A 58,601-nucleotide genomic window follows, 5' to 3' on the forward strand; every position below is an offset into this window, starting at 1 on the left:
CACCCCGCTGTAAAAAAGCGAGGATCCTGGCAACTGAAAACAAACGAGGCGGAAATCCTACCGACTCACACCAGGCAAAATAAGCCTTCCAAGTTCGATAGTAAATCCGTCGGGACACAGGCTTGCGAGCCCGCAACATCGTAGAGATAACCGCATTCGAGAGACCACGATCCCTCAACACCTGGCTCTCAACAGCCACGCCGTCAAAGCCATCGACGGTAAAGACGGATGGAACACCGGACCCTGAGATAGAAGATCTGGACGGAGCGGCAGGCGCCAGGGGACGTCCACTAACCGAACCACATCTGCGTACCACGCCCTCCGCGGCCAATCCGGGGCCACGAGGATGACCGGGGATGACCGGGACGCTTTCCACCGCGACCCTGCGAAGAAGATGCGGCAACAGATACAGTGGAGGGAACGCGTAAATCAGACCGTAGCAATCCCACGGCGCCACCAGGGCGTCCACCGCATCTGCCCAAGGATCCCGGGTCCTGGCCACGAACCGAGCCACAGGAACTTCCCGCCCTTCTCCGAGGGCGGAGGGGACATCCAGCCTGTCGCCCGGACAACACTTGCTAGAAGATTCCACTGAAAAAGATCAGGAAGAAGCAGGTAAGAATACCCGAAAAAAATTCTTAGCTCCTTACTCCTGACGCTAGGCAAAAAACTAGAGACTTGTCAGCAGGTGGGGGGTTTTGGCCACCGGCAGGGGCCGCCCCTAGGCTGTGATTGGTCTTTAGTTTTGTGCCTAGCATCCTTCTCCTGCAGGTGGCGATATTACCCTACAGTACAGGATCTCCGATCTGTTCCCTGTGTCCTTCAATGAACGGGAGAGAAACAATAATACAGCAACCTATTCAAAACCCAGTGAACAAGTGTGAAAAGTGGAAAACTTACTAACTAACTAACTAGCTAACTAACTAACTAACTAACTAACTAAGTACAAACAGAGGCGAAGGGGAATCAGATGAAGGAGGTAAAGCAAGGTCAGACAGGGTTCCAAAGTAAAAGCGAGCAAAACAAGTCAAGAACAGAGGCCAAACAGGCAGCGGGTCCAAGCAGATCAGAGTGTGCAGGCTCACAGGTAAAATACTGAGGCACCACTGTGTGACTCTTGTGGTGTGGCTAAACAGCCTTCCAGCAGCCAGCATCAGGTGGTGACTAAACACTGAGACCTGTTGGCTGCTGAGAGACATCTGCTTCTGCACATTGAAACAGCACCATTTATGTCCAGGAACCATAGCGTCACCAGTAGGTGTTCTACCTGACAAGCAGCTGCTGAGAGCCTGGTTGACATACATCCCCAGGACTCCCAAAAGCCCTTTCCCTGCACATGTTAAGTGGGCAAGTGCTTAGAAGTCAAGATTGCAGCATTGTGGAAAGAAATCAAATCAATGTATGCATTTGGAGTAGGACAGAGACAGGTGGGTGATAGGTGGCGTTCCCTAGTCCAGCAGTTAGGGTTGGCAACGATGGTAGGTATTTCTGTACAGGAAATACACTGTGTTGTTAGCCCAAACAGGAAATTGCTTTTCTGGCATATCTACCTACTTTGCTGTACTTGCAGGGTTTTTACTGTGATAGATGATGGGAAATATGCATGTATTACAGGTAGGTACTAAATATGTTTTTGCACTGACAGTTTTTTTTGTTTGTAATCACATTTTAAGGGGTCTATTTAAAACAATTTCCACAGCCATCCCCCTGTGAATCTCTGTGAATATTCTTTCTGTGCCTATGTAGTAAAAAGAAACTAACATTCTTAGTATATTTTATTTTCAGATCTAATGTAATTTCAGGTAAATACTACATTATGGAGCTGGTGATCATAGAAAATATGTATTTATTTCCTATGCTCCTCAGCTCCATCTAGTGGCCATAATATGGCATTTTGTGAATGTTAAAGGAGAACTATGAGATGAGTGATTTCCACTCACCTCATAGTTCTAGTCGACCTGTGACAATGAGACTGTCACAGGTCGGCTCAGTAGATCGGGAGGTGAGCGAACACATACCGGGTTCGCTCACCTCTCGATCCTGTCACGGCTCTCTGCCGTGACAGGGGGAGGGGCTGGATTCCCCTCTCCCCGCTCCGATCTGCCAGCGCTGACTGGCGGAACGGACGGGGAGGGGGCGGGTACAGCTGGCTCTGCCTCTAGATAGGCAGAGCCAGCTGTCACTCACGCAGCTGGGCGGATCCCGATGTCCATGTCTGTAGCTCGCGGTATACTGAGCTTAGGGTAACGGGAGGACGCTAGTTTGTGTCCTCCCGTTACCCTAAGGAGAACTATGGGGAGAAACACTGACCCCATAGTTCTCCTTTAAATACAACCTGAAAAGTAAATTTATCAAGAACATTTGTTTTTGTCTGTAATTGCACAGATTAAATGTTCACAGAGATTTGCAGGGCACATGGATTTGCAAATTGTTTATAAATACACTAAAGATTAATTAGGGATCTATTTACAAAATGTAATATTTTTAGTGTGCGATGTAGTGCCACCATACCTCCAATCTGTAGCTGAATGTATAAAAACAGGAAGTAGTACTTGTAGTACATTTCTCAAGGATGCATTTTCAGGAACAGAATCGATCCCAGGAGGACATTTTCCACTTTTTTCACATTCCCACTTACTCTTACTGGTTTGCAGAAGTTATTTTTTATTTCAATTTCACCTAGAGTTCAACTTTAACTGGGAACCACTGGTTATTTCTTCATTTTTAACAAGCTGTCCTTTATGCTGCTTTATTATTCATGCACCATATGCAGAAGAAAAATGACTATACATTATTCAATTGTTTCACCTAATCCATCGAGAAGCAATATCATTCTCGATGGAAAACAAATTGTTGTAGCAGAAATATTACAATTTTATTATTTCTTAGTGCTGTTTTGTGCTTCATTCCCTTGGTCATTTAGGCACAAAGTTTAATGTCATTTAAATGCATGTCAGTTTATTTCCGCAGAGATTCATACACTGTCTGTCAAACTTCTTGACACAATCTTCAGCTTTTGTCACAGTATATGAATCCCCCCGATGGATATAAAGGAAAATGTTGGCAGAGATGGTTTGCAAGGAAATTAAACTGTATAAATAATACTGGTTATATTAAAGCTGCATTATGAAAGGCACATACAATTCTGATGATGGCACAATTGTTAATATGCCTGTATAACTCAGTCAAATTAAAGATGCATATGGTTTCCAAATTAGATTCAGTCAACAGAACACTGTTTATTGTAGTCAAAGCCCTCGCCTGCGGAACATTCTTTCTAATTGTAATTTTACTAATAAATTTTCTGCAGAAGTGGAGAAAACTGATACAATGCCTGCAGTGGACAGCTAAAGTACATAAGACTAGTTGTGTATGTTACTGGCTACTGCAAAGGATCAATAAATTAGGAGTTTAAGTAGTGTGCCACAAATGTATATTAAAGTCCATCTCGGGGTAATGCTTAGAGCCCATCCCCCCACCCCATCACACATTTAGCCCTTTTAAAAAAAATAATAATAATTTAATTCACTATTTTTATATACACCTAAGCTCATTGGCCATGTTCGTCTGCTGACACATCCTGGCATCATCACCAATCTCTCCAGAACTGTAGTAGACCAGTTCTTTGTCAGCCACTGCGGTCTTCATAAGGACTTCACCACTAGATTGTATCTTTTAGGAAGTTTACATGTCACATAGGCAGTGACATTGACACTCGAGGAAGGACCCTTTTCCTTTGCAAGAAGGAAGAGTCGGGACCTGGCAAAACAATTTTTTTTCACATTTTAGGAATATAATTTTTGAGTTTGAAGCACAGTGCTATTTTCTTTCTTTTTTCCTATTTTGGGTGTACTCACCTATTAAGCACAGCTGCTCTTAGAGTGTAATTTGATTCCTAGCGCAGTTCTTTTCTATCTACTATTAAATTGCATATGAAAGCTTTCAGCAGATTTTGTGAAAACGGTCTAATATGTGGATTTGTGAAGCCAGACTAATGGAAATTGATTACAGTGTCAGCTATCTAGTAAAGTGATCACAGTAATTTTTAACAACCAATTTGTAGCATATTGTAACTGTTTAGTAAAGCTAGACCAGCTTTTCTTGGCATAATAAATCAACATGTTTTCCATATTTGCTTTTGGTCAGAGATGCACACTAGAACCTTAGTGCAAATCACCTTTGCTTTTTTCATTTTCTTCATGGCATTTGGTTTTCATCTTTCTTTGCTTACGTTGTTAGGGTGCCGTTCTCCTCAATCATCCAGTTTGATATCTGCTTTCATTGGCTTTATGGGAGGGAATAATATTTAGATATTTTTCTCATCTAGGTTCTACCATATAACAGAGTTCGTCTTAACTTTCCATACTCTTCTTGGGCCCTATTCCCTTTTCATTTTTGTGAAAATGTATAGGCCTTGTGTAAAATCCTTATTTCTTTCTGCAAATCTATTTAAAAATCAAATATCTTTAGATCTTAAAGAGTAATGCCCATAAACAAAGAATATAGCTTGAAAGTTAAAGCTAGCTTTACTTTTAGTGAGGTGACCCCTCACAATGGCCAAAAGCAGGAGTGCAGACCCAGGGACCAAAGAGCACAAGAAAAAAATATCCTGCTTATACTTCAGAGGACCCTCTAGGTAGTTTATGAAGGTAGGTGGTGTTTTGCAGGCAGAGATATAGTTTATTAAAGGTCAACTTTGCTTTTAGTGAAGTTGTCCTTAAATTAAGTCCTGTCAACCTTGAGTTTTTTTTACTCTCCTGTCTCGCTGGGCTACACAAAGCATTTGCCTTCAAAGCACCCTGTCTAGGTCCTCTGCTTGGTGTGCACACATGTCATGACTCAATTCATTTTCATTCAAGGTCTGTACTCATAGTGCACCCCAGCTATCCACCACAGTATGCACCATACATAAGAATAAATGGGGCTGTGGCGAGCTTGTGTGCCATGAAGAGGACACAGGAAGCATGTTTTTGATACAAAGGCTTTGCATTGCTGGGCAGGGACACACCCTGGAAAACGTAGGAGAGCAGAGAAGGTAAGTGTTTAACTATGAGGGCTACAAGATGGGGTTGGGAGTTTATTTAAAGGACAACTTTACAAAAAGTGAAATTGTCTTCCAATTAACAATATTTCTGTGCATGCAAAACATCACTTACCTGCCTAAATTATCTAGTGGGTCCTCTGAAGCAAACATGGTGGAATAAACATGATATTTATTATCTTGTGTGCTTCAGTTCCTGGGTTTGCATTCCTGAGGAGGTCCCTATTTTTTCAACTCTGCAAGGGTTGGCAGAAACACCCAAACCTCCCACCTAACCAGGAAAACAATCATGGCAGGGAGATTGCACTCTTAAAGTGTCAGCAACATATAAGAAGCCAGAGTCTGATACTAAAGACTTCAATTTTTGGTGAAGTAACCCTTTAATACATTCCAGTGATTTTTTTCTTCATTCCGGTGCTCTTTGAATATACAGGCAGAACTGTATGTTAATGTGAAAAAAAAAACCCAATAAAATCTTTGTAAAAGAATATATAGTCAGAACAAAGAATGAATATGTGCATCCTATAACAAAGAACAAGAAAAAAATCTATGATAATATTAATTTTATTAAACTGATATTGGATTGCTTGCTGTGAGGTACTGAACCTTATGCATCATACTTGTCTTTTCTTTACTTACTAAATAAGCTGGATAGTATGACTGCTATGGATTCCTGTACAGGTCACTAATTAGATACCAGCCGGTGGAAGTAGCTGTATAGTGTTCAGAGTTTGTGTGTTAATAACTGATCCCATGAACCCCATTGCAAACAATGTTCAATGATTATGAGACAATGAAAGACCAATGCAGAGAAATTGGTGAAAATATCTATTGGGGTTATACTTGTGAATTTGCTATACACATTAAACCATCTGATGCTAGATTATCAGTTTAGTGAATACCTTAAAAACCTTTTTACCTTGGTGAAAAAACTGACTTCTGCCCTCACACGGCAGTGCTCTATCCTAGCATAGCTGATTAACAGCCACAGTGTTCTCAAACAGACTTGTATGCAGCACTAGAAAGGGGCGTGTCCTACCAACTCTGCTACAGAGCTCTGAGATCATTGGGTCTAACTCTTGTGCCTATTGGACAGCACAGTAATAGTTAGACATCCTGCTGTAACAAGAAAGTGGTGGTAAAACTATAAAAATTATAAAGTTGTCTATCTGAATAACTATTTAATTAACAGAAATGCTCATGCTATATATTGATGTAAGTATTGTATATGACTGCATACCATTGGCTCTTCCTACACTCCCCTATTAGTAGTTTTCATTGACATTTTGTTCCTGTGCAGCAGTGTAGTCTACATATACAGTAATCTTACATTACAGGAAGCTAATTTAGTCGAACGTGGGCAGATTTTCATCTACAGTTTATTGTGTAATACCCAGCCACTTGGATTGACAAGAGATGTTAAACGAAATAATTTTTAATATGGGATATCAGTATCATGAAAAGAACTTTAAAGAAACACTTGAAAAAAGACGAAATTAAGAAGATAATCTTTTCTGGAAAATTCTGCAAGTGTGTATTTCATTGTTTAGTTGTACAAACAAATTTACAACAAGTACATAATAAATATATGTTTAAAACACTGATTTGTAAAGACAACAAATTAATTTATTTTGTATGTACAGAAAATGGAGCCTGCATTAAAGGTGAGGGTGTTTTAAGAAGAGTATTCATATTCTTCAGCACTACGACGACCAAAATCCATCCAGCCCATGTAATCTCTGTCATTTATCCGGTGGGTGGGATCAATGACGGGTCTGTTTGGCAGAACAGCATACCGTCCTGTAGAAGATCCTGCTACAAAGCAAAATATCGATCAGTCAATTAATAAAATAAATTACAAGTAAACATTACCTTTTTCTCCTGACTATCAATATATGTGACTGGCATAGCCTCTTCCAATAGTAGAGTGGGAAAGGGTTAAAACCCCTACCAGGTTAGTTTTTTGCTGTCTGTGTACCTTTGGGAAAATTTTCATTAATTTCCTTTGTGAGTGGCACAACAGGAATTTAGAAAAATCTCTCAAATTAAATATAATTTCCTTCTGAGATAGTTTTCCCCTGAACAAGTGTTCCCATTGGAAAATGTTCCCTCACCACTTGTTCTGGGTAAAACTTTAAAATGTTGGCTATCCCATCACTTTCTTTCTCAATGACAATGGTCCCCAGTACAAATAGAGGGGTGAATCTCCCAAATGCAAACAAGAAAGCAATAAATACTTGACGGAGTGTCTAACCTTTCCCCACTTTATCCAAAACAAAAAAAACAGATTTGTCTTGTCTGCTATTATCATAACTAAAGTATATCCTGAATACCTGCTCCCCCTATTGCACAAAATGGCTGCTCTCGCTGGCTTGTATGTTCTGTAGTGACAAATAAACCAGAAATAGGAGCTACAGCATTCTGCAGGATGAGCAGGCATTCACACACCTGGAAGTGTTGCCTGCTTGCAGGCTACCAGAAAATTAAGAATAGATGCCCTATTCTTAGATGGTTACATTTCCATTATGGGCCTGTTCATTTGGCAAAAGCTTTTCCTTTACTTATGATAAAAAAGTCATACATAAATTTTTTTTTTGTAACAAACTAGATTTTTTGCCAATATTGTCTCTAATAATTATTTTATTTTATATGTTATCTTAAAAAAAATATAAAAAAAGAAAGCACGGCTGTTCTTTGGAGATAAAAAAAAAACTCTTTACTATGCATTTGTTCTATTGGCAACACAAATGAAAAAGAAGAAACAAATGTTTAAAAAAAAGAAGAAAAAGTAAACAGAAAAATAATAGCTAAGCGAGGGGAAGGAATGAGTTATCAAGAGTGATACGGGTTAACTAAGGGTTAATACGAGGTTATACAGAAATACATTTTATTTAAAAAAATATTTTTTCTTTTTACTTTAATGTTTCTGATGACTGTTGTCATTTGCAAAGGTCACACCCTTGATATACATATGAATAATACAGTAAATATACTGCTACCTGGTATTTACCCAATTACACTTGCAGACTCAGCACATTTATTTCTACACAGGAGCAGCTGCATTTTGACAGCTGCTCCTGACAGTTTTTTTAGTATGTGTCTGCCATGCCTAAAATCCTAAAGTAGTTAATGTACCTGCAATAATCATTACAAAAAAATTACAAAAAATATACAAAAATAATCATTACAAAAAAATCAAGATTATACCTAAGTAAGGACAGTTGCATGATATTTGAAAACAATAGACACAATAGACAAAAAGCAAAGACAAGTGCAAGAAGAGCCTGTGTGAAAACTACATTGATAAATTCCATACCAAGTACTCAAGTAGCAAATGAATCAGACACAACAATGAAATAGCAAAATGAGTGTAAGGAAAAGAGGGAAAATAACCCCTCTTTCAGGAAAATTACCATGAAAGATCTTTTTTATACCCCTCCACCAAGGAAAAATGGAGATATAAATGTAAAAAACATGTAAAAAATTATTCTACACGCGGTACCTAGGTGAAGTTGATTTTTTGTTTTTTTCAGGTGAGAAGGGCATATGACCTGATATAAACATGATAGGAGCACATATGCTCCTGGCTCTGTCTGGCTGATCTCCTGGTTCCAGGCTCCGACTATTGTTTCCATTCATTCTGCACTCAGTGTTCCTTGACCTTGTTCAGCTGACTACCTGCTTTGGCATCTGACCTCTGGCTTGGCACTGACGATATTCTGGACTTTCTCCATTGTTTTTTGCTATTTATGTTTATTGATTTTTTTTTTTTTAAATCCTGCACTATAGTATCTGTCTGGTTTCTTGGTACTCTGACAATGGCATTATTAGAGGCTAAATTCTTCACAATTTCTGCAAAGATGGAATTGAGAATATCATGGCAAAACCAAGTTATCTTGGCAAAACCCTCCTCTTAAGCATTTGGTTAAAAACCCATCATGTACAAATGGCATCTACCTTCTCCTTTGAGAGAGGGTTTTTGTTAACATTTTTCTGTGGAGCAGTGCGTGAATACTCATTACCTGAACTTTGTTTTTCAGTGTGGTCTTAATGGCAGAAGGGACAGTGTACCATGTGTCTGTACTCAAGGCACATGTCTGGATGTCAGAATAGCCTGTACCTTGGAAAAGAGTGGGTATCAAAGAGGCTTAAGAGTGTAACACTGTAATTTGGGAAGAAACTATCCAGCACGTGTGAGTTTTTTAAGGTAGAACCCATGTGCTTTTTTTAAAAAGCAAGTGTTAGAGCAGAAGTTTGCAAGTTGTGGCTGCTCCCCATGGTTATTGTCCAAGGCATTTATTGAGAAACTGTCTCCTAGCAATGACAAAGTGAACCAAGAGTGAAAATTATGGGTGGACCGAAAGACTACTTGAACATCGTGAAGGATCCTTCCTCTGAAGGGCTCGGTTTGCTAAAGTAGTGGGGGCGGTGTGAGGGGCCAGTCATTACTGCAAAACCATATGCTGCTGCATTCTCAGGGGACCCTACTGTCAAATAGCGGTGCCTGGAGTGGCTTTACCTGGTTTTGAATATCAGAGGCAGTTTACAGTTGAAACAAACAAGCTAGCAAACTGTGCTTACATCTGTAAAGCTCAAAATTGTTGTCACCAGAGTCTCTAAGTATATTACTTGGTCTGTGTAGCTTATTCACAGTTTTAAGTAAATTTGTTTCCTTGGTGACTTGTCTATCCATATTCCTTGTCTGTGTAAGATTTGTTTTGCAGTGTTACACAAATTCACATGCCTATCATAATCCATACTGTTCATAAGATCTTGAAATATAATATTGAGCAAAGGCAAAATGGCAGACAAGCCTGCTGCATAGTGGCAGCCAAAGATAAAAGAGTTGCTTTTCTGGCAGCTGTATACATCCCTATGCCTCTACTACTAATTTAGGCAATGCCAAACACGAGATTCCCTGTATTTTAAATGAATTTGACATGCATAAATAAAATATGTTTTTTGCTGCATGCGCCTGCTGTTAATCCAGCATCTGATGTCGTATCTGGATGAAAAAAAAGTACAGCATCTGCTGTGTAAACCATCAGTAAAGAGCTCTGTTTTAAATTTTTTACTTTTACTGTTTGCATTAACTATGATGTGTTACATTTCCCTAATACCTATAGACACTTGTAAGTTGTACACCTTGTACAATATGTAGTTTTTTATTTAAAATGTAAGTCCAATTTTGTTGAGAAAAAAAACAATCCTCTCTGGGTGATCAATATGCACTACAAGGGTTTTAACAAACTCTGTTGCAGATTCCTACCTGTTTTTGTTTGGAAGGATAAAGCTGTTTGCTTCACCATATCCTTTCCAGACTGATTCCTGAATGAGAATTTCTGTAAAAAATAAGTCGAGGTAACTGAACTTGCTGTATTTTTCTTGAAGACATTTCACTGGTCATCCAATCAGCTTTCTCTAATCAGAAGGACTTGTACAAAAATTATCTGGAAATAAATATGGTGAATGTTGCTCCAACCCACATAATTGCAACCAAGTGTTGATTATTTGCATAATTGGAGCTAGGAGGTGTTAATAACCTGCCTAGAGAGAGATGTTAAAACAGCATTGTATGTGTCTTCAATAATACAGCAAGCTCAGTTGCCTTGACTTATTTTTTACAGGTATACCATGACCTGGATGAATGAGAACCTTCATAGACATAAATGGGAATGGTTCATTATAACCACCTAGTGCACATTTTTGCGGTCTGTGTCTGGATCTCTTTAGAAGTAATTAACCCTAATGAATTATCTCACTGAAAAGGAAATTTCTATTGTGGGAATGCATCACATTTTGCTTGTATCCAAATGCAAACTTCTTAAAAAACCTGAAAGACAATCACACTAGCAGGCAAATACATTTTTCGTACCTCAATGGTGTATAACCTTAAATAAAAAAATGGCCTTTGTAGCAATATTATATGCTTTATTATTCTTTTAACGAAAGTGACGTTTCAGAAGGGATCTATACCAGTTAGATAGACTGAGAAAATCCATCAGCCTTCTATACAGTTGATGACATTGGTCCCATATGTTATTTGCTGCTACAGCCAATGTAAGAAATAACACTACAATTATGTTATGGTCATTTACTGCAGCAGTAAATTGATGTAGTTGTAAAACTTATTTGTACATTCATTAGTTAAACATACTTTACTTTTATTTACAATTACTGATAGGCATTAATGATGTAGCCCATACCTAAAAGATGCATCCCGAGAGGGTAAACTGCAAAAATTGTGGGATCTCAGGGAAATTTTTTTTTTCTGTGATGATGTTGATGGTCACATGTCCTAGTCACATGTGCCAGAGTTCAAGGAAGTAAAGGGAGATGAATTAATCTGCCCTTAGTGAAAACGACCACCATGAGAAGAATGGAGAGGAAAAGAAAAATAAGGTATGTAAAGAATATAAAGCCGGCAATTATCTAGAAGTATCTGTTTGTAGATTGTCAGTATTTCTAAAGGTGTCTTTGTTGTAATTTTAAAGATAAGGATACAGTTTCTCTTTAATGCTATTGTTCACACCTGAGCGATCTGTTACACATTTCTAAAAGTGCTCTAGAAGTATTTTATGGGGCCTGTTTACATCTGAGAGATATGTAGCCGCTTGTCAGGCTACAAAAAGTACAGGCGCATCTTTGGGGCAGGATCCTGCATTTTTGGCACTAGAGACTTCCATGGTAACACCTGAAAATGTAAAAAATGCTCCAAAAACAAATTGCTCAAAGTATGAACCTAGGCTGTTTTGATGCTTAAAGTGTATCTATAGTGAACATTTTGTTTTTGAATAGGTTATAGGGAAGGATTAGAACACCAATCAGGTTTTACTGCTGTCCAGGATTTAGAGAGATTTCCACTTACTTCTTCTCCCACAGGTTTTTCACCAGACAGGAAGTGAAGAAAATAAATAGAAATAAAAAAAATACATTTTAGGTTAAGTAGGGGAGTATGCTAGAACTTCTATCAGCTTTTTAGTTTTGTCTGTTTTCCTTTTGCAGATTTTCCCCCCACTCGGAAGAGAAAAGAACCCCAGAGTGCAGTAAAGCTTGACAGAGGTTCTAACCCTTCCCTACTTTATCCAAAAATAAAACAAAACAGTTTGGGCTATACATACACTTTAAGTGTACACAGTGCATGCTGGGCTGTCTACTAAGAAAGCACAGCACTAGCTCTGCACTTTCTTACTGCTCTTGCAGACTAAAGATCTAGATGACACTGTTATTCATCTGACTCATCCAGCTATGTGTATGTAACATGAGATACTGTTATTAGGTCTGTAATCACAACTCAGCAGTAAACCAGCTATTAGGAACCACAAAGTACCAGACTTGCACTTGAAAAGGGTAGATATGAAATTATTGTATTCAGTATTTTTTAATTTACCTGTCAAAAAAAGGAATTATTTAAAACAAAATGGAATGCTGTACTACTGAATGTAAAATATGGAAAAACACTATTCATTCATTTTAATTCCATTTCCTTGTACACCATGATGAGAGTTTTTAATCATACTGCACCCCTAAAAGGAAATACTTAGATCCAATGAAGTTCTCTATAAGATCATACGCTTTTATTGCTAAGCTGTCCCTCTTAAATAGTTACTGTATGCACTATGTGTGTATGTTTGTAAACAAAACTCATTGTGAGCAATAAGCAGTTAGGTGCTTTAATACACTGTGCACTTAACCTATAGGTTGTGTCTCAACTGTTTTTCATTACCAGGTCCTGGATTCTCAAGTCACTATTTGCCCTAATAAGCCTTTTCCAAATAATGCCCTGAGGAAAGCCCATGTACATGGAATCTATAATTTATCAGGGGTGAGCCACCAGGATTATAATACATGTCAACCTAAGTTCTATATCTGTCATAATTAATTATCAGGAAGGACATCTCTACAATGAATAGCTTGTTCCCTTTAAGCCCTAAGATGTGCCACGGGAGTATATTTAATAAATGAGGCCACTGAATTAATTTGCTTTTGCTTCAGTCCTTTTGCCCAGGGAATGCAGAGAGTTGAATGTCAAATACATACAGGTATATATGTCACTGCCATTGTGAATTTAAACAGAAGAATAGGAGTTTAGTATATAGAAAAGCCAACCCATCTCACAGTTCCCCTCTATTAAAAAGGTAACATTTAATGTGAAGTGGTCCTGCCTTAATAGTAAATGAAAAACAGGTAGTGAGCAGTTGCATACATTAAGTTGTGGTGTAATTCACCTGCATATCTTCATTGTTTTACACATCAACAGATATAATAAAACACTTTAAATTGTATATCAAACAGGCCAAAGGGGAGCAAATAACAGAAGTTCATTGTTTAAATATACTATGTACATATACTATATACATAAGTAAACAATGTTCTACATCACAAATTAAAAGGATTTTGAGCTATTTCAAATGCTGATGAAACCACTTACAATGGATGTTGCTTCTTAATGTTTAAAAGTTTTAGATTCCTGCAGAATCAGCTGGTCCCCTGAGCACTGGCCCTGATTTCCTGTTTTACGGTGGCTCCTTTACTTTGCTGGGTCCTATGGAGCCACCCTTGTGTGTCCTAGTAAGCTGTGTGTGTCTTCACAAACTCCCAGGTGCAGCAAGACACTCCCTGCTCCTCTTTCCTCCTTCTCCAAGCTAGTAGATGGACAGCTGCTGCAGACTGCCCTGCCACTGTCCCTGTCCAAAAATGTAAAGAAATACGTTTGCTGGACAATGTATATTTGTTTGATCTGGATTTATTATTGCAAAAATGTTTGAGATTTTAATACTACTTTAATGTAGGCAGGTGCTTACTACATCACACACACAGACACATAGACAGTTATGATTAGTAAGGGCAACTGATTTCTATTCTTCCACTATTCAGAGCTGATGTTCATTTCAGATTATTCTTACAAGGAGGACCATCCCTATAATCAGGCATCTCATTATTTTCTCAATGAGATGCCGCCGTTGCCTCAAGTGGCATCTCATTGGGTCACTGTAGGAAAAGACAGGTATGCCTGCCATCCACTTTCTGGCCAGCGTCCCAGGTTAGTAAGCTCTTAGCAACCTCGGCCGATCTGGCCAGCATCCCGTCCAGCTCCTGACAACCAGTGACATCAGTGAGGTGGGCAGGAAGCTGGACAGAGTGTCACAGACTGATTACAAGCAATTCTCTTTCGGTATGCTTACCTTGGAACACATGCATAAAGAAGTTGTCAGCAGCACATTCATTGCTCAGGCTAAAGGGAATTTAGCATCAAACAAAAATAACTGTCAGATGGAAGTTGAAATTCAGCGTTGATGAAAGCTTTCATTAAAAGCTCCAATAAGAAATAGGTACTCAATAATTAAATTGAATTGGCTTCATGAAAAATACCAAGAAAGTACTGAATTATACCAAAATGAGTAAATGCCAAATGGCACATGAATAAAAGGCAACAGGGTGGGTTTATTCTATAAGCTGTATTCTCTACTCTACAGGATATGAATATTGCTCAGCTGTCAATGCGTCAAAGGTTTGTCATGCTCTGTGAAGAGAGCATATATTTGAAGTGAACAAGCAGAGAAAGGAAGGCATTTAGACATGCCTGGGTTCTTCAGTGTTTGCCCCAGACGCTCATGTATATTGCCTGCCACCCTTCTATATAGATGAGTGCCTAGAAATCGACAATCTGTAGATGAATATTCCTCAACCTGTTTCCTGTGCCAAAAAAACATTAATTTAAAAAAAAAAGAAGTGTGCAGTTCTGTATACTCCTAGTTCTAAAATACTCTGGTACTGTCACTGACAGATGCTAGTCTACACTAACAGGAAGTGAGTGATAATCTCTCAGGCACCAGTTTGGACTATCAAGAAAAGTAACACTTTCAATTAAATAAACTACATGAATTTTCAATAGATTCAAATCTAAGTTATAAATGGATAGCTGCAAGAATAGAAAACTTGTACTTCTGAAAATCTTCTATGCGAGTTGGCCCAGTACGTTCTTGATTTTATCTAACAATGCCAGAAGTCTTATCTTTGATTACCCTGTTAGCACTTAAAGCTTATCCAAACCCAAAAGCAAAAACTAAAAGTATATTTCCACTTTGGCAGCCAGATTGGTATAACATCTATTTTATATTTGTTACATGTTTCTATTTACATAGCGTAAGCTAATTAAAAAATGCTTCTGGCAGTTTCATTTGTTTTTACTCGGGTTAGGATTTTAGGGGTTAAAATTTCTTTGTGCTTCTATTTCTTTTAAATGTTAGGAGGGGCTGTGATGAGTGAGGGTACTCGTCCATTCAGAGGTGGCTTGTGCATTGTATGTTAATGAAGCTTATCAGTTAAAAAAACACAATCCTCAAATTTCAGTCCCAAGTCTTTCTATTAGGACAGATCACTGTGAAAGGGCTAAGAAAAACTTGGAATAAGCCATCTTGTCTGATTTATCAAAACATTTAAAAAGGTAAAAGTTATTTTTCAGTATGCTGTGTGAACAGGAACACATGATGAACATATGGAGGGGTTTTCCTAAATTTGACTGCAAAATTGGAAATACGCCTTAACATATTATGAATTTCCAATTCTTAGATGTCAGTGCTGCTATAGTTTTCTCTTTTTAGGCTTTTTGCCTTATTTTCACAGGTGATCCAGCGAGAATGACCGACAAGTTCTTTTTCAACTTCTTTTAACAGACCAAACTGTCTAGCAAAGGTGGCAGATGGAGGTATGAGACAGAGCATTTAACACTGACAGGGAATGCTTACAATGGTCAGCTTTTATTCATTTATGTAAAATCGTTACCCCAAAAGGAGAAAAGAAAACAAACTGTTGCTATAACTGCTTAAAAAGTGTTGGCTGAAGTTCGGGTTTAATTTGTTAGTTAAGTCCATTTAAATCTGCTGGTACATCCAACACTACCCTCTCCACAGGTTGACAATGCTGCTGTCCAAGGGCAGTTCCATTGCTGCTTCACAGAGTGGAGTCACCCTGAGACAGGAAGTGTGTTATTGGCTGATTACTAGGAATGCATCGATACTTTTTGAGCTCCAAGACTAGACTAGAGAAAAATTCAAAAGTTAGGAGGCAGCTGTCATTCGCAAGGAGCACACGGAGCTCCAGGAATTTGTACATCTCTGTTTTAATGTACGATTTTGTTTTTATAAATATATATAAGTGATGCACCAATACCATTTTTGAAAGTACAAGTACTGATACATTTTTGTTTATTGTCATGTGACAGCTTTTTAACAACAATACAGACTAATGATTTCAGGATAGTGGTGGAGCGCCAGAGCTAGGTCCCAGCTGCAATCGATGCAACCCTGGTAGTTCTCATGAAAATGCCAAGTATCGGCACTGGTATCTGAAAAGTATTTGTGCATCCCTACTGATTACCATGTGAAGATTAATGAGAAAAGGCATAATAAAGAAAATGAATGCAGCCACCACATTTAAGGATTGGTAAACTGCAATATATTAATTTTTTAATTTCGGATTTAGATATGCTTTGAACTAGTGAGTTACTGTATCAACTGTGTTACTTTACCAAATATTTACATTTGTAAGACATATGTCTTTATTTTGTATGGATGCATTTCATAAGGAATGATGCTGTCTTCTATGAAAAAATGATTTTAGTAGTGTTGAAAACATTCATGTAATTAATATTTTCTGTTAAAAGCCCTTTTAGTTTCCTAAAAGACAATATTTGACTTCCATAAAAAGCAGCATCTTCAAACAAGCACTAGTTAAGGAGGTGAGCCATTTCTTCACTTGTCTCCTCAGGCAATAGCACATCTACTTGTTTCTGATAATTAATACATTTTCACCATGAAACAAACTTTGAATAAAAAAGACAATATCAGTATGCACTATCATCTCCATCCTAACTACTTCTCCTCTGATGATTTCTCCCGCTAAGGAATTGAGCATGAATTAACAATGAATACTGTAAAGTCTACTAAACCTCATCTTATTTTAATGACATGCTTTACTGAAGGACATTCACAATAAATGAATAATTAGTCTACTTGTGCTTCCTTGTATGTTCATCACATTTTATAGCTGCATACCAAAATTCAAAAGTAGCTACCAAATGGATGGGCACACTAAGGGGCATATTTAGAAACTATGTCAATATGTGAAGTTTGGTTTTAAAGTGAACCTCTGAAATGTGAAAAATTGTGTCTGCCTGCCTCACTGGCTTGTTTTTAAAGCTGCTGGTAGTGCAGGTCCGGGGCGGGAGGGGGGAATGGGGTGCACACGGTCTGTCAGGCATCCAGCCCAGTTCAATTACATTACTGGTTGCCAGGAGCTGGGGGGGGATGCCAGCAAGAGTGTTCCGCTTAGCTCCTGGAAACCAGTGAAGTCAGTGAGGGGGGTATGCTAGCTACAGCTCGCGGTATACTGAGAATCTGCAGCTGAAGCGGATGCCGACAATTATGTCTGGATCCGCCCAGCTGCGTGAGTGACAGCTGGCTCTGTCTATCTAGAGGCAGAGCTAGCTGTACCCGCCCCCTCCCCCGTCCGTTCCGCCAGTCAGCGCTGGAGGATCAGAGCGGGGAAGGGGGAATCCAGCCCCTTCCCTGTCACAGCAGAGAGCCGTGACAGGATCGTGAAGTGAGCGAACGCCGGTAAGTGTTCGCTCACTTCCCGATCTACTGAGCCGACCTGTGACAGTCTCATTGTCACAGGTCGGCTAGAACTATGAGGTGAGTGAAAAGCACTCACCGCATAGTTCTCCTTTAAGCAAAAAAAATAATTATCAGTTTTTTAATTTTCCTTGCGTGTACTCGGGTATTCTTCGTAAAGTCAATTTCCACCACATTCACTAACCTACGTGAAGATTCCCTTGCAAAGTAAAAATTCCCTTTGCAAAGTGTACAGCCTTTTTGCCTTTAGTAATTCAACCCCAATGTATCAAAAGAGTTTGCTCAGTATTCATTTGATGTTTGCAAGTTTTCTGGCAAAACTATACCTATGTTTTCATCACCGACCATGGGGAGTAGTCAGAGACCAACAGAAGAAGGTTGCCAGCGCAAGTAATGGAAATATTTGCTAAAGTCTGGCCGTTCAGAAGTAAATGCCTGAAGGGCTGAGGTAGAACTGCTGCCCTTTATAAACGAAAAGGTGGAAGCTGAAGTATTTCTGCATTATATATGGATTTATGTGCCTGTATAGACACATCCAAACAGGAAAGGCTCATAGCCAAACTGTTGTTATCTGACATATCCTTGTAAATCCCCAGGAAGAGTTCAGTTTGTTTTTACAGTAGGTCAAAGGGACATCAGAGTTGACTTCATTCAATCACTGCCACTATGATTAGTGGTCTTAAAATGGAGATAATTAGGTAAAAATGAAATCTGAGGGATTCCTGCTTAGCTTAACTTTAACACATTTGAAAGTAGCATTACTTTATGTCAATTTTCAATGATACAGCATAGGTGGCTTTGTAAAGAGACATGAGAGACTCAATACAAGTCTAGATCTAGCAGTAAAAATGAAAATGGAGGATGAATACACCTGAACAGATATTTAAGGGATTAAATGAGTGTGTTATCCGACCCCCTCTCCCACCCTTGCTATACTTACCTTTGGGCGTACACTTCTTCCCCTCCGCCAGTGCGGGTATACTATCCGTACCCATGCCATGTAGCACAGCCTTGTGCTTTGAATTTTGAATTTCACTTGCAAATGGCAAGCACTCATTGGTCAGCGTGGTCACCTGATGAGAAGCGCTTCTGACTGTGCAGACCAATGAGAAGCACGAAGCTCATGGGTGAGCACGGTCACAGCTCAGGGCTGTTCTACATGGCAGTATGGTGTAGGGTTTATTACAACCATACCGGTGGAGGGGAAGGAGCATTCGCCCAAAGGTAGTATAGCAGGCCGGAGAGGGGGCCAGATTGGAGGCGGTAATTTCATTTTCCCAAATTCACCTGGGAAAGTGGAATTACCCTTTAATAATAAAGGTGGATGTTCCATAACTAGTTAGGTTGTTGAAGCAAGAAAAGTTTTTTTTTTTACTTAAATATGTTTTTATAAGACAAAGTGCAATAATAGCTCTGTTTACTTCATGGCAAAACATATTTTACCAGACAATTCAAAACTTAACGCGTATTTAAGATACAAAGCAGAAGCAAGGCTTCTAATTATTTACCTAGGGCTCATTCACACCATGTCCGAACCATAACAGTTTGTTCCTGTATCAAAAACGCATCCCAATGTATCCCTATGGTTTTTCTGGGCTCTGTTCACACCAGCGCAGTCCATTCTGGTCCAGCCACAAAAATGATTGCTTGTCTAACTTTCTTAAGTCCGGACTGCACTGAAACGCATGCAAATGCATAAAAAAGCATGCAAATGCACTGGACTGCACCTGAAAGGCCATGTTAAGCTAAAAAAAAAACAATGCACCGGAATGCGTCAAAAAAGCGCACTGCACTGCATTTGCAGAGCTGCTCCAGATCTGGTCTGGACATGGTGTGAGCCAGTATTAGGACAGGTGGTGTTCAAATCTAGTTTAAAACTGATACCAAAATCTGTCAGCACAATATAGACAGGGTTAATCATAGCAAACATAACTTCCCACAGCCCCCTCCTTTACTATACATAGGGGAGAAGCTAGATAGGATTATAAAGTAAAAAAGCACTTGAAAAGGAAAGCAGCATTTAAAAAAAATATAATGTGAAGTGAATGGGAACATGTAACAAATATAAAGTAGGTATTATCCCAATTTGCCTGTAGTGGAAATACACTTTAAGAATTATAAAGAATACAGAAGGATTGAAGCACGATGTAAGGCAGTGCTTGTGTGAGTTTACAAAGAAGGAGACAAGTAGATCTTCTGCATGAGAAAGAGTGACACTTCTGCACCTCTGCATCTATAGGAGCAAACTGTTTTTTCCATGTAGGAATCCTTAACAATTATAGCAAATGAATGTCCTTGGCTGTCCAGGACAAAGACACAAAATATCAGTCTATCGGTGTATCCAAAAGGGATATTTCAGTTTTTGGTAGATGCTGAACAATTAAACTATGTGACAATTTCTTACATCTTTCAAGCACTCTATTAGAGAGTTTTCCATGCTTGACTTCTTCGGTCTAAGGAGATGTTGTTGGTGGAGTATCGAAGACATGAAGCTGGAAACTGACTCACCCAGCCTTCCAAGCTCCACATTCTAATAAAATATTGCTTTAGGTAGAGGTTGTACACTTACATGCAGACAGGGGTTATGGAATGGCTGTGAAGAAAACCGATAAAAACAAACACCAGTATTGAAAATACATGGAAATAAGGTCAAATGTTAATGAGGGAAGCTGTCAAATGTTAATGAGGGAAGCTGGTAATGGGATAGTCCACAGAAGATTTTTTTAATCCATCAGTGCAGTTCAGCTACATGACATTGTGCAAAAAGCAGCAGTTAAGAAAGCATAGATTTTGACCCCATTTACTTGTGTTTCATTATAACTGAGAACTGAGAAGCTAAGGTTTGATGCAATATTTGCATGTCATACTGCCTCACATTTTCCCTGGTAATACACGTAAATAAAAATGCCTACATGCTACAATTGCCTTATAAATAAGCATAGAACCCATTTTGTCTTTACTTTAAAAAAAAAAAAATTAGTTCTATGTTATTTTGTTACGTGTGATGTCAATGCAACAATTGTTTAATGACCTTTACATTCCAAGGAATGTGCAAATGACATAGAAGGCAACTACACGTATCGCTACACTGATGTTGCCAGCACTGAAGAGTTTTTTTTTCTACTGTCTGGACATCAACATAATATTTTCAGCGATAATAACAATTACTTAGTTTGTTTAGCACCCTGTATGTAATTTTGTGCATCCCCTTGACCAAGTAATGTAGTTGTCTTAGTCTGGCCAGCTGGTTGCTCTGTCCATAGGTTATAGCAAACAGAATATTCACTCAGATGCTACATATTAAGGTTAAAATAGTTAATTTGATATCCTACATGTTTGTATTATATGTATGAATAGCTGTTAAGACTTGATGTGTAAAGAACCCAACATTATATTTTATATTATCAGGTAGACTGAAAACTGCACATGTACACCAGCCGACTATAACTGGTAAATAGCTTGCTGGACGGTATTTTTAGTATGGGGCATTTATGACACAATTACCCTGCATGTGGCCCCTGTTTTTTTGGCATGTGGTAAAGGAAACTGTCATGGTGCAAAATGGAAATTTTACTGACTGGAATACCAAAAATAAGTTATAAAACAATATTATATATCTACTTGTATATTATTATTTCCATTTACCTACACACTTTGAACTACTTTCATATCCAAAGACTCGACACTGACCCATCTTCTATTATAACCTTTTGACCAATGAACAATGGCTGCAAATGAAATGTGCTAGAAGTTATGTTAGATACTTTTGGTTTGCATGTCTTCCTTTTTGGAAGTTTTCTAGCTATGTAACTATGTAGTTAATCGTTTTTGTTAATGATGACTTCTACTGGTTATAAATAAAAAAATGTTGGTCCATCATTGTAATGGAGTTGGTCATTTAACCTCATTTGGGCCAATGAGGGAAAACTAATTTGAACATGAAAACGTAACGTGAGCTGGATAAATATGAGGAATATGACACAAAAAAAGCCTCATCTTACCTTTCCTGGTCTGAAGATATTTAGCCAACATTGCTCCAAAAATGGCTTTTTGGTCACCATTTCCATCAATGCGCTGGAGGGGCTTTAACTGGCCTGAAGAGGAGGCACGGATATGTCGTGGGTGCTGTAATATGTTCTGCTGTTCTAGTTCACGGGCCCCAGGATCTTCATTCATAGAGCCCACTGTTTGCTGTCCCGTGGAACTTGCAGACAGCACAGCAAGTAGTACACAGATGCATATTCCACTGTACATAGCTAAAGGAGAGATTAAATACATTCCTTGTCACTTGGCTTAATTATCAATATCATTAAATATCATAATTACCAATATTTTGACATGATTCCATTTTGACATCAGTATTTGATGCTTGAGAATCAGTAAGCAAAAGATCAAAGCTTTGCACTCTTCAGAAAAAGCCCCAGAAATATTTTTAAAGTAACATTATTTCTTCATTATAAAAGATACTACAAGCATACACTAAACTATAGAACCATTGTGTTAAGAGGATAACTTAATGTAACTAAATGATGACGATAAAATCCTGGAACAATAAGGCAAGTAACATACAATATGATAAGGGCATGTATAGTATATATTATGGCACAGAAGTGCAATCCACAGCAATCTACAGTCAACAACAGATATTTATCCTTATTACTACCAGCTAATACCACGGCTAATAAGTCTACATGTGTAAGTTTTTGTTTGGTTTCGAGTGCTGCCTAAACATTATCTTGCACACAAAATTAAAGGTATAGGCTGGACAAATTAATATATACTGTAAATGGATGCGTAGATGTCAAAAGGGATGAATGATTACTTAGATGGTCAGAGAGATAGAAAAAATAGTAAAAAATAGCAAAAAGGATAATGTATACTTCTGAGTGTACCTCTCACAAGTCTTACATACTTAGAATTGGTTTAGGTTTATCTAATAAGGGAATAGTACATCAATATCCATTACATTTCAGCGCCAAAAGCATCCTTTCTCAAGGGTTACAAAAGTATTCTCACTTCCAACATCTTGAAATCAATTCACATAATTACCAAATTATATGGTGGAAATGTAAACAGATTTTGGAGCTTAGACCGGCTTTGACGTATGAAATGTTATTATGGTTTAATATCTGAATATTGTGTCTGAATATATGTCTCATCACCACAGAAAGGTATATGGTAAGCATTGAGTTTGTGAAATGTACAGAGAATGGAGAAGGTGGATGACTGCTTTGCCATTGCAAGCCTTTACTTAGTAACATTTTCATGTACTGTGTAGTCTTCCATCGCAATTTTTTTAGGAAGAAATCCTGTAATTCGTAATACCAATATATGAGGATTACAGTAACCAATATAAAAGGGCTAATTAGCAAAAGCTAGAGCAAAGAAAACCGTACAAAGCTGGAACAGCTGCCTATCTTAACCAGTCAAGTTGTATCTACAGCAAAGAATCTGGTTGCTCTAAACAACTGCACAATGTTTCAGTTTTATTTGTTCCATAAACAATCTAAAACTGGCATTTAAAAAAGGATCACATCGTCATGGCGATAAATATTCTTGCAAATCTTATGTCCTTGAGCTATCCTGTTGAAAATAGACTGCTACCTTAGGGTAGTAATATGGCACTGTATTATATTGCCTACAAACAGGTTGATGGTATACTACCCAATGACCTCAATATGTTAACTTTAAGTTCCTTCCATCAAATCATCAAAAATTCTTAGTTGCTTTCTGAAATCACGTCACTCCCTGTATATGGCTAGCTTCCAGCTGAATACATTCAGGTAGCAATGTTTTGTTGTCAAAACACGCTTGTAGTTCTATAGTGTATCTAACAAAGCATCGTCACTTGGCATTAAACTGAATACATATTTCTCTTTCATTCAGTGCCTCAAAGTTAGCATTATTGTCAATAAAAGTAAATCAACAAAACAAATGTATGCTAGAATATATATAATATGATTGATGATATGTTTGTTGATAGCAATTGAATTCCAGCAGAGGCTGATTCATTAGAACTGGAGAAAAGAATATACTAAGGAAAGTGCAGCAACAAGTAAGAAACCTTGTTTAATATTTTGCATACAATGAAAGCTGATTACAACAACTCCACTTTTACTGCCATTTCTTTCTGTTTTATTGAGTGGTCCCCATGTGCTGTCATTTTTGTACTTGCTGTACATGGCAAACCAGCATCAAAGTTTTACCGCTGTAGTGGTGGATGAGAATCCTTATTAGAAGATACAGTGCCTTTAGTACATGTATCTCCCTGTTTTAGATTTGTCCATTGCTTTGTCTTTTAGGTAGTTTCCAGATACTATTAGCACAGCAATGTGTGGCAGAGATCCCTAACCTTCCATAGGTTACGAGTCACATCTTTACATGAGAAGGGCAGGTTAGCCCCAATCAGGATGGATAACCACATTAAAAGCTAACGTATAAATTGCAAGCATCTTAATGCAGAAACGTCTGCTTATAAAGTACATCTGCTTTGTGTCAAGCTTCTAGAAATAGTTTCATTAGATGTTAGAAAGTATTAAAGAGCTGCAAGGTTTCTGCACTCATCAGCATCACCATAAGGAAGCAAGGCAGCCTGCGCAGAGCCCCGATCTGTCATTCCTGCCCTGTGTCTGTCTGCACCGGCAGATCTCTGCTTTGTAAAGTACATGCTGCCAAAGAAACAGTCCAGAGTCACAGATTACTGCAGTCGGTCCACACTTTAAATTTAGCAGTCGGTATCTGTCTTGTATATCCAGCAGCCTGGATGTATAGAAGTTAGGAAAGGAGCACATGTGGAGTACAATGAGCAGAGGAGATGCTGCTTACCTTTCAGGCAGGAGCTGCTTTCCTAGACACAGGCAGGAGAGGGCAGTGCTCAGAGGTAATGTGCTCCTACTGCCCAGGCTGTCGCTTTTATAGTAGCCCTCGCTGTCATCTGTTTGCACAAGCTGACGCAAACCAGGGATCACCACATGCTCAGCTGGATGGCATCAGGTCATAACAAATTCATTTCACTTCAAGAGAAACGGAGTCCAAAGCTAGAGCCCTTCAGTGTGCACTTTTCTGTCTTTTCTCTTATCTATTTCCCTTTCCTTTATTCCCCCACCACGTCATCTCACATTTACCTGCACTGGGCAATCAGCTTGAGATGACACTTTTTATCATCTTTATTCCCCCTAATGCTACAGTCTCTGTGACTGTACAGAGACCACAAAGCTTCATACAATATACGGGATGGTGATTGCATTCATTCCTGACTCTGTGCCTTCTCCTGGGCTCTCCGGATTGCTAGCTGGAAAAGACTCTGTACATTCTTTGCAACGTTTAACAGAAATCTGTATTCTATACAAGAGTTACTTATTATTATTATCCCAGTGCCCTGCCAATATTTAATCACTCCTTGTTTCCCTGCAATGTTTATATGCATATATGATTATGGTATATAAATACCTATCTAAAAAGTACATAGTTATAGTATCCTCAGATATATGTATCTTTTATCCAGCTAATTATCCAGTCTTACATAGTTATCCTCAGATATATGTATCTTTTATCTATGTACAGCACTAATATACACATGTATCTACTTATACCTTGTGTAAATTTGGTGCATAATACAAATCTTCCTGAGTTAATGTATCTGCGAAGTGCCTACCAACAGTGTCTGCTCACCTGTCTCTCTTTAGCACTAATGTAGACCAACTCATCTGTAATTTCTCCCTGTCTTTCCACAAATTCTGACTACCTAAATCTATTATCAATGTCTGTCTGTCCCCCTGTCTACAATATCTTTCCTTCTATCTACAGTACCTGTCCTCCATATCTGTCCTCCTATACAATAACTGTCCTCCTACCTGCAGTATCTGCCCTCCTATACAGTACATGTTCTCCTATCTACAGTACCTGTCCTCCATATCTGTCCTCCTATCTACAATACCTGTTCTCCTATCTACAGTAGCTGTCCTCTGTGTCTGTCCTCCTATACAATACATGTTCTCCTATCTACAGTATGTGTCCTCCGTATCTGTCCTCCTAAACAATACCTGTTCTCCTATCTGCAGTACCTGTCCTCAGTATCTGTCCTCCTATACAATACCTGTCCTCCTATCTAGAGTACCTGCCCTCCTGTACAATACCTGTTCTCCTATCTACAGTATCTGTCCTCCTATCTCCAATACCTGCCCTCCTATCTACAGTACCTGTCCTCCATATCTGTCCTCCTATCTACAATACCTGTTCTCGTAAATATAGTACCTGTCCTCTGTGCCTGTACTCCTATACAATACCTGCTCTCCTATCTACAGTATGTGTCCTCAGTATCTGTCCTCCTATACAATACCTGTCCTCCTTTCTACAGTACCTGCCCTCCTGTACAATACCTTTTATCCTGCAGTATCTGTCCTCCTATCTCCAATACCTGCCCTCCTATCTACAATACCTGTCCTCCATATCTGTCCTCCTGCCTAAAATACCTATCCTCCCATCTACAATACCTGTTCTCCTATCTACAGTACCTGTCCTCTGTGTCTGTACTCCTATACAATGCCCGTTCTCCCATCTACAGTATCTGTCCTCCTATCTCCAATACCTGCCCTCCTAACTACAATACCTGACCTCCATATCTGTCCTCCTATCTCCAATACCTGTCCTCCTATCTACAGCACCTGTCCTCAGTATCTGTCCTCCTATACAATACCTGTCCTCCTATCTACAGTACCTGCCCTTCTGTACAATACCTATTCTCCTAATATAGTAAAGTAAAAGCGCTATGAACGGATTCTGGTATTTGAGTGTTATATGTATAAAATTACTAGGGGTGCTGCCCCACTTCAGCCGGAGGGAACTGTGGAACTGGAATACAAAAAAGGACAGAAGGGCGCCCAACCTAGTGCAGAATATTTTTTATTTTAAAAGACACAAAAGTAAGAGTGCAAAGGTACTCACAATGGTAGGTCAAACAACAGCTTGTACAGATGATTTCAAAGAAATAGCAGTTTCGGGACTGCAATCAGCCTGTGTGTCACTGCGTTGTGACGCCGTTGACGTGTTTCCGGGGTCACGCCCCCCTCTTCAGAACGTTCTGAAGAAGGGGGCGTGACCCCGGAAACGCTTCAACGACGTCACAACACAGTGACACACAGGCTGATCGCAGTCCTGAAACTGCTATTTCTTTGAAATCATCTGTACAAGCTGTTGTTTGACCTACCATTGTGAGTACCTTTGCACTCTTACTTTTGTGTCTTTTAAAATAAAAAATAATCTGCACTAGGTTGGGCGCCCTTCTGTCCTTTTTTGAATACCTATTCTCCTATCTACAGTACCTGTCCTCCACATCTGTCCTCCTATCTCCAATACCTGCCCTCCTATCTATAGTACCTGTCCTGCATATCTATCCTCCTATCTACAGTACCTGTCCTCATATCTACAATACCTGCCCTCCTATCTACAGTACCTGTCCTCCACATCTGTCCTCCTTTCTCCAATACCTGCCCTCCTATCTATAGTACCTGCCCTCCATATCTGTCCTCCTATCTACAGTAACTGTCCTCTACAATACCTGTCCTCCTATCTACAGTACTTGATACATATTATCCTGGTTTTCAGTGAAGGAAGCTCAGGTTGGCCGCACCCAGGTAATATATGATCGTTTTTTTATAGACTGGACAATTAGCTGGATAATTTCCAATCGTAACATAAAAAGAAAGAAGGGGCTTTTCAGGCCAACATCAGCGGACACATTTGTTAAAAAAAATGATTCCATCTTTAATAAATATTTCATCCATAAAAACATCAATACTCTTAGATAAAATCAATATATAAACTGTAAACATTTGGTCACATGCTGGTCCATACACATATATACGACTTCAAAAGTTATTCCAATTACAAGAAATAAACCATCAAGATGAAATAAAAACCTTATCAGGGTATCCGAATACATTAAACGTAGTCCTTGATGCGTTTCCCAAATATGAATGGACACAGCGAATGTAAACCAGCTTGTGAGACCCTTAAGATGCGTGCACAGACACCACAGAAGCCCTCTGGATAGCTATCTTGCCCCTCCTTGGGGAGGGGGGCGCAGGAGAGACAGATACATCAGAGGGAAATACAGAGGCACCGCCAGATACCACCACAATATTGATAGAACACCTGAGCAGTCTACAAAATTGAATGCCTCTTTTAAGTTTCTTGCTGTGGATCAAATGCAGTTAGCTATCTTTAGTATCTATCATAGCCATAGTACCTGTCTCTAGTGTCTGTCCTACCAACTGTCGCAGTCTCCTTTCTGCCACACCAGTCCTTGTTATCTGTCCTATCTATAGTACCTGTTATCAGTATCTGTCCTATTTATAGTACCTGTTATCAGTATCTGTCTTCCTCTCTGCACTACCCGACTTCATTATCTTTCCTCCTATCTGCAGGACCCATCTTCATTATCTGTCCTCCAATCTGCAGTACCCGTCTTCATTATCTGTACTCCTATCTGCAGTACCCTTCTTCATTATCTGTCCTTCTATCTGCAGTATGTGTCTTTATTATCGGTCCCCCTTTCTGCAGTATCTATCTTTATTATCTGTGCTCTATGATACAACCTGACTGTCTTCAGTGTCTGTCCTCCTATCTGCATTACCTATACTGTATACCAATCTGTTCATGTTGATGTTCCCGTGTACCTAAAGTCTACCTAGAGTTGTCTACTTATCTTTTTCAGCTATATATGATCTACCTGTCACCTCTCTGTCTGTTCACGCACCTTGTCTGTCTACTGTTTGTGAGTAGTGCAAAAACCAGGTTTACATAAACTGGGACAAAGAACATAAGAATGAAAGGTAGCCGGTTGCTCACAGCAACCAATCAGGCTGAATTTTCCAATGAAGCAACAAATCTGATTGCTTTACTTTTCTTAGCTTCAGTTTATGTAATTCAGCTGTTTGAGCATTCTATGATGGTATGTCTTTTACATTATTATGCAATGGCAAGTGTTCAAGAGCTTATTACAACAGTGTAATGTGATAAAATATGTAGTGTTCAAAGGTAATTATTTAAAATAGGAGCTATACGGTGCGAGAAAATTATTTCTTTATAGAAGTTAACACTAGATGAACTTGGAACAGAAGAATGATGGTGAAAGTCAACCCATTGGAAAGCAGAAAAGATTAAATTATCATCAAAATATACTTCTTAAAAAAAAATATACTTCTTTCTGTTTCCTTTCAGCAATGATGTTGTTACTTAAATGCTGGGGGTTGGCTAAGCATTGTTACATCATTATCCCGGTCAGAACATCTTTAAAATTCAGCTCTGTCCCTATGGAAATAATTAGCAACAGTGGCCAATATATTTCTCCTGGTGATTTGAAGTTGATATGTTGGACAGGATGAGTGAAGTGGACTGCTTAAGTCAAGCTTAAAGCTATCCAAGATAAATTAAATGCTGTATCCTCTCCCTCCTTGCTTAATATTGCGTAACACTTACTCTTCCTACGCATATAAAATATTTGTTTACAGACTTATATTATGTAGCTTTAAGACAAAGTAAATGAGGAATTGACATACAGTAATGTGAAAAAGTAAGTACCCCCATGTAAATTGTTGACTCTTTTAACATTAGAAAAAAATTAGATCTTCATTCAAATAAAAAGAAATATGTGTCCTTTTCAAAGCATTTATTAACAAAAAGCTCCATAGATGTAATGGTGTACTGTGGAAAAAGTAAGTGGCCTCAGAAGCTGGAATTACCTATTTTAGGCATTTTGCATGACTGCCCATCAGATTTAACTTTCTTGGATTTGAAGTGGTGGTAAATGTGGGTGTACTTATTTTTTTCTACGTTACAAATCTGCATTTTCTATAATTTTGCTTATGAGAATGAAGACACCATGTCACACTGATGTGTCATTCGCTGAAGTATCTTACCTTTATCTGTAGGTACTGTTTGAAATAGCTAATGTTTGCCTGTTCAGATATGTTGAAAGAGTCAACAATATCCATGAGGTGTACTTATTTTTTAACATGACTATATTAGAAAGGTAGGGTGATTAATGATTCTTCTCTGAGCAAGTGTAGAGGGAAATAATATTTAGCATATAGTCCAATTTCTGATTAGTTTATGGGGGTTACTAGACTTTTGTTTTCTGTTTGAATGGCTGAATAACACAACCATGGGGCATAGAAAATGCACTATACATTTTACAACATATATGGTAGGCGATTTACTTACATTACTGTAGATTTAAACCCAGTTACTAAAATCACATATAAACATTACCATGTTAATGTAATTTCTAAAATAGTTTTAAATCTTTTTAAAGCAGAATGCTGCGCAACATTTTTAATTAAAATCTGCTAACTCTTATAAGATGTATGCCAGTTTAAAGACTGCTGTAAAGACTGCTAATAATATACTGTCCATTTCTTTGATATTTACACTTTCATCCAGGCCAGATAGTAGAGCTCTTGCTATACTTTCGGCCTGTTGCGGCTATTAGAGCTGTGGCTCTCATACATTAAAGCTGGAGTGTTGTTTATCTGCCCCACTCTCCACTTTGTTTTCTTTAAACTTCTCACAGAATACAAGGTGTTCTATGTATGGACAAGGGGGGGGGCGCCAGAAACAACAGCACATATACTGTCTATGAGGGCCTCAGCTCTAATAGTTGCATCGAGCTGGAAGTATAGCAAGAGCTATATTATCTGGCTTAAATGACATGTAATAATTACCTATACAGAGCAGACTTTAATGTAAAACAAGTTGCATGAAGTTCTGCTTTAAGTATGTAGCTGTAATTAAAACAATAACTGCTGATCCTGACATTAAGGCCCTTGTTTAGTCACTTCCCGTTATTGGGCGTAAACTGTCTCATAATTTTGTGTTTGCATTGTCCCCCCTGTCACATGCACCCCTTGTGACAATCTACCTTAACACAGTTTTGTAGTTTTGCGGTGTGAACAGGGACATAGAAAACAATTGTTTTTTATGGGAGCTTGTGGTCAGCCTTTGTGCAGATGGTTTAAACAAGCCCTAATTAAGATTTGCTGTATCACATCCCATGCCACACACACATGTGCTCTCCAATTTTTACCTATTCTTCCTTATCTGTCTGATGCACCTCTCCTCCACAGTTTGTTCTTCTCACCCAAACCTCTCTTTCTCACTCCAACCTTTATTTCTCTCTCCTTTTCACTCCGAACTCTCCTTCTCACTTCAATCTCTCTTTCTCTCTCCTTCTCACTCATACTTCTCTTTCATTCTCTTTCTTACCCCAACGTCTCCTTCTCATCCCAGCCTCTCATTTTCACTCCAAACTCTCTTTCTCACTTCAACCTTTCTTTCTCTCTCCTTCTCATCCCAACCTCTCATTTTCACCCCAAGCTCTCTTTCTCACTTCAACCTTTCTTTCTCTCTCCTTCTTATCCCAAACTCTCATTTTCACTCCAACCTCTCTTTCTCACTCCAACTTTTTTTTTCTCTCTCCTTCTCATCCCAGCCACTTGTTCTCACTCCAACCTTTTTTTCTCTCTCCTTCTCACTCCAACCTCTCTTTCTCACTCCAACCTTTCTTTCTCGCTCCTTTTCAGCCCTAACATCTCCTTCTCAGTTCAACTTCTCTTTCTCACTCAAACTGTTTTTCATGCTCATGCTCACCTCTTTTCTCTCCTTCCTATTCCAATCTCTCTTTCTCTCATTCCTATTCCAATCTCTCTTTCTCCCTTCTTTCATTCATGATTTCTCGCTCTTTTTCTCCTGCCCCATTCTCTCATTTCTCTTGTTTTCTCTTTCTTCCTCTCTATCACTGCCCATTTCAACCTCTACCCTCCCCTAAAAGGTAATTCCGCCAAAAGCACATCTTTCATCTCTTGGTAGATGCTAGATAGTTATTCCAGCCATCTCGAATATGAATATCTTGTATGGTGAAATAAGATGGTTAATATATATGTGATTGAGTTCTCAGATGTGCACACCTTCCTCTCTACCAGCTGGATATTACAGGTGAAACTCGAATAATTAGAATATTGTGCAAAGTTCATTTATTTCACTAATGCAACTTAAAAGGTGAAACTAATATACATGTGAAACTCGAATAATTAGAATATCGTGCAAAAGTAATGGCAGTAAGTGCTGCAAAAGCGGCCCAAACCAAGTACTGAGTACATATGCATGCTTGTACTTTTCAGAGGTCCGATATTGTTCTATGTACAATCCTTGTTTTATTGATTGCATGTAATAATCTACTTTTTTGAGGTCGTGGATTTGGGGTTCTTGGGGTTTTCATGAGCTGTAAGCCATAATCATCACAATTATGACAAATCACAGCTTGAACTATCTTGCTTTGCATGTAATGAGTATGTAAGCATCTGCGCTTACGTACAGACGGGATTAACGAGGAAAACTGCATTTATTTACAAAGTATTAGTGTGTAATTGTTAATTGTGACCGTTAATAATATACTGTCCATGGCAGTAAATGAATTCCAGCAGCTATGCGGGACTACAAGTCCCAGCAATACATTATAATAAGTCAGCTATGCATAATTTATTATTGCATAATCATCATACAGCAATGCAGAATACCACCAGCTATGACTGCTGGTGACAGTCTCTCCCATCCCTGCCGCACAGCTGCCGGTACATGCTGAGGGCGGCTGTGCGGCAGGGTAGGAGCGGCACTCTCTCGCGGGGGGGCCCTCTTCTTCCTCGCTAGGCCCCCCCAAGTGGCGGAACTCCAGGGCCCGGTCGCAATTGTGACCGCTGCGACCCTGGTAGTTCCGCCAGTGTCTTTAGGTAAACTGACTCTTTAACATGCCACTTTTTAACATTGATTTTTATATATGTGCATTGTAAAGAATGTATTTACAGTTGTTCTTGTCTGGTGCTGAGTGATCACTTTATATTTGGCATGACATACACAATAAGCAGCACAGTATTGTAAATACAGTCATATGGCTCTAGTAATACCTATACTGTATGGAATTTAAGTCCCCATAATTTGTTTCCATTTCAGAGACTCTTAAAGCTGAACTCAAGGCAGATATAAAAACACAAATCAGTTCATCTCTGTGTTAATGATTACACAATTAATGTATTTTATTAAATGCAAGCAATGTAAGCACCTGAATTTGACCTGGTATCAGCCTCTTGTACCAAATGTACAGCAGAGCTGAGGCTGGGAGCGGGAGAAGCAGCATAACGATCCAATCATGTGTACTGCAGCACTCATGCGCTAAAGAGGACAGATGGGCTCATCATTCTGCTGATTATTTTTTCATTGTCCAGGCAAAGGCTAAGATAGGGACAGGAACTAGTTATATTACTTAAAGCCAGTGGACTCCCTAGTCGACCCTCTCTTCTGACTCCCTGAAACACATCTGGTCTTACCCAGGCACAATGCAGCCACAAGTGACAGGCAGCTCAGATTGGCTGCAGCTCAAAGAATGGCATTGTGACAGGGCTTCTTAGGATCAATTCCCCAATGTATGCAGTGCGTACATATTGAGCCCAGTGGCGGAACTACCGCCGGTGCAGGCGGTGCAGACGCACCAGGGCCTTGGGGCTCTAGGGGGCCCAGCGAGCCCTCTCCCCCTTGGAGCCCATGTGCGATGCGCAAACACAAAACAAAATCCCAGCACACTTACCAGCTAGCCTACAAAAAAGCCGGTCTTGCATTAAAAACAGAGGTTTTACTTGCACAGATTTTGCAAAATATGTGGAAGACCCTTGTCAAGGCCCCTCTGTGTAGTGTGGTCCTATCTCTAATCTATGAGAGCCTCCATCTTGGAGCATATATAGCAAAGGACAAATTGGATGTGGGTATTCTAAGAGGGAGCCCATTAAAGGCACAAGGACACACCAGAAGCCCAACAAACCAAAATGGCAGCTGAGGCCCCCAGTGTGTCCCCACACTAAATCCAACAAGTAAAGCAAATGGCAAACGCACTCATCTATTTATAACTAGCTTTTAAAGTAAGGTGCACATATTAGGGATATGCCTATTATATATGCAGCTTGGCATTATTACAGTACTAAATGCTTTATTGAAAGTAGAGAAAAATCAGGTCCCCTGCCCTGCCAGGCTGCACTGGGTGGCAAGACTGTGTAAATCTCAGGACTGAAAGAATAGAAATACAAATCCTTTGGCAGGAAAAACAGGTTCCATATATCCATTTCATCTGTGTATTTAGCTTTCTAACTTCAGTTCAGTTTTAAAGATATGTATGTCTTTAGCACAACACAGCATTATACTTTACATCTGGGATGCATCAGTAAAACAGATCTATAGCAGGGGAAAATAAATGCAAATGTACATTTTATTCTGACATTTTATGTTTTCATATTTTGCATTACATTTTTAACTTTTATGCCCAAACATTTGTTTCTGTTTCCTACAACTTCACTGTTTTTTTTTTTTTTTTGCAAACTGCAAAAATACCTCCCTCGCTTAAGTCGCTACAAAAATCTATACAGTTCTGTACTTCCATGGCTGACTTTAATCACTGTCCAGTGGGATCATAACAGCAATAAGCCTAGTCAGTGTTAGCTGTTAAATTCCCTTGGGAGGTAGATTAAATCCCTTTTCCAAACATGACATTATCATTTAGCCCGCTCTGTACGATCTATAATGTTGACACAGCAAGCACCCTCTTTCCTGATGTGTAATCTATTTGAACTGTCTCTGCATCTCACCTCTTTCCAAGTCCACTACTTGGTACTCATCAGTGTGCATGTCAGCACATCGATCAGGAAGAGCACTGTCATTAACATGTGTCTTTTATAAGGCAATTTATGTAAGATCATTATCATAATGATAATGCTCAAGTCATCAGGCCAGCACAGCTCAATGAGGACACAGAAACCTGGCCAGTTTGCTTTCATGAATATTTATGCTAAATTGCAATCCCAGCATAATGTGAATGTCTAGTTGTAGATGATGCCACGTCACTTAACTATTTCAAAGGTGAAAACATTTGCTTTCAAGATGATCCGACATTGTGTTCAGATCAAATGCAAGTCTGTGTTACAAAAACTCACACGTCACTTTAGGAGTGTCTTTGGTTAAATTGTATATGATCCAAGATCGTTTTTGTTTTGGATATACAGCAGTGTGGCAATGTTAAAACCTCTGCCAGTTTTTCATTGTTGTCTGTGTCCCTGCTTGAATACCTCCCAACTTCCTGAGCAGAGAAAGAGGGACACCTTTTAGTACAAAGTATGTTAGCAAAGGAAACACTCCAGCCACACCCCAAGTTACACGGATCACAAATATTTAATAATACAAAAAGTGATTGGTCAAACCCACATGTGCTTACATAACCACTTATTTTCTTTTATACTGGCCTACTAACAACAAATGCAGTAACTGAAAGGTCGAATGAAAAGTTTAAATCAGCATAACATTTTTGATAGTTATAGAATACATTTTTCATTGACGTATATACACATCAGACCACAAGGGGACCACTGCTATCTGTATCTGAGATGGGACTGTATACTTAAGGATTTCTCCTAACTCGGCTGTGTTGGTTGGGTGAGATCATTCCTATATACAGCGATAACTCATCTAGTACTTTTACAGTATTTGTTTATGATTATGAAAATTTGATTGCATGGACTATGTATTTAGATGGCAATCATTTTACACTTATACATGGACTGAACCACTACTATCCAGATTAGAGTCAGAATGTATATACAGGATATGCAGATGTATGGCATTTAATGATGGAGATGACGATGGGATCATATATATAGTCCTATAGACCCATTGTTTCATATTTAGGTGACTTTTTTTCAGAATATAAAGAACAATATGCATTTGGGCTATTTAAATGAATAGACTAGTGCAGGGCTCAAAATTTCACGTCCTGAGCTACTAGCCAGGCCTTAAGAGTTACTCGCCACCAGTTGCCCCACCTAATCCCTACCCTTCCCTAGCACTAACTCCGCCCCTAAATACACCAGCGCTGTAATGCATGTTACAGAGGTCAGTGCTATAACGCACATTACAGAGGTCAGTAGTGCACGTTGCAGAGGTCAGCGCTGTAACGCACGTTACATAGGTCAGTGCTGCAACGCACGTTGCAGAGGTCAGCGATGTAACGCACATTGCAGAGGTAAGCGCTGTAACGCACATTGCAGAGGTCAGCGCTGTAACGCGCGTTACAGAGGTCAGCGCTGTAACGCACGTTACAGAGGTCAGTAGTGCACATTACAGAGGTCAGCTCTGTAACGCACGTTACAGAGGTCAGCGCTGTAACGCACGTTGCAGAGGTCAGCGATGCAACACACGTTGCAGAGGTCAGTGGTGCAGCGCACGTTGCAGAGGTCAGTGCTGCAAGGCACGTTGCAGAGGTCAGCAGTATAAGGAAGAAAGAAAAGGGACTTACAGTTCATTGAGGTGGTATTCAGGTGCCCTCTTCTTTCTCCTGGTGGTGGTCGTGGGGAAGGGGGGGATGATATAGAGCTCCTCCATCTATAGACACAAACTTTCTTTTCACGTCCTGCCCTGCATTAGTTTCTGTCTGTCCAATAGTAACTCTGCAGGCTTCCTCCCAGCCTATGGCAGCTGAGCTAGGTGGAGGAAGCCTGCAGGTGCCTGAAAGAGCCGACAACAGCCGAATCGGATTCGCCTCCTCCTCGGCCGCGCCCGCTACAGAGCCGGCCAGGAGGAGTGAACACAAAGCCAGCGATCGCCTCTCGGAAGCGGCGGTAGTGTTCGATTGCAGGTCCTGCCGGCGGCGCACCCCCTCCATGGCATTCCACTCGCCCCCGCGCAATTTTCACTCGCAAATTGCGAGGGGGCGAGTGGACATTTTGAGGCCTGGACTAGTGGCTTGGCTAGGAATTCTTGGATAAAATATTTAGAAGGTAAATTCATTGATCTTGTGCCCACTTTATATTATTATACCTATATAGTTGTACAAATCCACTGTGTTTACTAAATTGTATATTCTGTAGACAGGGTTTGAGTGTATTGATGCTGCGGCCCCTTGTTACTTATTTGATTTTATTTGAAAGGTTTTTATATTTCAAGAATGTTTTAAGATATACAATAAATGTATGGATTTTTATTGACTGGGGTAGTGGTATGCTATTTGTGAAGCTGTGTTTTCTAGATGATATAGATGTCAATTTAGTGGAACCTGTGATTGTTTGATTGTCCGGCTATTATACATCATACATCCAGGAGTGCTGTTGTGCTCTTAGACATGAAATGAAAAGGAAATCTCCCCAATGTGACCCAGACAAAAATCTCCCAAAAATGTAATATGATCTGTCTAAGGTGCTGAAAGCATGGACGGGTTTGTTTTATAACTAATAGAAATGTAAAACTTGGAGTTAGCTGTATCAAGTATATTGATTGCTTTGATTTGCTAAAATGTGACATTTGCTCTGTTGATTTTTAATGGAATACTGTACTAGGCTTAAAAATATTACTCTTAGCACATCCATATTGCATAAATAAAACTTGCACTGCTTTGGTAAATACTAGTTGCCTGGCTGTTATAGTAATCCAAATGCTTTAATTCCTTATGAGTCATCAACCTAGTCATCCCCTAACTACTAAAGGAAACTAGTATTTTTAGAATCAGATCAGTAGCAGCATCCTTCGTATTTCTTTTGAAAAGTCCAGAGCTGTCCTTGGTGCTGAAACCAAAAAGCGATTTTGGCATCTTTTTTCAGTAACATAGAAAGCAGTGTGAAGTCCATAGCTCTGAGCAGATAGCTTTCAATGTTCTGATTTCTCGGAGTGATGGAGGAAACATATTGCCTTGTTACTATGTGCTTTTACACCAATTTAAAACTGTGTGTTGGCTATACCATAGAGAGAATATTCTAGAGAATTAACAAAGGCTTACAAAGTGGTGTTACCTGTTAGCACTTACTATATAGACCTATGTAGTACCAATATATGCTAAATTGTGTGACCTGCCTAGCCACTTCAAATATACCAGCTCAGAGTTGGTACATAGGGTAACTGTTTTTGGCATTAAGAAATGACTCAAGTCATTACTCAATTAATTTGTTTGCAAATCTCTTTTTAATAAATCCAAGGTTAGAGTCTAACTTTGATAAGGCATATAGTGATATGCAAAACACAGTATTCTATGGTAGCCAATGGCAACTACCTTTCTTTGTTCTGCTTCTGAAGAGATAAAGTGTGAAATCTAATTGATTGCTATAGTTTAGTGCACCCTGTAGGTTTTCAAAGTCGAATTCCCATGAACACAATTGTGTAGATATCTTGTGTTAAATAGAACTCCAGCCAAATGTTTTGGATAGAGTGAGAAAGGATTAGAACCTTTATCAGATTTATATTGCTGTCTGTGCCCCCATTGAGGACATTTCCTCGTATTTCCATTTCCAAAGACACAATAGGAAATCTCCATTTTGGTGAGGAGAAATCCCATCATTGACAGTTGGCAGCAGTCACCATGACAGAATGTGAAGGTGAATTTTCTCAAAATTGACACAGAAAGCAATAAACAGAAGTTTAAACTCCTCCCCATTCTACCCAAAACTGACTGGAGTTCTACTTTACATGTCCTTATCTTTTGCCTCTAAATTCATGCTGTTTGGATCCCACTGTGAAACTCCATAGAGGTACTTCTAAACCACTTTACCAAGCATCTAATTGATATCGGGCTTATAACCCCCTTTAAATAGAGAAGTACTTCAGGTAAGCTTGAACGTACAAAGGCAGCAGCAGGGACATTTAATTTTCTGCGATGAAATAATGATCTTCAACTAGTGCAGTATTCATTAACAAATAATTGAGACACATAGCATGGGGTACTTGAAATTAGATACGGTATGTTCTTAATATCTTAATTTTCCATTACAGATATGGATCTGTAATGGTTTGAGATGAAGGGTTATTTGCAAAAAAAAGCTCTTCTACTTAAACAACATTAAAAGGGAGCTTGTTACATCACTAAGACTTTGCCAAACTACTTTAGAGCTGAAGATGATATTGGCATATAAGGAGCTAGACCCCGCTGTGTTAAAGTTATTGAAATACATGGCAACAGTGTAAAATCACGTAGCTCAGGACACTTGTATATCATCTAAAGTTTAGTCACTTCAAGTCATTAGGCTTTAGGGATCTGGCTTGTAGTACAGGCTTTAAGACAATTTTCATCTTGGGCCACTGCAATGACACTCCAGGATAGGGAAACAGAAAATACAGCTCCCAGCATTTAAATGAGGGGAAGGTCAAGAAAATCAGGGACACAAAGGACAATACATATATTACAGGTTCTAACCCTTCCTCATTACAGCAAAGCTAAGCTGGCTGGAGTTCCTCTTAAAGCATTCTACATCCAATTCACTGATTTGTTTTTAAGCACAGTTAAAGAATTGACTCCAGACAAAAGGAGAAGTCAGTCACTGAACTAATATGACATGGTAAAAACATTGCAAATGTGATAACAATTGAAAATCCAGTGCTTGTACGTGAATTGTATAATGCCTGTTGTAGCCAGATTGTGGTTTCTCACTGGGCTTCTGGGACTGCAACCCTTTTGTGTGATTCTGTGCTATACAAGCACTTCTGAGTATGTGGGAGAGGCTGTAGTGGACTCATGAATAAGCTGGCACTGGAATTTAAGAAAACAGTGATTTAGTAAAGACAAAAAAGACTGTTCACTTTGCAAGGGAAATTTTCCCTTAACTCAGTGAATGAGGTGCAGCTCTGTGAACTTCCATTATGCAATCATGTACAAGCAAAAATTATATTTCTTTATTTTTTCAATTTGAACATAATTGGATATTCTTTACAAAGTGAATGTACACAACATTCACTAAGCTCAGAGAAAATGTACCTTGCAAAGTGAGCACCATATTTGCCTTTAGCATATCAACTCCACTTGCTTAAATATTTTAGGCTTTGGGTGAATTTGGGAAACTCCACTCTGAGAAAACATTTATCTGAAAGCTAAAGCTGACATTTGTTACTGTGCAATGATTAGTAGATCTTTCTAATGATTTCTGAGAATCTTCTACCGCCAACAGATGAAAAGTGTGGGGGAACGCTCTGTTAAGACTGCTATAACACTTTGCAAGACTTTTCAGAATGAGGCCCTGTATGTTTTTTTTATCTACAAGATGCTTCTAAGTTCACAATTTTGGTCCAACTTTGTATTTATATGACAGAAAATTGCGGGTTAGGAATAGCTGAGCTGAAGTGATGCCTGGGAGAAAGATCTTTCATTAATAGAGATGAAAAGTATGACAGTCTTACAATACTGATATACTACCAAATCTACTAGTATTTTGGCCCACATGTAGTGAAGTGGTTGCTACACTTTCTATGATATAAAAAGAAAAGATCATTTATATTTTTCCAAATAGGAAATCTCTGCTTGTGATGGCAAGAACTACACTGCCTGTAAATCGATCACTTTGCATGCAAAAATCACACTGGATGTTCATCCTAAGCAACAGTATTTATTTTAAAGGGGACCAAAACTCAAAAGTGAATGTCATAGGGAACATATAAAAATGTTTATTGTGCCCTAAAAATAGTACCATTTGTCTGGAATGCTTCCTTAAAAATAGCAGTGAGCTTCCTGGTATGTGAGGGTGTCTAGTCACTCCTGTACCCATAAGCTCATAGTTATATATCTTCAGTGTGAAATCTAATGCACTTCTGCCTTTGATTTCTAGTCTTGTGAGATTTGGTGATGTCACTACTGAGCTGTATGCTGGAGAGAACCTAGTACTGCAAGTATCCCCTTCTGCTTTATCTATTCTGTGGATCTGTGCTACTTTTTCAGTGTTTCACCACCATTCATCAAATCACCAGACATCAGGGGACAGTGCTTACATGGGGAAGCAAAACCTCCTCCACATAGCTGCCTCCACACAGAGACAAAGTGCAGAACAAGATCTGGTAAGTCAGTAATGGGAAAGATCAGCGGCAAGGAGACTACAGGCAATATGTATTGCCAGTTCTTTGTCATCTGCCTGCCTTTTCGGCACAGCTTCCAGAGTTTAGTGAATTATGATAGCAATATTCTAAGGATTCATATTAAATTATTCTTTTTACATGAAAATAAAAAAAAAATGAAATGCAACACAGAAGTTAAAAAATAACATGGCAAGCCAGTTTTGAGAAAGTAGAAAGGTGTTTCTCTCCTTGGCGGCCGGGAGCGGGAGACTCCCGGAGCGCCCAGGAGAGTTAGGCTGTCTGGAGATCAGTGTCCCTGGTTAGCTGGTAACCAGGGGCGCTGATCTCTCTGCAAGTGGCCGGAGCCAGCCATAAGATCACGGCTGGCTCCGCCCAGCTGTCAGAAGCAGGCTGTCAGCCGGCCAGCTTTCGCTTTCAGCACGGCTCAGCCGAGCCGAGGCATATGCCTTCGGCTCCACTGAGCCGCTCTGCCACGTTTGGGAGCTGTACGGGCTATAGTGAATAGCAGAACCGAAGGGGTCCTGGGGCCAAAGCTAGCCGAAGGATCGGCCGAAGCTACGGCTAGATCCTTCGGCTGCTTCGTGAATAGACCCCCAAGGCTTTGTTCAGACTTTAATGTGGAAATATTTAAAAGTACAGATTTACTGCGGTGATAAACGTCCACTGGATGCACACAAGTACCGATGCTTAAATGTGAATGACTCCATTCCAGAACATTGGAAGGAATTTAAACGCACTTTCCTATGCAGTACTCAGCTTGAAAAAATACAAAGGTCTGAATGAGCCCTGTACCTTGCTGTACCTTGTTTAACAGAATGTTGACATCCATCGAAAAAGTACTACTAGATACTTATAGCTAAACTTTAGGCAGATAAAAAAAAGACACAGATTGATGCGGTTCAATATTCATGAATACATCATTAAATATATTTTATTAGATGCAAACAGTGCTAATACCTGAATTTGACTTCATATCAGCTTCTTGTAGTCCCTGTATAGTGGAGTTTAGAGTAGGAGATTAAAAAGCAACAGAAATTATTCAGATGATGTGCTGACAAGGAATATGCTAATAGGAGGAGAAATCAGAGTGACACAAAGTTGAGTGTATGACTGTGCTGCTTCTCCTTCCACTTTCCACAGGCTGAAGCGGGTCCAAGACATCAAATAATATTGTTAGATTGTTAAACCATAACAACCATTTATGTATCCCAGTATTTCTTCTTTATTATATTGGCATTATAAATCAATCTTTGTGCTTATAGGTTGGATTCTCTTCAGGGTCACTGACTCAGAAAGTACTGAGACCAGTGTGCCAGCACTATGGTTAGAAAAGTATTATTTTGTAGAAGGAGGTCAGCAATGGCTTTTTTTCTCAAAACATAATTCATTTAAAGTTACCCTGTTGATTTCATACAAAATGCAGACAATAGAACCCTTATAAAGAAGAGGATTAATACTTGCCTCTCCAATGGGCACCAAGGGCTGTCTTCCCACTCTTGTAGATCTGGGAGCACTGTAAACCCTAACAATAAACTATCTTATTTGCTTAATTTGGTCTGCATAATATACCATTGAAAGTCTTTTGTTATATTCCCTGTGCACTCTGTTACATGAAATCCCAAGCAGTGTTATCTGCCCTGCCAAGTTGACCCATGTAAACCCCAAAACATCTCCCGTCTATGTAATAAATGAGGGGGGAGATGTTCTGCACCCCAAACCAGGAGCAAGCAGCCTAGAGTGACAACACATCTCCCTAATAGATACAGTATCGTGAGTGAGCATTGTCACCCTATTGCAGGAAGTGAGTTACGATCAGGATCACCAGGTAAAAATAAATGAAAAGTTATTAAAAAAAAGAAAAGTATTCCAACCACCACATCTAAGAAAGAATATAATACATGCTGTTCTTGGGTTTGGATATACCTTATATTATTTACAATGGGATAACACAAAACATTTAATACTTGATATAGGAACTGTACATTTGAAAACGTGAAAAAGCAGCCCACAGTGTCCACTGAGTAGGAATGTAATAGACCTAAGAGAAAAAACAGCAGTAAAATGAAATCATGGCTATATGGATGGGGTATGAACAATGCAGCATTTACTAAATGCTCACAAAGTAGTATACCTATTGTGTTATGTCACTTACCCATTCAATTCTTTTGTTCTTGCTGAATGGTATGGAGTACATGTTTGTGTAAAATGGTTTACATTCAGGGCCATAGTTATCACAACAAGACAATAGTCCTCTGCTGGCCCATTAGCCATGTCTTTGCTGATTTGGATTAGTTACCTTTGATCCGCCGCAAGTGTAACACAACAGAGATCAGCTCACAGCATGTAAAAGAACACAAATAGGATTGCTGATACTTGTGGAATTGTATTAATTCTTCATAAGCTACATACAAAAATATGGCAGTAGCCTGAGGCACCGTGATACTCATTAAACCAATAATAAGAGTGATATAAAATAATAAAATGAAGAAACAGGTAAACCTGAACTTCAGACATGTATTAAAAACACTAATGAATATAGTTATGTATTGTATTTAAAAAAGATCAAAATGCAGTATATATACGTGAATTTGACTTGATTTCAGCATTTGCAACCCCCTGTACTGCATGACCCATACTGGATAAAGGAGGGGCAGTAATTGGGACCAATCAGGTATCCTTCACCCACATGAGCTGACAAGTAATATTCTCAATAGGAGAAAGCAGAGAGATGACCTCATCTGACCTAGCCGTGTTGTTTAATTGCAGCAGAGAAAAATCAGATCACCAGGTTGGTTGTGCAGTCTTTCAGGGCTATGTAAATCTCAGGACTTGGATTGACAGTAAGGCAGCTCCCCAATACAGTATCAGGCTTATTCACAAAAGGGTGAAGAGTTTGGAGAAGACAGGAGTAGTGAACAAGCTAGGACAACATAGCTGAACTGGAAAGTGAGCTGAATTGGAGAATCTTTCAAAATCAGCTACTTTGGCCTAGATTGTTCACTTCTCCAAACTATTCACCCTTTTATGAATAACCCTGTTTATATTTAGCTGTGTGCCTGGAATGTAGCTTTAAAGTGTAACTCCACTTTTGTTGAGAAAAAAATCAATACCCTTGGGGGATCAATGAACATTGTAAGGAGTTGAACACACTTTGTTGCAGATTCCTAGATGTTTCTGTTCTGAAAAAAACTGTTTGTCCTTTCCAGGCATATTCCTGAATGGGAGGATCTGGGTTCATTATAACCACCTGGTGCACTTTATGTGTTATAACAGGAAGTTCATTATAGTCAGGTCGTGGACTTTCTGTGTAGAGTTCTTTATATTCAACTGGGGCACTTTCTGTGTTGTAATGAGGAGTTCAGTGGCAGAACTACAGCCGGTGCAGGCGGTGCGGACGCACCAGGGCCTTGGGGCTCTAGGGGGCCCAGCGCCAGGAGTTCATTATACTCAGCTTGTGGACTTTCTGAATTGTAATGAGGAGTCCATTATAATCATCTGATGGACTTTCTGTGTTATAATGCAGAGTTCATCATAATCAGCTGGTAGACTTTTTGTGTTGTAATAGGGAAATGTGCAGTGTTGGCATCCTTTTAGAAGTAGTTAACCCTTGGAAAATATCTCACAAACATGACATTTTTATTGCAGCGAATGCCTAAAATTCACTTGTATCTTAGTACAGAGTCTTGGAAAAATCAGTGAGCCAATCACCCAAGTCTGAAATTACATTTCCGGAGGCATTCCATACACCAATAGCATACAGAGCACAGCCAGGATGCTATGTTGCATTTAATTTTTTGAATAGTTTTAGAAAATTACAGCTGCCTCATATTGAAATGGAAAGGTTATCTTTAATAACATTAAATTACAAAATATCTTGTGTAGCAGTTTTATATGCTATATTATTTTTTTTTACAAAAGTTGAATTTTTTACAGTAAAAACAGTAAAAACAGCATAGTAAAACAATTAATATAGCTGAAAATATAGGCTATAAGTCAAGCTGCTCGTTTCCCTCTCAGCTCACAAACTTCCTATTGGTTAATGGGCCACCCCATCACATTTAGGGATCATAAATGGGCTAGAGGCAGAAGATGGCAGGTCTATCATAGACTTTTACAAGAAAAGTTGAGGTTTGCAGTTAACGTCAGCTCCCTATATTCCTGGAACTACTGACATTTTGGCATTTGGTTTTCACTGAAGGTAACCGCTGCATATGTATTTTTTCTACATATGTTTAAGCAGAGTCGTTCAGGTTGATTGGTATTTGTGCCTCCTCATAGTTTGTTCAGCTGATGTTTCAAACATGCTTCATTTTCATGCAACAGTTCAGTAATAAAACTTTTCATATTGTATTTGTATCCATTTTTGGTTACCATGAAATTTAGTTAGCCTGTTGAATGTTGTTTATTACAATATGCAATGCTGGCAGTAGCTCCTTGTTCTTATACAGTAGTTGTGTTTCCTAATTCGGTTTCAGTTTTCAGAGCATTTATTTATTTGGCTGGAAATTACCTGCAAAATATTTCCAATAGAAAATGTGTGGACAGTTGTCTTGGATACTTAGGGGTCTATTCACGAAGCAGCCAAAGGATCTAGCCGTAGCTTTGGCCGATCCTTCAGCTAGCTTCGGCCCCAGGACCCCTTCGGTTCAGCAGAACCGAAGGGCTGCTGTACGGGCTATTCACTATAGCCCGTACAGCTCCCGAACTTGGCCGAGCGGCTCAGTCGAGCCGAAGGCATATGCCTCGGTTCGGCTGAGCCGCGCTGAAAGCCGAAGCCATTGGCTGGCCGACAGCCTGCTTCTAACAGCTGGGCGGAGCCAGCCGTGATCTTACGGCTTTCTCCGGCCACTTGCAGAGAGATTAGCGTCCCTGGTTACCATCGGATGAAATGGGTGGCCTCACTGGCCAATAGGAAAGGCCAATAGGAAAGCATAGGTGAATCTATGACGGGACAAGACCTGTAGGCTTTACTTAACTGCAAAACAGAGAAATCAAGTCTACTGCCAGACTGGACTGTGCTGTGCAACAGATATGAGATGGATAACTCTCAGATCTGGATGGACAAAAATACCAGGCAGGTAAAAAAAGCGCTCATATTATATTTGATTTATTTTATTATATTCAGCTGCTTGTTTGGAATTTATTTTTAACTATAATATAATGTCCAATAATTCACTCCTAAAGGCAAAAATGTCATCACCAGTAACATTTTCCTTGCAGGACAACCTAACTTTTTTAAGGGTACACATAGGCTGTGTGGCACAGGGCCACACGGTAGAGATTGAAGGAGCAGGGGAAAAGGTGTAAGTATTTTATCAGGTGGGTTGCACTCAGGGCAGGGGTTACTTAAAGGACTAAAACATAACTAAAATTGAAGTGCCACCTATGCCTAGTTGGGAAGATTTCCCTTCACTTCCTGGGCTGGAGAAACAACAGGAAGTAAGAAGAAATATCTCCAATATGAGTGACTTCTAAGACAGTTGTCATCAGGACACTTGTCCCTGATGGAAAATTTCCCTTCATCTGATACAATAAAAACTTAACACACACCATCCTTAACTAAAAAAAAAGTTTTGACTAAGATATCAATTAATAAGATATTAAAGTCATAAGGTTTTTAAGCTTTTTCAAATGGTAAGTAAACCACTTACAAAGTAATGCTGCTTCTTTATGTTTACAAGTTTTAACTTTCTTCAGAATCAGCTGGTTCCCTGAGCAATATCCTGTTTTACAATGACTCCTTTCCCTTGCAAGGTTTTTATAGACCCACCCTTGTGTGTGCTAGTAAACTGTGCGTATCTTCACAAACACACAGTCACAGCATGGCAATCCACTGTTCTGTTCCCTGCTCTCTGCTCTCTACTCCTCCTTTCTTTCTTCTCCACGCTGGTAAATGGTGGCTGCTGCACACTGCTCTCTCCCTTGTGATCTTGTACTGGACTTGAAGTTCAGGGAAGCCGAGCTGTGAGAGTAAGAGCCAGCTGCTTGGAAACATGATGACTTGGGCAATAATTGAAAGACATGCATTGCTGGGCGATGTATATTTGTTTTATCTAGATTCATTATTGAAAAACAGTTTGAGTGTTTAATACTACTTTTTATTTGAAATCATGGGTTACTGTATTAAAAGTAAATGAATAAGAACCTTGTACTGAAATGTTGATGTCAATGGACAGCAGAAAGAGTGGTAGTAATAAATAATTTGGTAACAAACCAAACATGATACAAAATGTTCTATTTAGCTATTGTTCAGAGTGCATGTCTGCCCCAAGGCGAAACATGTCAGACCATGGTTTTTTTTTATTGGGGTACCCAGTGACTCTGATGCTCTCCTTCCAGTGATCCCCTTAAGACCTTCAGTTGTCATTCATTTCTCCACTATCTTACAGAGACTTTTGAGAATCAGTGAGATCTATCAACATATTGACCGACAGTGGCTATTCAATGTATTTTGCGTCTTTGACGGTGCTCATATGTCAGTATTATTGCAGATAATTAAACATCAATTAAAGGTGATGTCACCAGGTGCAAGTGTTTTGACTATATTTGCCCATTATTTATGAGCTTTGGGACTCAATATCTACATGATAATTAGAAAATTTTTGTATATCTACGTGATCATTTTTGACCAAGTTTGCTTTATCAATAGTTGCAAACTTTAAGAAAAGTGATGTCATTTGGCAAATTGCTGGAATTTCTGCAATTGTTACATGAATTGGGTTATTACATTGTGCATTCCATGCGGCAAATTGATGGATGCACTATGAAATACCTTTTGGTATATGCAAGGCTTGCAATCTGAGGAACATTGTGACTGTTGGGGCACATGCTGTCCTATTTAACACTGAATCATTGCAGTTTTGAAGAACTATTTGTTTCATGAATGTTCTATTTTTATTCCTATCAAGACATATCTCTCCAACTTTACAGCAAGTATCTGGAATTTATATTCCTGTTTGCAGTAGAATTATATCTTAGACTCTATATCGCAATTTTCTCAAGCAAAAAATGTACAATAGATTTATATAAAACCGGAACACAATTACTTTATTCTTTATAGCATAGTACATTTTAGTGTATCTGTGTATGTAGGATTCAATATCTGTAAGGCATGAAACAAAAGGCATTTTTCTGATATATTGTCATGAATTACTTATTTTCAATATATTGCTTGGACCCATTACAAATTATATGTATGTTTTTGAATAAATGCCTTTAATATTGTCAATTAAAAGCTATATTTTACCTCAATACTGTGTGACACATTGTGATCTCAATGTGTATGGTGCCTTATAAATGATTTTTTACATACTGTAAAAAGACTGCTAATTTTATTTAATGGTGTGAAGAATGGTAAAACACGTGTGTAGGAACATTGCATATATGGCAAATAAATGTTCCCGATTTGGTACGTTTTTGCTCAGGGTTATTGTTATTTATTGATTGCTGTACATACTAAAATGTTAATTAATTCATGGAACACTATTAAGCAGTGCTTAGAGGGGTAGAATAGAAAATAGGATTCAAATGAACAATTCTTATTGTATTTTTGTGCATATATTTTACTCATAACAGTCTTAATTACAGCTGATGAAGTTAAATGACATATTATCCTAGAACAAAAGGCATTGTTAACATAATAAAATGATATCACTCAACGAAAGATGACTGATCCATGTAAAAATGATAAGAAGCTGACATGACTTCATTTTGTTAAGAAAAGTATCTTTTGTTGTCATACTACCCGAAAAAGATGAGCAGAGGATGAGGTGAATCAGCTGCTATTATATTTTAATATAGCTTTAGTTAAAGGTTAGCATGACTGATTTTAGCTTGTACATTGCCTGAGGCAAGCTCTAAAATACTTTCCTTTAGGAAAGCATGTGACAGTGTGATTTACAGGCAGGAGATTGTGGAAGACAGAGGCAGGACACTGTCACCCCATAACACAAAGTGCCCAAACAAGGACCATTATATGAGTATTACCAGCTGTTATTATCTTGAAAACTAGTGAGTACAAAAAACTTTTTTCAGGTGACATCATGTTGAAAGCTTTTATGAGATTTTAGTGGTTGGGTTAGGATCTACTTTAACAAACTATGTCCTGTCTGTGTGCACAGATCCATAAGCCCAAAAATCCAAAAGTTGTCAATATCTTAGCTACTTAAAAAAAGAATAATTGTAGCCTTTTGCAGTGGGTGTTTGGTAGTCCTATGTGATCCAGGTCTGATTTGTGTTATTAAAAGTCAGCGACTTAGTCACAATCCCCCCCCATATGCTGAAGACCCTCTCTGACATGACACATGCAGCAGGACAAGCCAGTACTTCAATTGCATACTAGGCCATTTACAACCAGTGCTGCACCCTTGACACCCAGTAGTCCATGGATACAATCGCTTGTAAACAATTTGGTTACAGCCTTGCCTTGCTGTCCCTGTCCATGTTTGTTTGACCAGGGCAGGGACAGCCTTGTGAGGGAAATAAGAATTTGAAAAAATTTTAAATGATAAATGATAAATTTCAAACTGTAAAAATGTTTTTAAAAAATACATTAAAAAGTGATGGAGGGTTGGAAAATGTGAAGTGGCATGCCTAGGCCATGACCTAGACTAAACATGACATAGGAAGATTATTACTGAAGATGGTGGGGTGGATATTAGTGATTTCTGCTTTGATGCTCTTCATAAAGGTAGGGGACAGGATTGGTCTTGTTGGCACAGGTATGGTGGGATGGAGGAAATAGAGGAGGAGGTGAAGGAGAAAAAGGTGGTGGAGAAGGAGGAAGATAAAGTGGAAAAAAAGGAGGAGTACAAGGGCACATCAGCAAAACTCAACACCTACTATCCTAACATGCAGCACATTGTTTTGTGTTGTCATGATTTGAGGAAGGGTGAGCACTCTATTGCCATTGGATTCTAGTCTTACATTTTTGCTCTACAAAGAGAAATACCCTGCATAACGGTGGAGGGTGGAGTCCTGATTTGAGGAAGGGTGGCAGTCTATGGCTGTAGGATGTTATGCTTTAAGTAATATTAAAGTCTATTAAAGACCATGTTTTTTAAGTGTTTCCAAAAGCTTATTTAATAATTTACAATGGATGCTGCTCCTTGATGTTTAAAAGTTTCTTGCAGAAAAATCTAGTCCTTTGAGCAATGGCCCTGATATTCTGTTTTGGGTGACTCATTTCCCTTGCAGGGTTCTATGGGAGCTACCCTTGTGTGTTTTTTGTAAGTTTTGTGTGTCTCTACAAACACACAAGTAAAATGAATGACAAACACACTAATCAATTTGTAACTAGCTTTAAAGTAAGTTGCACATAAGTCTAGCCAGAGTCTAGAACCAGAATATCAGTAGATAGAGACAGGATCATACACAAAGCACAGGAAAAAGCAGAGAGCACTTGGTAAGTATACCGCAGTTCCGGTGGACAAGGAAGGGTAAGAAACTCTGCCAGTGCTTGGGCAAAAATGGAAATATTTTGCTGGGCAATGTATATTTGTTTGATCTTAATTCATTATTGACAAAGGTTTTGGGAGTTTAATACTACCTTAAGTTTTTGCCTGCCCTTCCTCTGGACATAGAATTTCCCTCTATCTGCTGCTGCCTGCCTTCCCTCTTCATTGTGGAAGAGTAGGCAGCCTATGGCTGTAGGTTTTTCCCCTTGCTGCTGTGCCTCTGGTGCCCTCTGCTATAATGAAATTAAAACAATTAATATGAAACCTGCCCCATTTCCTTTTCCTCCTGTCAGCACTGCAACGCTCCTCCTCGTATTCCTAATTCTGCCTTTATTCTTAAAACAAATTAAAATTAATGCACTCGCAAGCGAAAGCCTTGCATGAGATATGATGAAAAGAGAATGCTTGTAACTAGGAACCACCTACAAGACTGCTAAGATGGATTCCTTCTGTGGATGGCTGAAGGTCTACTCTGTTAATGGAGTCAAAGGTCTGATGTGTGGAATGCATGCCATTGTTGGAGTGCAAGTGCATCTCACCAGGTCCTCTATTTCTTCTCTCCTTGCAGACAGTACAGACTTTTTGCTACACTATGCCGATGCACTCTTCTGTTTATGTGAAAAAAGAAGCTAACAAACTATATTTTGAAACTGCTGTGCCACTGGCCAATGTTTATGAAGGTGGGAGCATTATGTTTCTTTTTTTAAGACTAAACTTTCCTGTAGCTTTTAGATGTAGCCATCTGTCATGGCTGCTACTTCTACGTTTTAATTCAGGCCCATTACAACTGGATAAAACATTAGGTGTCGCAGCTAAAACTACCGAAACATTTTTTTTCCAAGTTTAATGAATCAGATGGATGCCGTAAAGTGTCAAAAATGTTGCCAGAATATGGTGTTGTTGACACAGTCTGTGAAAATTGGAATGCTCTGTAACACCACATACAGCTTAAAGACATCTCCCAAGCAGTTTATAAAAAGGATTGGTGGATTTGTCACCCTTGAGGTTGCATTAAATGATCCTCTACCTAGTATTTAAAAAATGCTTAGTTAAATATCCCATGCCATTTTTTTTGCTTGTCTATTGGCCTTGAAAATAGTCAGAATTTAGTAGATATGCTCCCCTATAAAGTGAAACTAAACTCAGGAATGAAATCTTAAAAATGCATTCAAGTATCTTAACTATTAACAAAAATGTATTTTATGTGTGCATTACTCGGCTGTAGATCCTCAAATCATCTCTGAATTGATGCTGGTACTGTCCTTCCTTCTGGAGGGTGGCTACTTTTGTTCCCCATGGTTCCTGTGTGTGTTGTAAAGTATTCACCGCTCCACGCTCACTCCCATGATGGAGTATAACCTCACGTTTAGTTTACTAATTTGTATTGAAATTATAGTCCATCATGGGAGCAAGCTTGGAGTGGTGACTACAACACACACACAAAAGTAGCCACCCTGCAGAAGGAAGTCAGCACAACTTCAGAGATGATTTGAGGATCTACAGCTGATTGATAAACAAATAAGCTATATTGATATCCAAATAGTTAGGGTACTTGAATACATTTTTAAAATTTACCTCCTGAGTTTAGTGTCACTTTAATGGGGTTTGCTGCTAAGTTCAGAGCACACAAATTTCAAGCAGGATTCTATGACCGCACCTCCTCCAGAATTAAACTTGGGCACATTTGCTTCTCCTTTTAACTAACATGCCAACACCTACCTGGAACCTACATGGACAGAAAACTGCAGGAAAAAAGCTGGTCCATCATGCACCTTCCTTATGCCATAAGGCATAGTGAAAAATCAAGTCGGGGTTTGCAACTATGAGTACAGAACAAACTCTAGACAATAGAATGCAATATAGAGAGGTATTTGGAGGACATGAAAAAAGTACACGATAACAAGAGTGTTCAAGGTAGCTGGATCAATAACTAGAGAGTGTAACGGTATTCACAGTTGATAAGCCTGTAAGAGAATAAGCTGAATACTACATCAGGTTTTATCAGGCTGGTACAGTGACATTGAAAATACAGCACAGTAGAATATCTTAGGGAACAGTCCAAATAAAATTAGTATTTTTTAAAGATGAGGCCTGGTGGCCTGTGTCAGCTCCTTGGTCATATATGTCTTGAATACTCCAGCAGCAAGATCTCCTTGCCATAACTCCTGACTTTGTACTCGTCAACTTGGTAGTCTTGAGTCTTTCAGACCACTATTGCATACTGCAGCTACTCCTGTGATTAAAAATCTAAAAGGGAGAGTGAGATCACCTCATGGCTACAGTAAGTGTACAGCCACAGGAACTCAATTCAAGGACCTCACCAACAGAGTCCACAAAAGATAATATACTGTGAAGTGGCTTAACTTTGCAGCATCTAACAAAAATATAAACATGTTTTGGATGGACCGACCCCTTAAATATATTTGTATGAATGCTTTTATGGGGGATTGCATGTCAAACTATTTAGCATTGCAAAAATAATCAACATAATTATATTAAATATATTGTAACAGTTAAGATCATCTAACACTAGAACTTTTTTAGTTTTGAATATCGTGTAGAAGAGGTATCAATTAAGTAATTTTTTTCCTTTTGGTCTCTGTGTGCCCACTGGGGAGATTCAGCTTCCCTATTTGCCCTAATGATTATTGTCATCAGGACTGAAATTGTGGGAAAACCTAAAAATTTGTCGCTGCAACAGGAATATAGTGGTTGCAGTGGAGACTATCTAAGAGAAGATTTGTCTCACTTTGGAGAGATTTCAGGGTTGATTTAGTAAAGGATTAGAGACTGGTTACTTAGCAACATGAAAGCTCATTTAGCCTAGTAAATAAGGGTAGCTGTGTTCACTTTAAATACCTAGTCATGTGCAAAACAACTAAAAAAACAGGATTTTAGCTTGTATATTATTGGAATGCATAATTGTGAACACAGCTTTATGCTATTTACTAAACTAAGTTAACATTACCTTTGCCTAGTCTATACCTTCTTAGCAAATCAACCCCTTCCCGGTGTGCCTTTGGGGAAGAGGGTGAAGAGAAATCCCCCAATAGGACATAGACAGCAAAAAAAAAAGAAAGAAAGAAAACCCTGATGGGGGTTTTAACTTTATCAAAAACGAAAAAAAGGTTTTGGCTTTAGATCTATTTTAAAAATACAATTTTGGTATACATGTGTCTAAATAAAATGATCTAAGCAAAATGTCACAACATCTTACGTAGAGGAAATGCTGATAAAAACCTAAATATGAGAAACTGAAAAAAAAGCAGTTTAGAAAGAAACAAGTGTAATAACCACAAAAATATTTGCAAATAAAACATAACTTATTATAATGTCATATATGGTATAGGTTGCATATAAGTTGCCCTCACCGCCTTTGAAGCCAGGCAGGCAGATGGATAATTGGGAGATAGATTGCTGACATTAATACACATTAATACACATTACTTGACCAGCAAAGGAAATGTGCAGGAAGTATGCAACCTTATCAGACTGAGATTGTCTTTAAAGCCAATTTCTTGCCAGACGTTGTGTATAGAGTGGGTTACAGCTTTTGCCAGACTTTTATTCATGCCTGTGATTCTATTGGGGATATTCCCCCTGACTTTGTATCCTTGCTAAATATGTGTTTGGCACTTCATAAACTCAATTAATACCTTTAGGGATGATAAATGCTTAAAGATTAAAATAAAAAATGTTTTTATGCTGAATTCTGGGAAAAAATGTGTTATAGAAATGGCACACATTAAGTAAGCTACCTCTAATTATGAGTGTAATAGGGGTGGACTGCTGTTACTATAAAAATCATACCTTGATTGAAGCTGGATAGTACACAGAGTGCTGTATTTTTTGCACTGCTGGGATAAAGGCAGTGGCTGTGACAGTGAAGAGCTCCAGACGCATACCTGCCCCCTCCTTGTATAGTCACAAATCGCCTTTTATACTTTGCAGAAAATACAAATTGTCCTGTGAATGGAGGAGGGTAAATGTAGTCATATATCTGCCGCCCTCTCCCTTAGTTCATTCACAGAACACTTTGTAGTATCTGGCTTCAATCAAGGTATGATTTTTATACAGGGTAATAGCAGCAGTCCACCCCTATTATACACATAATTAGAGGTAGCTTACTTAATGTTTGCCATTTCTATAACAATTTTTTTCCCAGAATTCAGCATAAAAACATTTTTACATTTTAGAGAATTTTACAAAAATATATTTTACAATTGAAGAACAGATGTTGCAGAATGTCAAGGAATGTCATTTTTATTAGATCATTAACATGGCTTGATATAAAGGCTGTGTTTACTTTAAATACCCAATTTATGTCCTAGAGAATTTCTCATTGATGACTGAATTGACACCTTTCTGGATGAATAGTCTCTACTCCTTTAAGGTTTATGTTGATTGTTCATTCTAGTCAAACAATGTTTTGTCCATGTTAACACATGCAGTTGCAGTTGAATAAAAAACCCAGCATTCGATTAAAAAAAAGGCTGCGCTTGACCTGCTTTGCCTGTAATTCAAATACACCTAAATAGGACCTGCTGCACCAAAGAAATGCAGGTCAATGCAAAGCAGGTCAAATGCAGTCAATGACATTTTGCTGACCTGCATTTGAGGTGTATACCAAATGTGAAACACAGGAACACATGGTCTGTTGACATGAGCCCTTAGTCAACCCTACAGACTTTGTAAGATGGAAGGGCAAACTTTTTTTAAGAGGGTATAACAATTCCTGGGATTTGGATTATCCATGACCTCATTTGTATATGAAAACCTACTTGCTTTGTTAGCATTAGATGAAAAACACCTTAAAACACCAACACAGGTTAAAAAACAAACATTGAACAGCATCGCAAAGCAGGAAGTAGTAACTGCTTAGTAATGAGAAATACATATGGCTACCCCTAAAACACATATTGTATATAATTACGAATAATACATAGAAATAATGTTTTTATTTCAATTAGTAGCACCTATTTGTAAGACTAATTACATCAAGCTGTTTTCTTTTACATGTTTATCTAAAATCCACCTTCAAAGACTAATCAATACAGTAATGGTGGCTATACACAGTACAACATCTTTTAATTTGACCTACAAACTGCTCCTATTAAAGGTGAACAGCTGTAACATTTTCACACAATAGATCCCAATCAACATCATGAAAATCCCAAAGGATGTGCTGGTTTTCAACTTCTCCGGCATGGATAAGCTCTTCTGAGCCCCCGATCGTACACATTTCCCAGGTTCGACTGCTACAAGCGCACATACATTGCAAACTAAAAGGTCTCAGAATATCAATTCCCCGCTTGTTTCCCAGTGTTTCGCTTTGAGCATAAACCTTTGAAGCAGAAATGTATTTATCAGAATCGTGGCTGGCTCTGTAATGAGAACAGGGGAGATCAGAAAAGACTCAGATCTCTCTCTCTTCCTAAGTATGTGGATAAGAATAGAACTGAGCATTTTATTTGTAATTGAAATCCACAGTTACATATTGCTATCTATCTATTTCTGACTCTCATCAGCTTCTGGAAAGGCAATGTTTTTAGCACAACGAAAAAACATGAAATTTATATAGATGTACATGTTGATATAAGTGTAGTTTATGTGCAGATATATCTTACATTCCTCATAAGTTTATTTACCAAGAACTAGCATGGGTGCCCATTTCTATCTTAAAGTGTTTTTTTGTTTGAAGACCTACAAAAGCATAATACACTAGCTTTATAGGTTATATGGCAGACATGCTGAATTTGCTGTTTATTTTATTTATTTATTTTTAGAGCTGTAGTAAATTAAGTGCAGGGCTTTTCAGCACGAACAATAAGCAGATTGTGTCAATTCATCCACCAATCAAAAATAATCTTTCACCAATCTAACTATAGTGAACTTACCTTTGGCGTTAGAGTTATGGGGGTTACAGCACTTTGCATGTAATCATTTATTTTGCATGATATTGTTAGATGGGTTATAAATGAGATAATGCAGTCTATATGTTTGCATGAGTGCAACCATGTATAGTAAATCACTGGAAGCAGAATAGGAACAGCGATGAAACATTTAGGCTATTTAGAAATAATAACATAATAATATTTATTGACATAGCTGACTAAACTAAACTGATCAAAAAAGAAATGTGCTTGAGTTTTATACATTACTGAAATTGACTGATGTTTTCACTTAAAGAAGAAGTCTCACCTTAAAGGGATATTTAAGTCAAAAGGTTGTTATGCTATTTCAAATGCTGATGAAATCACTAACACTGCATGGTACTCCTTGATGCTTAAATGTTTTAGTTTCCTGCAGAATCAGCTCGTTCCCTGAGCATTGGTCCTGACTTCCTGTTTTACAGTGACTCCTTTTTCAAGCAGAGTGCTATCCAGTCACCTTTGTGTGTAATAGTAAGCTGCTTGTGTCTCCACAAAAACACGGACACATCAAATTAAGCTACTTCCCTTCCCCTGGCCACCTTTCCTCTCTCTTCCCTGCTAGTAGATGAACAGTTGCTGGAGTCTGCTCCTTTGTGATCTTGTACTGGACAGGGAGTTCAGGGAAAATGAGCTAAGAGACCTGGAAGCAGCTGCTCAGAAACATGATGATTGTAAGTGTTTGGGCAAAAAAATGTAAACCAATGCTTTTGTTGGGGAATGTATATTTGTTTGATCTGGATTAATTATGAAAAACGTTTGAGAGTTTATTACTACTTTAGCTCCGACAGTATGTGTTGCTTTCTATCCCATGCCTCAGACTTTGACAGTTCACTTCTCTTCATTCCCAACCATGCTCTGCAAAGTAGAAGACCTCTTGATAGCTCTTATCTCACTGTCCCTACACTTTCCAGACACAAGCACGGTCACGCGAATGCACTAGAACTGGAAGGGGAGCATTGTGTTGTGCTGGTACCAGGTATTTGGCTTCTTTTTTGTTAAGGAACCCTATTCGTCTTTCTTTCTTTATAAGGGAGGTCAGCTCTTTATGATATAATGCAGTGGGGTCCTTTCTAAGCAGCTCATAGGTATCTGCATCAGACAAAAGATGGTGCATCTCTGTGTAATAATCACATTTATCTAGTACCACTATGGTGCCCCCTTTATCTGCTGGCCTAATTACTATGCCCTTCCTTTGCTCTAGTAACTTAATACCTCTAGTGATATGAAACGGTGTCCGTCTAGGTTTAGGGTGCAATGTCTCTATATCCTATAATACCATATTTCTGAACACTTCTACATATTTATTATTTCCTATTAGAGGATTAAACGTGGATTTATTAGCCAGTGTAGTATGTACAAAACTGGTCGGTGTAATATTATTGGTATTCTTACATCGACCTGTTATGGAATATTTCTTCAGATTTAATGTGCGTGTGAATTTGTGCACAGAAATAAAAGCCTCAAATTTATTTAGGTTTTTTTGTAGGAGCATATTTTAAACCTTTATCTAAAAGCAATAATTCTTCTGTACTAAGTGTTGAAGAACTCAGATTAAAAATGCCTTCTCCTAAAATTCTCTTCTTTTTTCGTTTGCCGGCTCTGCATCCCCTTCTTCTCTGCCCTACCACGGTCTCCTTTTTTGACCCATTCCTCTCATCGTATCTGGGTGACCCCGGTTCCTTCCTAAAAAAGGGGTGTCTACATCATCTTCTACATTAACCAGAGGAGAAAATCTATTAAATTGGGAAATAGAGTCCCTCTGTGTGGCATATTGTGATCTAGAAAAATGCTTTTGAGGTCTAAAATTACCTCTGGATCTCCAAGAGTTAAATCTCTGGTTATGTCTAACCTCCAGTTGGTGAATAAATGGTTGATATCTAGATGGTGGTGTCCCCCCTTTCAGGAACATTGGACCAAGCCTCATTCCCATTTTTGAGATTTTTTTAGTTTGCTGCCCCCTGCAGGCCTACTAGTTGGCCTATTAGTATAGTATTATATGGGATATATTTTTTTATTTTATATGGATTTGGTGCTTAGGCCCCTCCTTTATGCTCTATGTTGTTGGTTTTATAATTTTTATGTATTTCATATGTAATTTGATCTATTTCCCTTTCTTCTGTGCTCTGGCCTGTGTTGTCTCTGCTCATGGTGCTATTTCCATATGGTAAAGGAAGTGCTCCTGGTGTACTGCCTTTACGATAGTATGTTTTTTGTTAAATAGACTTCAAGACATAAGTAGCTCCAGACCCCTGATGAAGTCACGTGTTTTGACGTAACGTACGTAGGGCAGAGCTTCTGATGTCACTGCACTGAGCTGAGCCGGAGGAACAGGTTTTTTCATCGCTCTGCTGCCATTTGCCTTGCTGGTTTGGTCCAGCAATACCCAATGCCTGTACTGTTTACACCATTGTGAGTACGCATTTTTTATTTAATAAATTGCATTTTATTGGACATTACGCACTATGTCCTTGTCTTTTTTCTCTTTCCTCCTGGATTTATGCTGGTACCTGTGATCTGAGGAGACTTTATCGCCTTTTCTGTGCGTCGGCTTCCCTCCCCAATTAAGAAGGGAAAAAGCGCATTTGACATAGCTCTGTGGGTCTACCTCCCCAGGTGAGCACTCACTTGT

General features: G+C 38.8%; 1 protein-coding gene across 3 annotated transcripts; it reads right to left on the reverse strand.

Annotated features, from left to right (window-relative positions):
• Positions 1-6,462: 6,462 nt before the first annotated feature.
• On the reverse strand, positions 6,463-45,796 carry CCK (cholecystokinin). 3 transcript variants are annotated; one of them, XM_018561069.1, is made up of 5 exons: positions 45,792-45,796; positions 36,209-36,216; positions 28,406-28,412; positions 21,678-21,932; positions 6,465-6,856 (listed from the first exon to the last, which is right to left on the reverse strand). In XM_018561069.1, the coding sequence occupies exons 4-5, from the start codon at positions 21,928-21,930 to the stop codon at positions 6,717-6,719; spliced, it is 393 nt and encodes a 130-aa protein (XP_018416571.1). In that variant the 5' UTR covers positions 21,931-21,932; positions 28,406-28,412; positions 36,209-36,216; positions 45,792-45,796; the 3' UTR covers positions 6,465-6,716. The 3 variants fall into 3 exon arrangements, with proteins under 3 accessions (XP_018416572.1, XP_018416571.1, XP_018416570.1); XM_018561070.1 differs by lacking the exons at positions 28,406-28,412; positions 36,209-36,216; positions 45,792-45,796 and adding an exon at positions 24,502-24,692 and having other exon boundaries at positions 6,463-6,853; XM_018561068.1 differs by lacking the exons at positions 28,406-28,412; positions 36,209-36,216; positions 45,792-45,796 and adding an exon at positions 24,502-24,681.
• Between the last annotated feature and the right edge of the window lie 12,805 nt (positions 45,797-58,601).

This window comes from Nanorana parkeri, unplaced genomic scaffold (assembly GCF_000935625.1).
Source record: "Nanorana parkeri isolate BGI_ZX_2015 unplaced genomic scaffold, ASM93562v1 scaffold498, whole genome shotgun sequence".
Taxonomy (NCBI): Eukaryota; Metazoa; Chordata; class Amphibia; order Anura; family Dicroglossidae; genus Nanorana; species Nanorana parkeri.

Bases quoted from the DNA above. Each gene is read 5' to 3' on its own strand.
- CCK (XM_018561069.1), bottom strand. From the start codon at position 21,930: ATGTACAGTGGAATATGCATCTGTGTACTACTTGCTGTGCTGTCTGCA. The intron at 6,857-21,677 runs GTAAGATGAGGC...TTTGCTTTGTAG, and splicing joins ATATCTTCAGACCAGGAAAG to CAGGATCTTCTACAGGACGG.